The sequence below is a fragment of the Trichoplax adhaerens genome, genomic scaffold (assembly GCF_000150275.1).
Source record: "Trichoplax adhaerens TRIADscaffold_13 genomic scaffold, whole genome shotgun sequence".
NCBI lineage: Eukaryota > Metazoa > Placozoa > Uniplacotomia > Trichoplacea > Trichoplacidae > Trichoplax > Trichoplax adhaerens.
Genome location: NW_002060955.1, coordinates 477,756 through 549,844, shown reverse-complemented (window position 1 = coordinate 549,844; position 72,089 = coordinate 477,756). Strand labels below are relative to the sequence as shown.

At 32.6% G+C, this 72,089-nt stretch overlaps 8 protein-coding genes across 8 annotated transcripts in view; 3 read left to right on the top strand and 5 right to left on the bottom strand.

The window, feature by feature from the left end:
- The window catches only part of TRIADDRAFT_10055 (uncharacterized protein), a gene marked incomplete at both ends in the record, with an annotated part of 3,081 nt that extends 2,371 nt beyond the window's left edge, over window positions 1–710 (top strand). The window contains one exon of the mRNA XM_002116052.1: window positions 1–710. This exon is cut by the window's left edge and continues 2,371 nt beyond it. Coding sequence (XP_002116088.1) covers window positions 1–710 — 710 coding nt within the window.
- A 2,909-nt stretch (window positions 711–3,619) lies between these two features.
- On the top strand, window positions 3,620–3,823 carry TRIADDRAFT_9199 (uncharacterized protein; the record flags this gene model as incomplete). The annotated part of the gene is made up of 1 exon (XM_002116051.1): window positions 3,620–3,823. A coding segment is annotated over one exon (204 nt), but the record flags the coding sequence as incomplete, so codon positions are not given.
- A 3,705-nt stretch (window positions 3,824–7,528) lies between these two features.
- On the bottom strand, window positions 7,529–9,595 carry TRIADDRAFT_38199 (expressed hypothetical protein). The gene is made up of 4 exons (XM_002115969.1): window positions 9,450–9,595; window positions 9,071–9,169; window positions 8,825–8,971; window positions 7,529–8,697 (listed from the first exon to the last, which is right to left on the bottom strand). The coding sequence occupies exons 1-4, from the start codon at window positions 9,586–9,588 to the stop codon at window positions 8,354–8,356; spliced, it is 729 nt and encodes a 242-aa protein (XP_002116005.1). The 5' UTR covers window positions 9,589–9,595; the 3' UTR covers window positions 7,529–8,353.
- A 9,690-nt stretch (window positions 9,596–19,285) lies between these two features.
- On the bottom strand, window positions 19,286–19,522 carry TRIADDRAFT_17503 (uncharacterized protein; the record flags this gene model as incomplete). The annotated part of the gene is made up of 1 exon (XM_002115968.1): window positions 19,286–19,522. A coding segment is annotated over one exon (237 nt), but the record flags the coding sequence as incomplete, so codon positions are not given.
- Window positions 19,523–37,478: 17,956 nt separating this feature from the next.
- On the top strand, window positions 37,479–42,766 carry TRIADDRAFT_59997 (uncharacterized protein; the record flags this gene model as incomplete). Its single annotated transcript, XM_002116050.1, has 4 exons — window positions 37,479–37,542; window positions 37,684–40,080; window positions 40,159–40,224; window positions 42,510–42,766. The coding sequence occupies 4 exons, from the start codon at window positions 37,479–37,481 to the stop codon at window positions 42,764–42,766; spliced, it is 2,784 nt and encodes a 927-aa protein (XP_002116086.1).
- Window positions 42,767–46,403: 3,637 nt separating this feature from the next.
- On the bottom strand, window positions 46,404–47,640 carry TRIADDRAFT_59996 (uncharacterized protein; the record flags this gene model as incomplete). Its single annotated transcript, XM_002115967.1, has 3 exons — window positions 46,404–46,520; window positions 47,069–47,137; window positions 47,518–47,640. The coding sequence occupies 3 exons, from the start codon at window positions 47,638–47,640 to the stop codon at window positions 46,404–46,406; spliced, it is 309 nt and encodes a 102-aa protein (XP_002116003.1).
- A 4,546-nt stretch (window positions 47,641–52,186) lies between these two features.
- Window positions 52,187–56,722, bottom strand: TRIADDRAFT_59995 (uncharacterized protein; the record flags this gene model as incomplete). Its single annotated transcript, XM_002115966.1, has 16 exons — window positions 52,187–52,293; window positions 52,740–52,785; window positions 52,924–52,998; window positions 53,196–53,310; window positions 53,469–53,554; window positions 53,643–53,669; window positions 53,877–53,911; window positions 54,011–54,089; window positions 54,226–54,321; window positions 54,564–54,632; window positions 54,717–54,829; window positions 55,099–55,221; window positions 55,389–55,548; window positions 55,715–55,799; window positions 56,505–56,600; window positions 56,715–56,722. 16 exons carry the CDS (start codon window positions 56,720–56,722, stop codon window positions 52,187–52,189), a joined length of 1,320 nt encoding a protein of 439 aa, XP_002116002.1.
- Window positions 56,723–64,150: 7,428 nt separating this feature from the next.
- TRIADDRAFT_30313 (uncharacterized protein) lies at window positions 64,151–68,758 on the bottom strand (the record flags this gene model as incomplete). Its single annotated transcript, XM_002115965.1, has 17 exons — window positions 64,151–64,208; window positions 64,319–64,455; window positions 65,162–65,231; window positions 65,343–65,445; window positions 65,721–65,740; window positions 66,063–66,151; window positions 66,374–66,488; window positions 66,651–66,736; window positions 66,824–66,850; window positions 67,053–67,087; window positions 67,187–67,265; window positions 67,397–67,492; window positions 67,654–67,722; window positions 67,807–67,929; window positions 68,050–68,240; window positions 68,344–68,503; window positions 68,672–68,758. Coding segments are annotated over 17 exons (1,545 nt in total), but the record flags the coding sequence as incomplete, so codon positions are not given.
- Between the last annotated feature and the right edge of the window lie 3,331 nt (window positions 68,759–72,089).

Genomic DNA, 72,089 nt, shown 5'->3' with positions numbered 1-72,089 from the left:
CTATCTATCAGTTGTTAAATGATGCTCAAGGCCGATTTACAATTACCAGCGATGGCAATGTTACCTTGGCTAAATCGTTAACTACGAGGCCTATTACTACCAATACTTATTGGATTACAATATTAGCTGAAGATGCTAATATCAATTGGCCTATTACGCCATCATCCAAGCTAAATTTGACTATTCATATTATCCGAGTCAATCATTATCAACCTCAGTTTATAACTTATCCAAAAACACCTATCTATATTGCTGAGAATGCTACTGTAACTACTGTCTTAACGTCAGTTTCTGCTCAGGATAATGATACTGGTCCAGATAGTCAAATTCGATATCGCATAGCATCACAAAGTAATTCCCAAGGCGTTTTTAAGATTGATCAAAATGGCCACATTTCCATCGCGAAAGAGTTAGATCGTGAAAAAACCTCCCACTATAATCTAACTATATTAGCCATGGATAGTGGAAGCCCTGTTTTAAATACGACAATCATCGTTTACGTTGTTGTAACAGATATCAACGATAACAAACCAATTTTTGATCCATCCTCTTATACTATTACTCTTACCTCGACTACACCAACAGGATCATCGGTTGTTACTGTCAAAGCAACTGATGCAGATCGAGCACCAAATAGTATTCTAAGCTATAAATTAGTTAGTAATGCTATATCCAATCATTTCAGTATTGATTCAACTACTGGCCAAATTACTTATGTTGTGCGGTTTAATTTTACCATCATTCAACAATATCAACTTGTTGTTATTGCTCAAGATGGAATTGGTCCTCTTGCAAAATCGACTTCAGCCGTACTTCACGTTAACGTAGCATCTCAATTTAGTAGTTGCTCTCCTAATCCTTGCTATAATGGCGGGACTTGTTTCCTTCTTGGTGATTGGTTTCGATGCCAATGTACATTTGGAACTCATGGTGATCGATGTCAACATCATAGCATGGGATTTCAATCACTTTCTTATGGCATGCTACCAACTAGCATGATTAGCCAACAGCCTGCAACTACTACTATTTCTATTTCATTTTCTACCTTGCAAAGCAATGGGTTACTGCTGTATACGTATTCAGTGCAAAATAGCGACTATTTAGTTATCCAAATTATCCAAGGTAAAGTTCAATTTGCATTTTCTCTTGAAAACGGTAATACAGCCAAGCTTACAGCAAATACGGTTGTTAATGATGGTCTTTGGCATCGAATTAGAGCTCACAGAATAGGTTTGGTAAGTCAAAATGGTTTAGAAACCGCTCTGTAGATGCTATTTTTTATAGTTTAAAATTTTTACCAAGTATTGCATCACGATCGAAATCTCTTTCCTTTACAAAACTAAGATTGGTGTACCAATTTAGAGTAATAGTTACGGTAGAAGTAGCTGTTTTATTTAATGATTAGAATTTTTAAACATAATTTTTTATGCCAGCTAATAAATCGTATAATTTTAATACCATTTTACTATTTACAGTAGCATAGCTGTTTTTACTTTACTTTATAGTTGATCTTTCTTATTACCGATTACATTTTGATGCTAGCCAATAATCGTATAATTTTGATGAAATATTAATAATAATTAGAGTAGTCTAAGTTAATTTATTTGGTACGGTATAAACTTATAATTTTAATAATTTTCCTATGTATATGTATCACTAGCCAACAAATTATTTCAGTTTGTCGCAATGTTAATAAAAAGAATGGTATCAACTAGCACAGTCGGAATGCGATATATAAGCAAAGCTTAGATTGTATGATTCCCTACTATTTGAAATCGCAGCTATGACGTAGAGTTAAATTTTTTCTTGACTTTACACGTTAAATAGTTGCTAACGTTTATTCTTAATAATTAGTACGGAGAATTGAAAGTTGATCAGTGTATCGATGGTTCTACTTCATCAACATGTTCTACAACCAATGGTAAAGCTCAAACTCCTAACATGTAAGTTAAAGGTAGTAAATGATAGTTTAAGTCTTCTGTTATTTTAAACTGTATTAGATATTTTTTATTGCATAATTTATCCTCCACTTTGCCATACAGTATTAATTAATAGTATTATTCGCATCTTTCTTATAAGTTATTCCTGATATGATAATAGGAACAGTCAATAACATTAATATCAAGATATGTCGATAATTTAAATTTATTGTGTAGAAAAAGTACATGCCATAGCTCTATGTAAAATCGTGATCACATCTCATATAATTCCATAGGGCGATCAAATATATTAAGTGATATTTAAGCAATTTTAAATAATGATTTTATGATTGTATCGATCGTTATTAGGGCGTTTAATCTCCAATCTGCTTCAAGTTATCTTGGTGGCATTCAATCTGTTAATATTTTAACTCAATATCCTACTCGTTTACATTCATCATCATTTATTGGATGTATGCGTAGCGTTCAAATCAATCACGCCGATATTAAGCGTCAAAATTTAACGCAATCTTCCGGAATCCTAGCAACATGTTTACGTCGATCTGTTTGTAGTCCAAATCCTTGTATGGATAATAGCCGATGCATCGATAATTGGTTTACTGCAAGCTGTCAATGTAGCCAAAATAGAACTGGAACATTTTGTAATCAAGGTACAATGCGCTCAATTTCATTATTGCTTAGAGAAACTTTATTCAAGATCTCCATCTTTCTTTTAAATGCTAATCCTATTAATTTAGCACTTTATTCTAATACGTAGAATCAATATACAATAATTTTTTAGGGCTATTTATAGTTAATGTCTGTACTTAATTATCCTATTATCCATTTAAACACCACACTTTGTAATTCAGCTCATTTCTTGTCTAATTAACGTTTTGTATTACCTCTTGCTGTAGCTTCTAGAGGGATTACTTTGGGAAATAACGCTTTCATCAGCTATACTCTGAGTGCAGCCTATTATCGATCTCTAACAATCCAAAATTTAGTTAGCCCAATTGCTAGACAACGACAACGCAAGCGTGACCTATCTATTAATACTCAGAAAAGTCAAATTTCAATCAGTATTAGGACACGTAGATTAAATGGGATTATTTTCTACGCTACGGGTAAAACAAATTCAACTGTCTTACAGGTAAGATTAGTATCCACATTAAGTTTCAAAGTTAGTTTCTTTCACAGAGGTTGGTAGTTACATTGATTTTATCTTGATTTTTGATTCCATTCTATATTAGGTATACCTTGGCTTAATAAGATACTCTGTAATTGTCAATTCCACAACTCAAGGTTATGTTGAAGTTAATAAATTTGTTCATGATGGGCTCTGGCATACTGTCCAAGTGATAAGATACTCTAATGGAACTATTTCGTTGCTAGTGGATAATATCAAGAACAGCAAGCAATTTTCTCAGCCTACTCTAAATTTTTTAGGTATTGATTTAAAATCACTGACACTAGCCAATGGACCAAGTGGACAAATTCTTGATGGTGGTGTTATAACACCATTTTCTGGCTGTTTAAATAATTTAAAAGCCAACGATTATAGCTTGCCACTTAATACAGCGCAAAATTCAAGCCAAAATACAGTTTTTGTTCTATCTAGCCAGAGTAACGGCATTAGCCAAGGCTGCAATGGCAGCCCTGTTTGTGCATCATCACCATGCCCCAGTAATAGCAGTTATTGCCAAGATAATTGGGAAAATTATACTTGTGTTGATCTTGGTGCATGCCGATCTCGTCCGTGTAAGAATAACGCAACATGTATACCATCAAAATCATCGACTACCATGTTTACATGTAGTTGTTTAACTAATTTTACCGGTGAAGTATGCGAAACTGCGCTAGTTTGCCTATCATCGCCATGCTTACAAGGTACAACTTGTCAAGGCCGATCTGATGGTGGTTATGATTGCGTCCAACCAGGGCCTCAGAATCAGCCAGTACCGATTGCTTTAATATTAGCAATCGTTTTTGCGGCTATTTCAAGCATAGTGATTGCCATATTAATTTATATCGTTGTTAAGAAAGAAAGGCGCCGTCGGCGTCGAAAATCGAAAAAACAAACGCATTCGTTAACTGAAAATGATGATAATAATCCACTTGATCAAACCAATGAAAGTAATAATAATTATGGTAATAATGGTGGAATCGCTAATAAAGCATTTGTCGATAGTGAAAAAACTCAAACAACTGAAAATTCAAGAACAGACATTGGCGATCTTTTGGAAGATTCATGTAGTGATCCAGTTAAAGATAGTGAAAATGGCAATTTTACTGAAAGTGAAAATGAGCGTATGAATAAAAGTAACAGTAGTCATAGTTTACAACATGATATTTTAAATCGAAGTCGCGGCGGTAGAAAATCGAAGCCAAGTAGTGTTAAAAGTCTACCTGTTGAATCGTCTACGAAGCATCATCATAATCGGGATGCTAATACTCTTGATCAACACCATGCACATTATCCTACATTTCCACATCGTCAAAACAATGTCGAAATTGAAATGACTACACGAAATCCACCCATGAATAATAAGCAAGATGTTCGTAATCCTCATCGTCGTGGAATAATACCGAACAATAATGCTCATGTTGCACATCAAGCACCAATGACACAAGTTAATAATAATCATCATCCACACCATCCATTAAAGTTAACTGAGCCATTAGAACATTATGATCTCGATCTCACTAGCATTGATGGCGATGGCCTGTATGAAAGTGAATTAGAAGGGAGTATCCAAAATGGCCCTGTTCCCGCTCCTTACAAAGGTCTACGTTATGGCTATCCCAGTGGTTTATTACATCAACAATTTAATCGATTATCGACTATGCCAGAATCGGATGGTAGTATCATTGGTGAATTAGAAGCTGTCTCATCAACAAGCGATGAAGGCCCAGTCGATGATCCGCTAGATGATTTACTCGAGCCACCAAGTAGTACCGATAGCGATGGCGAACGTAGTGATCGCCATGAAAAAAGTTTCCACCTTCGCAAGATCAATTCACAACAAGGAGAATCTGATTCTTACAATACACTACAACGTGGCAAAGTACCACCCTATCGGCACAAGATGGAGAAAAAAGTAAATCCAATAGCTCCAACTAAAAAAGGAATTAGTGATAGCGAATTAAAGGGAAAACGAAAATTTAAGTATAGACCACAGGCTTCACCATTAACTAAAGGACCAGCTTCATCGGCACCTGTATCCAGTTATCCCGCTGTCAAGCGTAGTCTAGCCGATAATCAACAACCAATATTATCGCCACCAGCAGAATATGTATAAATAACGATGGATTATCATTATTTATAGTGTACACTTTTAGTTGTACTCCGTATTATATCGATGCATGGAGAACAGCTAACAAATTTAACTTTGCAGACAGCAGCAACTACTAGATAATTTGGATAGATGAGATGCAATAGCTGTTTCAATTATTATTATCCCACACATATATATATATGAAGTAGTAATTACGTAATGTAATATACGTATATTATGATAAAATCAGAACTGATGATAATTCTAATTCAAGTCTTAAAAGCTACGCGTAGTAAAACTAACTGTCAAGATCAAGATGCGAGAAAAAATTGCAAAAATGGGAGAAAATCATTCTGCAACAATATTGGCCAAACCGTCTTAAAGATCGAGTTAATTCTTAAAACTGAATGGATATTCTAATTACTTTCTAATCTTTTATTAAATAATAGACGAAAGACACAGCTACCTACCGATTTAAGGAGTAATGATACGTCTATACGTATTATTTACCAATGAATTTATAACAACAAAATCGACCTTGGTTTTCATCTCACATCAATCTCTCGTATCTATTTGTAAATTTTGGTCTACCATATATACTTCTAAGATGGATAAAGTTGAAAGCTCGATAAATTTGTAAAATACCTATGATCCAAAGTGAAACTAACTACAGTAAACATACACGAGCATATAAAATGTATCCGCTCGCCATCTGTACTATTATATTACTCATTTATAAATAGATATGTTGGACAGTTTAGTTATTTTATTTAAGCTAGTATCTGATGTAGCTATGCTTAAATAGGCTTCAACTTTCTGTCAATTAAAACTGTTTATGTAATTTGTGCCCAGAACGACTTTTAAATTAATTAGCATATCTACCATACACTTAGCTAGATTTTGGTCATCACCATTTATCCCATTTTTATAAAAGATTTGTATATTAGGTATAAATTTTTATTTTATACTTTCTAATTTTTTTATAATTAGTGTAGAATCAATGAAGGTAGTCACTATTTCGATCGAAGTTACCTTATCAACTAGTTGTTAACTCAATGTCTATACGTATTTATATAACAGTATGCATCATATGTAGTGATTGTTGATGTTATTATTATTCCATTACTGACTTTTACGGCACGGCATTTCCTTCATTTGAATTTATATAAAAATGGTTGTCATAACTAGAACTTAATTATTTTTGACTTGAAATAATATTAATTTTTAGAATTTTACAAAATAGACGTACAATGTCAGAGAATTAATACTCGTATAGTGAATGATACTGTTGCAAAAGCATGTACTGTACGTATTCAATGATGAAATATTGCTGCACAGTTGTGCCATCATGAGTTCACTATTTTACAGTTTCTGTATACTGTATTCCTAACACTAGGGAAGATGCAGTAGTCTACCTAAGTGTAATTAAATACCAATTTCCTAAATTGGAGCATCATCTGTATTTAACTGAGCTGGATTTTATAACTATTAAATGTGCCAATGTCTAATATTTTTAATACCAATCAATAAAATTTTAAATTCTAAGTTGATGTTATACATCGTTCATTTGTTGTCACAAATTAGATCATTACAACGGTAGTGGATAAGCAGTTAATGGCACGCTGTTTTTATATTTTCGAATTCATATGCAGTAGAAGTACAGTATGTCGTATCGTTCTATTAATTAAAGACAGATATGTATGATAATGTATTCACGTACAGCTTGACAAAGCATGTACCAGTGTAAGACTATGCATTGCAAGGTGCATCTAGTAGTCCATGGTAAAGTATACTATCTGCAAATTCACATACTATAGAAGTATGCCATGTCTAGCTATTCATGATACAGTACATTATATACGTGCACATACTAGCTAGGCAAAGCATCTACTGTACTGTACAGTGTGCAGTATTCTATTTGCAAATTAGCGAATCTACTGCAGTATTTTTCAAAGATGTCTTCTGCTATCTAGATTATGGGTTATTGCATAATATCTACGATCAGAGTGGAGGTACTTTAGCTAATACCCGGTTACTGTATAGCAATCGGCTGCAACGCATGATAAAAAATCAGCCTATATGCTAGCATTGCCAAGTGGTGTGTATAAACAAGATACTTAAACTAAAATCGCCTGATTAATTATTTATTTTACAATATCGCTGGTCTTGGTATCGCGGACAGCAATTTTATATATTGTTTCATTATCATGCAATCTGCATACAGTATATCTTACACTATTGTCTAATTACGAGATTGGCTAAGTGGTCTACTATTTCCTCATGCTTTCGTAAAGTTGATCACGCGCAAAGAAATGACAATCATTTATCTAACTACAAGCTACGGTTTTATTTATAATCACAGTTAATCAACACCAACCTATGCATTTCTAACTCTAGTTAAAACAAGATCTACCTTGCCATATTGGTTATACGCACGGTATGTAGCTAAGTAATTCCATGTACTTCATTAACAGTTATCAGCTAAGTTACAACATTACATAGACGCGTATAAGCTCAAACATGAATTGATCAGTTGCAGAATACAACAATCGCTTTCCATGCATATTTTGGAAATTAACACATGGGGCAACAGCGATGCTGCAATATGAGTTAATGACAAGTGTAGTTAATAAAATGTTTTCTTTTATAAACTGACTGACTAAACTAAACATCGATGTTGTCTGGTCTACACAGAATAAGCGTAAGCACTAAAACTAGCTGCACTACTTTTGTCAATGCTATCTAAACGGCAATTGAAGAAATACTACTGTGCACAATAGTTTACTTCAACAGCTTCTTTCAAGAATAAAAACAGCTAATCTTCATTACATATCTATGGATAAAATTCAGTATTGTACAACATCACGTTGTCCTGTTGAATTCTGGTACAATACTGCGGAAAGAGACGTACTATATAACATTACATAACATTAAATCTTCATTTCTTTTTAGAATAATATTTACTTGGTCTATTTTAATTTCATAGTAGAGAAGCAAATCAACTCGATAGTTTACTTTTAAACTTTACTCAGATAAATTAAAATCATCCTTGTTAAACTACCACTACAGACAACATCGAAGCTAAATCGGTATTACCACCTTTAAACTCCCACTAAGCTCACCGCATTCGGTGAAAAAGGGAACGTTAACATGGTACTAAAACGTTTTGCTCAAAATCGGTCTCTTCCTTTTTAAATTTAAGTATCTTTGTTTAGAATTATTAAATTGTTCACGCTTGATAAATCTGTACATTAAACGGCGATGTTGTACTTTTTCCAGGATCTTTTCTCCATAGTAATAGCGTAATGATCTGGACAAGTTTTCATACGTCGTAGGCTGCTTGCATTTATGAATCCCCCACGATTCTGCAAGCAATTTAGAGTCTTTGATGATAAATTCGCCATTAGCTTCATTACTCCATTTGACGAATTCCTTCGATTCTGGTGCAATTAAATTCATCAGGATATACTCCCATAAGGTTAGCGGTTGAGACGCTTCACCTGTACAACGAAAGATTGCTATAATTAATTTAAAATTATACTAAATCTTGTTCATATCATAGCTGCATTAAAGGCTTAGGGTGGCACCATAAAAGATGAGCATCAAAAGTACTAGCTAACTAACTACCTTTAAACTTCTTACGGCGACGATTATCTTTTATAGGCTTCTTGATTTCATTATTACCACCATAAATACTATCAGGCGAACTAGGACCCTCGCTTGAAGGGTCATATTCGCTAAAGTCATTTGGCGGCAAAGGATTGAAGAATGAATCTAATTGGGCGTTTAGCAATAGAAAATTGTCATCAAGAGTAGAAGTGAATCGTGTCTACGCTATTAAGCTTATCATACATTTTGTAGTAAGCAACATACCAGAAGTCGTGAAAGATGTATTTTCCATAGTATCCATGTGAAATTGAAAGCCATTGTCTGGGTATCTACGATTTTGACCAGTTACGGTATCGTTCAGATCTGTAATGACAGTGCAAGAACACTGCTATCAATTTCAATACTTGAATCATAAAATCAGCTTACAAAAGTATTGTCTAATTTGTTAATTTAACGTAGAAAATTAGTTCATGGACATATTCATTTCTAAATAAACGAGCATTTTCTGAACCTTATCAAAATAATAGTATATTGTACGGTTATTATATTGGTCTGGTATGAAGACGACAATAACAATAATAAAATCAACAGCACACACTGTACTGTATACTATACGGTATTATCATTTTTAATATTAACTTACTGTTGTATGAATCATAGCCGTGATCAGAATCGCTGTCTTGATCACTGTAATTCCATACGTTACTGCTATTTTCGGAGGAATTCTCGTCATACTGATGCAAGTGTATGTCATTTATTACTGGTGGACTATAGATCGCCATGAAATCGGTAGACGGTCGCGAAGGAGAAGGACCAATGAGTCGGTTTTGCTGTTGTGCATCTTTCCCTAAAACAACCAGTAGATAACAAATGTAAATCGTGGATGCCCATATTAATCGATAACTACAGCAAAGTACCGAGTCTGACTACTTACTTTCGACCTCGTCTATTGCCCTTAGTACCTCGTTCAAATATTCTGATAGTTGCAGTAGGTCATCATCTATCCCAAAATCAATAATCAGTTTCAATCTTTGTATGAAGCAATCCCTATTAGCAGCTTATTCTACCTAAATTGATCGTCTATCATGGTCAACTTTATAACATCAATAGAGCAGATAGTATTTACCGTTATAGACACAAGCTGCTTGTAGAATTCCTTTCATTATCTTGGGTCGATTCTCTATCCTGGCTAATCAAAGTGCTTCAATCATCCAAAAGCGATAATCCGCTTCTACCGTATCTACTCTCTTGAAAGATCAGTTTGCAAGGTTTCAAGGCAATTTTTTCAGGCCTTTTCTGTAACTTGTCTATAATGTTGGTAGTTAAGATGCGTCAAGATTGCAGTACAAAACTGCGTTTCAAAGCGATTGGATAGTCGTCGGGTTTGTTGGTTGCTTCTTCACCGTTGATCGTCTGATTGGCAAATGAAGTGTTAGCGCTGTAGGAGTGCTCTTTAAAAAGATCCTTTACAGTACAATGTATGCTGCAAGACTTTGGACTGTAAAATTGGCAAACACACCAGTACAGTACAGCGTAGGCGGTCAAGGATGTTTTCTTTTTACGTCATACTAGTACAGTATCGTATCGGTAGTGTATCAGTATGGGATTTTCCAAGGAGACAAAGAGAAGAAAGGCTAGAGTACAGTAGCCACTTTTTACAATACTTTCTATTGTATAGTATTGCTGTTGTTTTTGTGCGTTTGATACGGCCCTACCCTGCCCACGTTGCAACAAAAGACAACCTTGGCTGTCATTTCATAGCAATTTCTGAACCGAACTGTATCATACATCCGTACAACCCCATGGCCATTCTATGCGATTCAGAAAGCACGTCCACATCTGCGTACAAGCCTATTGCGCAGATACGGAACCAATCCAAGGATCAACCCCACCACAATTTTTCAACCAATAGCAGCGAATCACCATCCTCTGACGTCATTGTCCTTTTTCAAAACAATCAATGGAAACTAACCTACTACAATAGCCACGGTCCATTACCGTAATGGTCTGTTCCCGAACCGTATTGTACCGATACCGAGGACACACCACAAATGGATAACATACAATACGTGCTCTAATGTGCCACACTTGCAAGTGGCGTAGTATACACTCGTCAAAGCAGAATGCGCTCGTCAATCACTCTAGTTGACTCCTTTCTTGACGGTATTGTGTCATGATTGACACCTCGTCTGCATCACCCTTTCGTTACAGGTTTGATTACAGCTTCAACGGTATCATACAGTTTGATCGCGGCGCAATTTCTCTCTCGCTCCTTTCTTGCTATTTCCACTGGAAATGGTGAATTGAAATAGGTGCGAGTGCCAATCAACATGGGCTAAAAAAATCGAAAATGATGGTAGCCATTGCTAGGAAAAATGGGATCAGATGATTTTTCCTATAATCTAAATTGCACTGAATGAGCAAATAGAAATGAATAAGAGTTGAAAAGATTGAGGGTTTATTACAGCTGCAGTGGAATCTTGGGTGTTTCAATTTTCATGTCTGCTATGGCTAATGTCGATATTGGCCAGCATGATGGCAGTCATTGCTAATGACAAGGAAAATTCTCTTTTGATCATAGTTACTTTTTGGATAATAGTGGTTTATGAAATAAATGGATTCAATGAAGGACTACGTTTTGTTGTGGTCCATGATTGAAGGCTCAAGTTTTTTCTATTGCAGTTGCAGTGGTATTGTCTTATTCTTACTCTACGTATTGTATCGATTTTCTCTTGCTGCTATTTCAGTGAGAATTGATTTTTTTCCATGTTTACTACTTTCAAAATATCAATATGGGTCAACATGACGGCAGCTATTGCCAATTGCAAGGGAAATTCTCCGTTGATCAAAAGTTAGTTTTGATAAGGAGAAATTAAATTGGTTCAATTACCGACTGTTTTTTGGTTAGTAATGCCTGGTTAAAGTGACTGGAGCTTTATGATATTAGCTCCAAGGGTATCGTACTGTTGATCTTGTTAGGATTTCCTTCTGGCACGATTTCACTGGAAATAGTTCGTGCATGTTTGCCTCTGCCATTACAGTATATCAATATTGGCAACGTAACAGCAGCTATTGCCAATTGCAAGGGAAAATTCTCCTTTGATCAAAGTCACTTTCAATAAGGAGGAATTAAAATGGGTTAAATTCAGGACGACGTTTTATCGTTGTGCCGAGTTGAAGAGATTTTGACGTCTACAATTCCATTGCTATCGTATATACAGATATTCCATTGGTGCAATGCAAAGGATTTTTTTTTTTTTTATGTCTACCACTGCCAGTATTGACGTAGGCCATGACGGCAGTTATTGCAAATTAGAAGGGAAAATCCTCCTTGATTCAAGTTACTTCACAAGGAATAATTGAATTAGTTGAAATAAAAACTGGAGACATCAGACTTTGAAGTAATAGAGCAGATTGAATGATCGATCAACTACACAGTAATCACAAAAATCTCCACCTTGCCGTCAACATGGAGACAAAACTTTAGGGGGACTAAGTTAAGATACTTGCCTGCTGAGATAACTTCAAAGAGGACATTCATGAAAAAAGAAAGCGACCTATTAAAAATTAAAACCTAACACGTATAAACTTGTTCTTATGGATGTTTGCGTTCGTTAATAGGAAATCGCTAAATGCCCTTATTGTATACCTCAAGGAAGAAAATCCACCCACTTTGAAAAATGGATATGTACGATATGTCCCTCAATTCAAGATGTGCAATGTAGAAGAGCAAAAGAGAATAGAACATTGAAGTATCGTGTAATCATTTGATAGTTATTTCAATGTCCTATTATGTACATAGAGTTTTTAAAAATAAGTAACATTGTAAACATCATAAATAGATCCGAAAATTGATCTGATGACTACCGTAGGTAATCATTTTTTTGTTGTTTTATCCTACCGGGTTTACCCGGATGAACAAGCGTAGAAGTAAATAAAGATGCATATATACAGTCCTACAGCTTAGAGTGCAATGGAACTCCTCAACTAGTACTAGTACTAGTACTGGTGCTAAAATAAGCATGGCTCTACTTTTTTTACTAACAGTAGATACAAAAACTTGTAGGATTCAAGTTTCTTCATCTTTATTTACTAGAAAATCGATCCCTATCACATCACCATTATAAATGACCAGCGTGGACTATTACTAATAAAATGCGGAAGGTCGATGTTATGAATGTATAATATCATGTGCGTGTACGCACAAGAACAGAAAGTAATTTGCTTTTCATTACCTTGATGATGAAACTTAACGTAAATTTACCTTGTTTCAACACGTTAAGAAAAAAAAGAAATTTCTATACACAAGTCCCGAATATTGATCAATCCTTTGCAGTTCATCAACTATAAATTCACCAGAATCGCTGTAGGCTAGTTGGTATTTCAACATTTTTATATTTTCCTTGCATGTTAATATATTGGATTACAAATTCATTACCAGCAGTCTTGTTATCGCAACCATGGACTACTCAAAAAGGTCTTTTCTCAGTCTTTTTAGTAGTCCATGTCGTCGCATAAGTCTACAGCTTTAAGATATTTTATCATGACTCGATTAAAGTTATCCCTCAGTGGGAAATAGAGCAATGGCGTCGTGATTACATGCTATGAAATGGGCAAGTCCTTCAGTGCCACATAATCGAAGATAATAGTTTTAATTCAGGTTCTACTACTGGTAGTTTGGCACGTTGATGAAATGGTGTAGAAAATGTTCAAGGAAGGATACAGCAACGCAATGAGTAAGTTACAAAAAAAATCCCCTCATGACTTTATTCTTGTCATACCTCCATTTTTATTTCTGATGACCATCATGAATACAGCAGTGTATATCCAATTCTGATTAGTATCTCCAAGTCATCTAGCTCATTAAAAGTGTTGATTACCTCCTTCATGGTACCCAAACTATCGAAAAATTTTAACTCTTTGATCCACTTTATCCGTATTAGAATGATGAAAGTACGTGCATAACGATTCATGGATAAAGGCAATTAAAGAAAAATTTATTTTACCTTTCGTAATAATTCAATATAACTTATGCTAGGGGATTATTATTAAGTGTTATAAAGCAATTTTACTCGAACAGAATACGTAGACCAGACACTCTTTTCTAGTATTAACTCAATAGTTATCACCTTCCAGTCCAAATCGGTTTTGTAGCTAGTCATTTTATAAAGGTCATCTCATACAATACTATGGAAAGCAGATTGCATCTGTAGGTTATCAAAAACTCTAGTGCTATTTCTTAAATTTCTGAGGTTTAGATGCATGTTTTAAATTTCAAGTTCACTTTGGGATGAAAAGGTATAAAATGGTTGTTACTACAGCCAATATTATTGCTGTCTATGAGGTGTTAAAACTATATTATCAGGGTGAATATTGCTACTTAGATTTGGATTTAATCTTCAGCCTTTTTAGATAGCATTGAGTTCTACATTGAATTATACTGTATAATCAGCAATTTACAAGAGCTGACAGGACTGTAATCCTGGATGTATTAATGATGGCTTAAATGCTGTGAAATTTGCAATATTCCACCATAAAGCAATTAAAAGGCTATAGGAATGTTAATATTTACTGCAAGAGATAGTAGAAGGTGTCTTCCAAGATACAATATATCAACAATTGCATGAGTTCGCAACCTTCTTGATATAAAATAAATTGATCATAGCTACCCTAGATTGAAACATGGCCATTACTATGAAGCTATCAATTTAAACTACTACAGAAAGATCTTTGCCGTCTGTTATTTTCGCTTAGCCATGACAAATCTTCATATAATGTCCGAGATAGCGAGAATAGTCATAACATGGATAAGAACTTAAGCAACCTCTACAAAATAAAATTTAAACTCATTTTATTTTCTCTCTTTTCAAATAATAAGGCAGTTATGGTAATCGATTTTCTAGCCTTGTAAAGCTGCTTTTTTCAAAAATGAAGAGCACTGATCGTCTACTGTTTTTCTCGTTTGCCAAGGGCGGTCATAGGTGTATCATGTAGAAACACAAGTAGTATTTTCATCAGGATTTAAAAAGATCGTTAGTAGAAGTAATTAAAGAATTCTATATAAGAATAAAATGACAATTGTTTTAACTTTGACATCACCGGAAAATCTTTTCTTTCCTGGCGTGACGGAGTATGGAGAAGCTTTTATATTTTAATCGGCGAAACAAGGTATGGGAAAGCTTTGATACTGCTACCGGCGAAACGAAGCATGGGGAAGCTTTTATATTTTAATCGGCGAAACAAGGTATGGGAAAGCTTTGGTACTGCAACCGGCGAAACGAAGCATGGGGAAGCTTTTATTTTTAATCGGCGATAGGAAGCATGGGAAAGCTTTTATACTTTAATCGGCAAAACAAAGTATGGGAAAGCTTTTATACTTTAATCGGCAAAACGATGCATGAGAAAGCTTTTATACTTTAATCGATAAAACGATGCATGGGAAAGCTTTTATGCTTTAATCAGCAAAAGAAAGTATGGGAAAGCTTTTATACTTTAACCGACAAAATAAAGTATGGAAAGCTTTTATACATTAATCGACGAAAAGAGATATATTATCGCCAACCGATTTACTTTTCTACAGCAATAATTTGGGGTTAGAAGCGTTACAGTATAAGTTCCCATACTGCGTGAGAATTGAACAGTTGCGGTCGGAAAATTTTTCTATTAAATAGCAATAACTAAAAAAATCAATCTCCTCTCCTGTCAATTTATTCTAGTCTTCGACATTTGCCAGTATCATAAAATTAGCAATCTTTAATTTAATAAAGGCAGATAATATCACTTATTTCTTTCCATATCGCTGGCAATCTAAATTTTTTGCTTATGCTGCATAAATATCCATCGAAGTATTATTAAATCACCCAAAAGGATGCTTACATGAATTAATTACTGACTACTAAATAATTGAATTCCCAATTAATTAAAGTACCTCCTCCAAGGTGTGGTAAAAGTGGGACATAGCTCGAATTGCAGAATCATTTTTATCACTATCAGAAGATGCTAATTGATCTAGTGAAGATCTGCAATATTTTAAAACCACTACCTAGCGCTCATCAGCCTAATCGATTCTTTGCTGTCTTAACGAATTGGTGATTATCATGCAATATTTAGGCGCTAACAACATTACTATAATTTTTCTCCTGGATCCCTTATTAGGCTGTACAGTAGAATCAGTAATCTTGATAGAACTTTCTTTCTTCGTTCTACCAAATTATAAATTATCATAAGTCAATCAACCTAATTTCTGTAAGCGTTATTAATACTGATGTAATGCCAGTAGACACAAGCTACTGACCAATTTAAACTGGCAAGCAGCATGATTAAATTGCAGCTGTATGCAACAGTTTCTCCTTGCTGTTAATGAAAGTTGCTGGTTTTAGTATAAGTAAATAAGCAAGGCATGATCGCATGATTAAGTCATTTCTATAAGATACCTAAAGTTGAGAGGTAATGCCGCTATTGACATACTAAAGATGCTAAAAGAACTAATGACTAACGATTACAAGAGTAGAAAAAGATTAAATGGATTTGAACCCTTTAATGCAAATAATTTTGGACCATCCATTTTTTTTCTTGTTTAAACTCATTTTTGTAAGATACCTACAATTCAAGGATAGTATTGCCATTAGAGATGCTGAGAATACTAGAAAGATTAGTGCTTGTAGATTGCAAAAATAAAGCAGGATAAAACGAATCTATACTTTTACATTAGGGATTTCGGACAAGTAATTTTTTCCTGTTTAAAGCCATTTTTGTACGAGATGTACCGTTAAAGAATAATTTGCCATTGATTACTGAGGATACCAAAAGACTAGAGACTAACGTTTATAAGGGTAAAGAAATCCATATGAAATGGATTTGTACCCGTTAATGGCAAAAATTGGGATTAGCAGATTTCCCTGATTAAAAGTTATTTCTGCAAAATACGAATCCTAAGTTTATGGGTAGGGTTTGCAATGTTGCAGGCTGGTAGACTAGTCTTTAACAGCGACAGAGTAGAAAAACGTGGGATTGATTTATTTTCTTGAATCTTTTCTCTTTTTAAATCGTTTTAGCAAGATATCTTTAGTTTACAGAAATTAAATATTGTAAGGGTAGAGGAGTACGGAATTATCTTCTCTTCTTTAGAACAGATTAACTCTAACCACAAGCTCGAAAAATGATGCAGATGAATCAGTTTTTCTCTCTTTAAATCATTTCTATAAGACATCTACAGTTTAGGCTCAATATTGCTATTAAGATGCTGAGGATGCTAGAAATACGAATGACTAACGATTAGACAATTATGTAACGGATTTGTACAGAGTAATTCTAATTACCATTATAGAAAAGGATATTAGCAAGAAAATTTTCTTATTTTAATCATTTCTGCAAGATATCATAAATTTAAGGGTAACATTATTTCTGAAATGTTTGAAATATTTCAACGCTAGATTAATGACTGAACATAGCAGGGTAAAGGAGCGCAAAATTAATTTATCTTCATTAAGAACAGATTTGACTCTGATTATTAGTCCAGAAACGATGTCGATAAATAAATTTTTCTCCTTTTAATCAGTTCAGTAAGATATTTTTGGTTTTAATTGAATATTACAAGAGTTGCAGAGCGCAAAATTGACTTATGTTCATGTTGAGATATCTGTTAACAAAGTTCCATCATAAAATCGAATGATAAGGAACATTTAAATATAACTCGTTAAAAAACGAAGAACAGTGATTTCTGCTAGATTGAATGTTGCTTTCGCCTAGACTTTAATGCTTTACACAAATAGATGGCTGAACACCATATGGAATGTTGGAGAAAATGAACACAGCCAGTGAATTGAACACTTTGCAGTCATTAACTCTAGTAAAAATATATTTTAATACTGCTTAGAGTATTTCCTATACATGAATAAATTACAGTTACTGAATAGTAGAACTTGATTGATATAGGAATACAATCCTTAAAGTTGCAGTCTATCGAAGAGTTAATGATTTCAGATAAAATTTCTATCAGAATCAGCTACTGAAGTAGAGATTGCTTAGTTTTCAGTAAAATATCGAACTGAAAACTCATGGCAGTTGTGATTGACGATTTTCAATTTGACTCTTAACTCTAATCTGTTTGCTAGAAAATCAAATTGAAAAGCTAAACACTTCACTTTATAGCGAATCCATCATATTATTAGAGCACTTTGGCTAAATGATAATAAATATCATCATTTTAATATTTCAATGTTTTTTATTCGTTATTCTCGAGATCAAGACCAAAAAGAAAGAAATTTTACTTCTGCCATAGCCATTTCAATATCCAACTTGAAGTAATATGTCTTAGTAATGGTGACAATAATATTTAAAATTTAGCTTATGCTGCATTGACTATCAAAGTTTTTAATATTATACAGACACAAGCATTACCTTAAATCCTGCAATCGAAATTTTATCGTGTAGTCTAAACCGATATTAATTTTACACTTTAACTGAAAATTGTCATAGCAGTTTGGCTACAATATCAACCGTCAGAATATGAGCTGTTAAAAATTGCATCTACTTATGTTGCTATTCGCTTATTGTATCATTAAAACCATATCGATAGAATACTTCACGTTCTAAACTAAGCCAATTTTAATATTATGCTTTAACTAAAAATTGTGGTAACGTTTTGGTTATAATATCAACCGTCAGAATATGAGCTTTAAAAATTGCAATTACTTATGTTGCTATTTGCTTACTGTATTGTAATATTAAAGCCATATAGATAGATTATTTCACGTTGTAAACTAAACCAATTTTAATATTACAGTTTAAGTAAAATATTATTGCATTGATAAATACAATAAAGAAGAATTGGCATTGATGTCGTATTTTGTTACTTAAAATGGTGTAAAATAACAAGCATAAAAGACTTTTATTATCGATGTCTATTTCGGAACGAAGGATTACCTCTACTATTTCATTTTTAGGTAACGACTACATTAATCGTCTTATACGTATAATTAAACGAATAAACCAAATTCTAAGTTAGATGATGGTTGTAAATGACTTAACTTTAGTCAGACCTACATCTAAATAAAATATTAGACCAACCATAGCCTTGAAAGGATAACTACACTAATAACTGCATAGTATTATTTCATGATTTGATCAAGTTCTACCTTAGGTGATTACAACAAAACTAGGGATACCTGATCATGAATTAATTACACTAATGATAAATGCTTCCGCCATTCTATCGGTCATTGAATGATGGTTAAATATCAATTTGACCTTGATAGGACATGAAGCAAAAGACACGAAAAGTGCCATCAAAGTAGAGCCAACTTAATTGGCAACGGTTGCCTTCACTGAAGGCTTGAAAAGCAATAAAGGGTAAAGAAACCCTAAAATGAAGAGAACACTCGACGGGAATGTCTCGTAAAGAAGAAAAGTATTTGACATGAATCAAATTCTTTTCAAGCAAAATTCCTCGATGAAAGCTTTGACCGCCTCCATGTTAACAAATTGGTATACCAATCGTTGCTTAGGAACTTTGCGTAGTATTTGGCTTTTATAGTAAAAGCGAATCGATCGACTTAATGTTTCATAGGTCATGTTGGGCTTGTTTTTATGTTTTCCCCAAAGGGAAGCGACTGCACTCGAGTTGATAAATTTAAAGGTGCCTTTCTTTTTCTCTAACCACATAATTTGGCTGTCATGTTCACCAGAAAGCAGCATTTTCAGTAGAAATTTCCATAGGATTTTCGAGCGTGACCCAGGCTTCCCTATAGATTAAAAATTAGAACAGAAAATTTAGAGAAATGATAGAATTGATGGCTTGAATGGAAAATAAGAGTGACTTCATTTTCAGGGAAAATAACAGTTAATCTTTATTTCCATATCTAGCTATCAATTTCAATAAATATCTACGAAAAATTTCATGGTTTGGCCAATAACGAGTGAAAGTTATATGTTGCCATGATCTCTATTAATTATTAGACTAAAATTTGAAGAGTTTTGACAGTAAAGTTGTCAATTTTCTTTTACTTGGATATCAAGGAGTGTTATACGCTTACATAGCCTAGTTCTTCGGGATTCTTAAAATAATACGGATAAAGTATCTATAATTAAATCTTTGCTATATCTTGGACAGCCTTATAATAAATCTAATTCTCTAAATACAAATGACTGTGAATCGACATGTGAGAATAAAGTACAGTACATTTTTTAATGGAATTAATTGCAATGCAGCTTGGACAGTTTTTGAATCAAGTCTGATTCCTTCGCAGTTCTTAAAAAATATAAATAAAGTGTCTTCTAATGAGGTTTCTGCTATATCTTGAACAGCCTATTAATCATGCAAAATCGTGGAGTAACTACGATCCAGTATTTGTAAATAAAATAGATTTTCTAATAATATTTATGAGGTGGCTTGGATAGCTTCAAGTAAGATCTAATTCTTCATGATTTTAAAAATGTGGTCTAAAAACAATGATGATTTGACAACATAGTAAAGGATCGACTATAATACTATCCTAGGTCAAATTTAGAACTTATCGCTATCAATTAATGACTAGTGTATTTTGATTCTTTGAATAATGAAAAGTCTATATTTCATTTATGCAATTAAAATTTATATATATACAGTAAATTAATCATTATTAAAAAATAGATTGGAGGATCAAGTAGATTGATGTTCTACATTAAGTTACTCGTATGATATCATTTCGATGATCGCTCGATATGAGTGATTTAAATTGAGTGAAAAAGCAATTGCGTTGTTCATATCCATTATATCTTACCTTTTCCACCAGTCCGACGCTTGCAATGATAGCTTGATTTTCGAATCAGTTTACCTCTAGTGAAAGTCCGTTTGGTCAATCGCTTTTTGGATAAATCACAAGCTATGAGTATATATAGATATCATGAATAGACTGAGTTAGTTGAATGAAGAAACTGAAATTCCTTCTATATACATTAATGTGATCGATGATAAGATTGAGGATGTGATGTTTGGCCTTTCATGAGTTGTGAAAATATAATAAATTTAAACTTACCGATTGTCTTCACAGATTCATTACCACAACATGGAATGGGTGGATAATTACAGACATTGGACATTTCCTGTGATGGACTAAAATTATTACCAGGCATCCATTGCGATTTTATTGTTGGATGGTTATAATTTGATACAGCATTATAACCACCTGTATCGGAAGATGGTGAGTTTTCACGATAGCTGACTGGACTTGCTGGATATGCATCATGAGATGGATATTTACCATAGCGAATTCGAGGCACAGCCTGCTGATTGATCATCACTTGTGGATCATAAGAAGGTGCGTTATAATGTTGCTGCACCATTGGCACTGGATTCTCTACAATTAATACAGGTAGGTGGATGAATTAAATCTCCTGAGATAGCATTACTGATGAGAACATCGAGAAAATGTCGATGTCGTTCTATTTGTCTATATGTTATATGTTGTCGAATGTAAGTTTGAATCTTACGTTGTGATCTTTTATCTTCATAATCGATCGGTTGATTTCCGACTTGGTATTGCTCAGTCATCATTTCACTCCCCGAAGTTGGTAAAACATTATAATGATCTTCAGGAGACTGCGGGTATTGAGCTGAAATAGAATCAGAGACTAAAATTAGAATAAATATCGAGTGTTCTGGGTTAATTATTATTTGACAAAAAACGCAACGGTTCAGTTGCAATAAACTAGTAGGGAAGTAAATGTAGCTTATATAAGTCGAAATAAAACGATTCTTCTAGTCTCATTTTCATTCATTTTACAGAATTGAAATACAACTTTGTAGCTTTTATAGTGGCTGAAAATTATTATAAAATGGATAAAACAGTTTTTAATATTAGAAGTAATCATGTTTATAGTCTGTTCAGTTTAGAGGATACTAATTAATACATTATCTGCAGAAGAATTATCTCAGTTCTGCCTTTTATCTATTTGTTTTACTAAAGTTTTGCATTTATATAGAGATGAATGAAATGGTAGACTATCATTTATAGTAAACAGAAAATTTTAAACCAAATCGTTGCCACTGGCACTTGCTTTCGTCGCACAATTTGGTAATAGAACTATGCTCTAATAATGTATAAGGATATCTATTAGGGCAAAGTTAACTTATTTGATATCCTGAAAGTGTTAAAATTTCTCTGCAACAGCTATCCCAGAGACTATTATCTCATAACTAATGGTTAGAAATTGATTTTAAAAAAGCTTTCTAAAATGAATGCGTATATATATGCATCGTCACAAATTAGAATTTCGTCTTTTTACCACGCTAATTAAGACTTTATTTTAGATGCGTTACAGATTATTGACAAACTAAGTTACTTTCTAATTTATGTTTGTGGTAAAATAATTTAAAATACTCCAAAATACAAAATACTTTTAGTGCCTCATGCAGCGATGTTGCCATGCCTATTGCAATGGCCAGATAATAAATGCAACATTATAAATTTTTGACTAGAAGTTAAATAGGAAAGGAATATGATGACTAAGAATGAGGTCATGCAATGCCGTCATTAGTGTAATAAAATTCTCATGGGACATGAAGCAAAGCACATTTTATAATATTATTTAAAAAATAGAGCCAAGCTAAAAATTAATTAGGTAATAAGAAGAAATCTGTAGTAACTTACCATCATATTGGTCAAAGAATGCTTCCAGAAGTAAATCACCAGATTCATCGTGATTTACCACGTTTTGCTGCGGCATGACATCATAGGGACGATTTGCGTGATATTGAATATGTTGTTGATGCTAAAAATTAAAATTATCGCGGTAGAGTTAGGTTGCAAAAGAACAGAGAAGTAAATTAATGAGTCAAGGTTTTCACTGTTAGATTTTTAAAATTCTAATTAGGATCATTACCGTAATTAATAAAGAGCAATCCTAATATTAGAACGATAAAGATCAAGTTTTAAACAAGCCGTCATGCATTGCGAAATATCGTTTGGAATGGAATGATTTTACTTATCTGATTTAATGACGCGTTAACGTTCTAATTACATTAGATGAGATGGATATTAGTTGAATATTACTAGGTTAAATTCTGAATCTAATGTAACATTCTTAGTCTTACGATCTAGAAATTTTTATTGGCTGCAGTTTATGCCTTCGTGGTTGTTAGTCTAAGACTTCGTAATTAATTTATAGTATTTATGCATTATTACGACTTACTATTCTACTGTATTAATTCTTCGTCATGTTTATGCCATTGGTGTAGAGAATTCATGGTAGTATTAATTTAAACGATTCTATTTATAGCCGGTGTCTGTATTGCTAGCATACAACAATAGTTTGAATAAGTTAAGGAAGTAACTTAAAGAAAGGATTCATTCAGTAGTTCCGATTATGGAATGCTCATAATTACGTGATGATAAACATATGCGTATTAGGAAGTTTCAGCATACTACTACGAGAAATAAAAGAGCTAATTGGTAATTTTATGCTTGAAGTAGTTGAAATAAACCATAAAAATTATCCTAAAAATCATCAAGTTACCTCGGGGATGCACTGGTTATAAGTATCATAAGAATAAATGACATCCATTCTTTTTGCCTTCAATATAGCTTATGTTTTTAGACCTGTAGAAATATCCTAAAATAGTTTAAGTAAAGCAAAGTTTAAGATCGTGAATGAAAATAATCATTTCTTCAACTAGTATGTAATATAGGAAATCATAAAATTCATTTTGGTAGAGAATTATTTCTTAGTAAATTAGGAATAGCTATCTCATAAACGAATCGCATCTACTGCCATATCAAGATTATTGTTCTTTCCACATATAACGATTAATTGATTTTGGATAACAGATAAAAATTACTAGCTGTTTGCTATTTCACCAATGCAGTTACTCAACAGTAGTGGCACATGTTGATTCATTCCTATATTAGGAAAACTAATCATCATTTAGCTAGCCATGCAGACGAAATAACTTGATTAAAGAAGCTTGCCTTAGTATTCGTTAATCTTGAAGTTCAACTTAAGATATATTGTATACAATGAATTATTTAATTTGACATGGAGATGAGTACTCCGTAGCAACATAGAAGTTGATATAGTTGTTTAGGTCATGAGATGAACCACATTTTTTATAAAAGTTTGCAAGTTAATAGTGAATGCACGTTGCTTAAAGAATGCAAGAAAAAAGTGAGAATTGATATCACCAATCCCAGGTTGGTTACCCAGTTCAATTATCGTCCACGTGGACATTAAAGTCCGCCGAAGTTCAATTGCAATATCAGTATTAAACCATCTTTTCTACAAAAATATACTGGAAAAATATGCTGTAACTGAGATAGTGCGATGTAGATTACTTTGAAAGGTACCGTATAAAATGTAGCCATAACATAACTGTCTATCCGAGTCGATGTGATGGGTAATGATTCATCATAGCTATCACCCAGCCTATTAATTAGCTCGACAGGGCATCTTCCTGCCTTAAACTAATTACAGCAATCAGCACATTAGCTTGATAGAAATTAAAAAAAACGGAATCGATTGAAATTATGGATAAGGTAAATTATCCACAAAGATCCTCAATTCTACTGGATCTTTTGCAAAGCAAACTATGGCAAAGTAATCGTGATCATCAAAATTTAATGGATCGTTAACTTACTGCCTCTTATTTACCCTATTTTATCAAAGACTACAAGAATAAAACTATAATCTAGTTTATACAAGATGGAACAAGGAACTGAAATATCCATGTCAAAACAGGAAAGCTGTAAATGACTAAGAAATAAAACAATATTGCTATGGAATAGCTACATAATCGGATCCATTTGCTAGCGCACTCGTCAACTATATTGATCGATTGGATATGAAAAAAAAAGGAACTGCAAGTCAATGAATATTGATCCTTAATAAAGAGGAATGGTTGAAGGAATAAGAGTGATAAGGAATTAGGGATTTAAATGGATTGCATTTATTTCATGAAATTGGAGTTTATTTATCTAGATAGAGAACTTACCGGTAAATTAGATGGCAAAAATGATTCAAATCAATTGGAAAGTAGAAGCAAGAAACGATGAACGATATGGAACATATACAGCAATGACTACGATCGATTTTCAAACCAAATCAAACGACAAAAGCAATGAGTAAGATTGGATGATGAAAGTTGGAAACGATGACTTATATCATATTGTAGTCAATAAGGAAGTAACTACGCCAAGGATAGTTTATCTAATTGGAAAGACCGCCTTTGGATCACATGGTCTTCATCGCAGCCCGACGATTGGCTGATGGAAGCAGAAAGTATTAGGGGGTGTGGACGTTGTTTTGATTCTCGTGCATAATTTTCAGACATGTATTTGGATGTTTTTGTTATTATTCAATCTGACTTGAATCATTTCTTAAGCCGTAGAAATAGATATTTTTTAATATTGATTAAAAAATAATATCCATCTTGAAGTTGTCTTGCCTTATCCTCCATCTATTGTCTGTGTCTGGTTTGGCTTATTTATCTGTCTTGATAATATTATCGCGGAAAGTTGTTTACGAGTATATCATGTGTGTCTAGCTCTGATAGAATCGAATTGTCCTTTACAGCCAAAATGATATTATCAGAAATGAGGAACTATCTAATTTCAAAATAATGGATAAGGCCTGTTTTTTACTTTCGATGGAGAAATGGGTAGTATCAACTGGAATAATGCAGTGATATCATGTTTTCTATAGCAGATGATTTGGTGGAATTGAAATGAAGGAAAAATATTACCGATCCCTGTCAGTTATCCTAGGTTTTGTTGTGTATTCTTTATCGTGTTGATTATTTTTATAGGGGGAAAATGCAGTCAAATCAGCTGGATGATGTAAATTGGCTTTAACCAGTGCTTGGTATAGACAACTATAGGATTGATCATGCTTGCTATCAAATAAAGGTTGTAAGAGTTCCTCGGTGTAAGCATAGAATAGACGGGCGTTGTTGATTGGTAGGATCAAAACAGAGAGGATTGAGCTATAGGATAGAGTGTCTAAGGGATTAAAATAGTAAACTTTGATTTACTTGAGGTGTCGTTATTTTCAGACGACGATTACCCTAAATTAAAGAAAAAGCAACTAATCGGACTTAAATTGGAATACCAGTTCTATAACACCTTTACTTAGTCATTATAACTGATTAGGAAACTCATCATGGAGTGTATCAGCAATAGTCACTATAGGATAGTTTCTATCAATTTGATTCATTTATTTTATTTATTAGGATATGGAGTAGTGAAGATGAGAAATAATAAAATAATAGGAAGAATACTTTTCTCCTATTTTAGTCTATGTATAAGTTCAATGATTGATAAATATATAATGTCATGCATCTCAAAACTGATACCCCAATCATGAATAAAATGCTGCGTATTATGACTTTTAATCTTAGTTCATCGCCTTGTGTCTAAAAATTAGTTATTGTCTATTTTTACTGTACCATAACCTAAATAAATGGAAAATACAAGCGCACTATTCTCTATTGTTCATCTTCAATCGGACTAAATTTTAAGAGAATCGTCGAAACGTCAAGATTGAACGACAATAACCGCAATAAGGATATCGATATTGGCAACAGTTTCACGCTTTAGGATATAGGGAATTCTATCATAATATTGTTGACATTCTATTCATTTTTTGTTATTTTACTTATTCATCGGTGCATACGTGCCGATTTTAACTCCTCTTTCCCGTATAATAGCTGAAGCACTTGTTTAGCTAGAGCTACCCACACGTTTATTTAATAAATAATAATCAATCTAGCCTATTTCTACCGGTTGGAAATCGTTGACAGGTAATCAATAAACTTATCGTGCTATACAGGTCTAGTATCGAAATTAACTATTTTAATCACTTTCATCATTATTCCCATCCATTATCACTAGGTGTTTTTTATTTCGTCATTAATTGTATCTGCATGAAACAGGTCTACAAATCGTTCTCAACCAGGACCCTCTTTATCTACTATAGCTGATCACTATTAATTCTTAAATTAAGAAACTTTCGAACAATTTTACAAATGAAAATTTTACTGACGATTAGGCCTGTACGCCTTAATATTCGTGCTGACCAATTCTTTAACTTAAAATTGTAATGCTTTTTTCCTATATGTTATTAGCCAACATCGTTGTATATTTTACTAATAAGTAAGCAAAGTTTCGCTTAGCTTCTCGATGATGAAGTATTAATTCCATGTTATTGAAGATTATCTGCAGACATAACACTATTCATGAAACTTGTAAGGAATAAGCTATCCCAGTCTTGTGATTTCTATTTGGCAATAGTTTCTCCAAAAATAATTTACTAGCTTTCAAGAGGTAATGAATTTAAGAAAAAGAATTTAAAGCGTGATAATCAACATAATGTAATAAAATTTTTTATATTCAATATGTTATCGTATTTGGTAGGAGCAAAGTAGTTCTGTACATAACGTATCGGAAATATCCATAATTTAAGATTATTACGTCTTATTTGATTATTTTTATCTTATGATAGCTATCAGATGAAATGAGTTTTCAAAAAGCATAAAATGCCAATGATTAGTATCAAGAAATCATATTTTCATTTGTTAAATTATTTTTGGTACGAGTAAGGCGGATTTAAAGACGAAGTATTTTCGACCCAATTTCCGATTTCAGCACTTTTACTTAATATTTTGTGCTGTATGTAAATTAAATATTTATAATTTTTCCTTATAATTTTTCCTATACAATTTTCATATTATGCATTGATAATCACAAGTGCTGAATGCCACGATTGTATCTTATCTTTGGCTGCTTATTTACAATAATAAATTTCTACTTAACATGATTGTAGATTTTGAGCTGTACATTAAAACGACAATAGATGAGCACTCGATCTTAAACTAAATAGTAGATTTGTATTACAAATGACTAAAGTGAATGTTTTCAAACGGAGATAAATGAGATATTATTAACAGCTATATACATTATTACTGCAAATGGTCTACTTGTAAAATAGGTAATAAATAAGATTAATAACAATTTTAAGTTAATATAGATATGCACTAATTCTAGAAACAGCATAAATCGTAGTCAGTTTGCAATTCATAACAAGCTAATGGATAGATATGATCTATTGTATATTGGTATATTTTAATTACATATAAAAGTAAATATAAGACCGATCAAACTGCTGTTCTTTTCAATCGAATAATAGCTCCTTATGGTGACTACGAGCTCGGCGAGTTCGCCATAAAATAAAGCATATACAGGATTGAAATATGAATATAACGCCAACTTTTCCTATAGATATGTTCGTGATCACAAAATCGTTAGCGAAAAATTCATGATTATTATTTTTTACGAATCATAATAGCTCCAGACATGTCTTGGATACAGGCTGTCAATGTAATAATCGCCAATGATAAGAAAAGAAAGGATGCGTAAAGAGAGAAATAATTTGATAACCTTTTATTAGATGTGGTGTTCAAGTTAACAATGAGACGACATCGTATATAGCAAAAACAGAAATTAATGGCAGTAAATGTACTTTAGACACTCATTACACTCACTTAGTAGTATTTAATCATGATGGTATTTCAAATTGGATACAAAAGGCTACTGCACGAGTAACTACCTACATACGAGCTATGAATTTATACTAACCTACGGTATAATAATATACGCTTTTTATCGGCTTCTACTGCAATATATTGTTCCTTAAGTACAGTAAAAACAGAAATCTTCCCTTTTTCTATATTCTATTTACTAATAAAAGTTGCATACGACGTACTGTACATTGAATATGGAGGATATTGAAGATTGCATCATTTCAAGTCTTATGTCGCGAATTTTTTTTCAATATCACAATAATACTAATCAATCCTTTCTTTCATCCATTTTCTTTTTCATAATAGATTTGAATTTACGCGAATTATTATTGATATGTCGATCAACTTGGCTTATATTAAATATAAAAAAATAATTATCTTTATTCAGAACAATAACTATTGCATTTGAATGAAAACCAGACATAATAAGTTAACGCGGAAATTTAAACGGCCATCTTATCGACAAGTACTTTTCTTTACTATATTTTGGTACATTGCTACCGGTTTGTTCCGCGTTGACAGCTACAACATTATTGATATTTATATTACTTTTCTTTATAAATATTAAACATGGGTATATATTGTTAATCAATTTTATGAAATCATAATTTTCTTTTTTTTATAATCAAGTCAAAATTGGAAAAAGAGGAGTATAAAATTAATTTTTTTTAAACTCTTGCATATTTTGTTTTCGTGGTTAATGGCTGCTTGAACTCATAATTATATTGCAGAAATTTATACGGGAATGATTGATAGTGACAAACAACTAGTTTTAGTTCGGAATAATTTAGATGCAGAATTACTCTAGTATGAGTTGGAATTATTGATGCTTTCAACTCCTGTATTAATCTTTAAGATGTTGTAAACATTTTTTATATTTGAGGATACTAAATTGGTTGGGGTTAATCTAATTATTAATTCACTCATGCAAATCAGACCAATGGATCTGTCTACTCCTAGATATCTTATAAAAAGTTATTTATAGCGCGTCACATGGAAATAGATCGTAATTATTTACAGTTCTAAAATTAAAGTTGTAAGTTACTGTAAGAATATTTTACTTAAACTTTAGCTTGTAAGGAGCTTTTATACTGAATGAGGTCGATTTGAATAGAGTTTGAGTAAAAATAAATTATCTGCAGTAAAAGTTTCTCAGGATGATGGCGTACATCCTGTAGTCTATCGATTGTGTCTGAATTAGTTATATTTATTACATCATGTCTATTTATCACATGCTTAACTGAATAATTAATCAGATGTAAAATGGAAATTTATTTACATGTACTCACGCCAATGATGATAGACATAAACCTTCCTTTAATCTCCACCCATGCTATTGATCCTCTGGTTATCTACTTTGTCAGATTTGAGTAAGATAAAGCCTGCACATGTGGTTTGCTTGTTCTCATATTCGTCAATAAATCTGTTACTGCGCCTTAAATTAGTACATTGTATAAATTATTTTATTCTTAAAATGCTAGAACAAAGGTAAGATTAAAATTGGTTAGTAACTAGCCGATCATAATTTCTGCATGATAAATGTGATCTAACTTAGTTTGATCGTAAATTTTATTATAGAGTGCTGTAGTAGCGATTATCTTTGGACTTATATCATCATGTGTTGTGCTGATAATTAATATTCTTATTGTCATTTGTAAATTGATTAGTTCTGAATGTTATCTATAATGTATATAGATACTGTCTTGCCCAGCTATAAAATTAATATAAACCTTTTTCATTTGATAATGTTCATGTTCCGTCATATCCTATTTCTTCCCATGATCATTCTACTTCATTTTCTACTTGATAGGTTGAATTATTTTTCTTGGTTAATTCTAATTCATATTCTGTTTACTAGCTTGAATAATTTTATTAAAGTAATTAATGAATAGTACTCAATATTGGAAAAAATCATGTTTTTGGTATCAAAAATCAATATCACTTAATTTATTTGGGAAATATCTAAACGACTGCCGTAGACCATTAGACAAGATTACATTCTGCATTTTTATAAGAATTCACAGAATAAATGATCGAATGGGTGATTAGGCGCCTGTAATATGTTCTCAATTTTATTGGTTTGCTTACTTATTTTGAGCATAGAGATGCTGACTACCGTACTTTTTAATGTTGATGTAACCAGTTCCATATTTTGTTATAAAATAAAAATTTGGGTATGAATTGTTTAGAATACAGTCTATCAATTACTATTGAATGTTGATTTCGCCAACTCTTCGTTTTGTTATAAAACAGAACCATACATCTGAATGATTTTTAAAAATACTGTACCCAACTTACTCTAGAATGTTGATATCGTCAGCTCTGTATTTTGTTATAAAATAATAGCAAGCATCTGAAGTATCTGAATGATTTTGGAATAGCATCTATAGTATCGCGTTCGAATAGTGAATGTAGCGAAACATTGTTGGTACAGGCTATCCTAGACATCAGTGTTTACGTTCAAAATTTTCTTAACTCTATCAAAAGTTTTGATAAATTAAGGTAATATGAAGGCTTTATTTTCAATTTCTAAAATTGACCGTAACGTAGTAGTATGAAAACACGATATAAAAACGGATAGAAGTAATACTGTATTGTGCTGTATCATCATTTCTATGCGAGATTTAACTGGTTGCGGAATTCTAAAATTGATAAAAAATTAGAACCTTGTTCGATCTAGATACAAAGAGAATCTGCACACAGCTTTACTCTAGCTGAATACAACTGCTAGAAAGACTTGTGGAAAAACTACTGATTAATCTAAAACAGTTGCCTGCTTACATACTTTTCGTAGAGTTGGCAGCTTCAATGAAGTAAAAGTCGAATTTTTTGTAATACCATCACGGCCAAACGGAGAGTGAGAGGGGAAAACTATGCATACTTCTAGAATCAGCATTAAGCGTAGATGGCCCTCACGGACTTAAATTTAAAATTTAAAACTCACCAATTTAACTAATCTTAAGGAAATTGAATCATAAAGTGCGAATTTTGGGCGTGTCTAGAGGTTAGGCAGAAATATCATATCCAGCGCCTGATGTTGCCCAAATTTATTGCAATCGAATATACAATACTGCATACTAAATTACTTATAGAAATTTCTATATTCAATTAGTGGGCATTAAACGTTTTATGCGAAAAATTAAAGTTCGTACACTACTTTAAAATTTGGGGAGATAACGCTCGGCTACGCGTGTTTTGTATATGTAGAAAAGCCTGGCGAAGCTAGGTTTACACCGGCTAGCTTTACATATATTTAGATGTGTAAATTCTTAGTAGTAACAGCATTTTAAAACGAACCGTTTATATAGTCCGGTGCAATGATCACTTAATATTTAGGTAGACATTATTTCTACTAGTCAAGATACGATGAACTAAGCATATCCTAATGTATGAGTTACGTATCTACTTTTTACCTGTAGCGTCAAAAATTAATGACTTAACTCCCTGCTAGATATGCTCATCTGTACTCTAACATAAAATCTTCAATCCTGTTTATAGCTATGAGCTACTAAATATGCTTTAGTAGAAATATAGAAAACTACACTATCGTTCATTGTAGCTAATAATTCACAATCTAAACTAAGTTACGTTATAATATGGTATCGAAAATCCTACGTACGCGTAGAATTTATACGATAATTTTGACCAGTCGATCCCTTTCTCGTTCTACTTTGCGTACTATATTTATACCTTTTACATTAGCAGATAGCAACTCTCGCTGATTAGACACTACACTAATGTATTAGACTAAGGTTTTCCTCTAAATGTCCATGAAGCGCTAAACGAAACTAAAAAATCTACAAAAGCAAGCTAAACCTATAATACGTATTATACTTACTTCTTCATGTCACAACTTCTATATCGCATTTCATCTGGTCGTCGATACTCTACTACAGTTAAATAGATATCAAGCCGATAGGTCAGAATGTAGTTTACGAGTATACCCTTACTATTTGGTACCAGGATTTCATCCTATTTCATAACTAGCTACTGTATCGAATAATTTTATCTGGTTTACTTCTTTATCTCCTTATAGGTTTCATGGGATCTCTAAACAACAATGCATCACTAATGACCATCAATATAAACCTTTCAGCATGCTATCGTGATAAAAACTTGAATTTCTTTAAACCTGAAAGCACTTTTGTTTGTTATATATTCCAAAATACCGCCTACCAAACCTTTTTAGTTATCGGCAATAGATGAAAACATAATTGCTTTACTAAGAATTACTTATCCATTGTAATAACAGTTTAATTAATCGTTTCCGAATGAATTAGTTTTCCATCTATTTTCTATAAATTTGACTGTCATGTTACAGTAATTCTACTGATGTATATTGGACTACGATAGACAGAATCATAGTTTGCTATTGGGTTTAAATAGTAATTACATGAGCCTTTCCTGATTTCATGTCTACTGATATCAAATCATCAATAGAATACCGTTTAGGCTCGTTTTTAATGAAAATTGACCTGCAACTTAGATATTCTCTATCCATTTTTTGTTGTCTCTATCAGCCATGATTTCAATTTATTACTGCTAGTAATATATTTAATAGGATAATTTTGAACACATAAAATTAGCTGCTCTAATGTTTATCAAGCATAACCGGAGATTACAGTACTCAAAAACAAAATTCCAACCTCTCCTCTAGATTAATTACTAAGTCAGCTGCTGGAGATATACTAAAACCTGTGAAATAGACATTTACCTATGATCCATTTACTTTCGTATCAATCACCAAGGGACTATTGATTAATATTAAGAAAAAGAATCATTTTGATCTGAACTAGCTCTATTTATGTACTCTTCGTTACTACTAGTAAAGTAGTCAGTACAATTAGCAACAGTATAGTGTCACACCACTAGTGACAAAGTAGTCTACACACGCCAATCCTTGCGGAGAACGCCACTTACTAACTTAAAGAGGCGAGATTAGCTATATCACCAAATAATTCAGTTCCAACGACCGAATACTATGATATAATTATAGCGTCACAGATGATGTAGACGAGAAAGTCAGAGATTTACTATCATTTAATACTGAAGAAATCTCGGCATCCAATAACATATAGCTAGATGAGTAATGAACTACTTAATTCATGGACTACTATAACTGCCATGTATTACTGCGCATTTGATCCGGCATTTTTAACTATCAAATTACTGTAGGCTCAATTGTATAAACTTGGTATAGACAGAATTAGTTCGAATGAATTGAAGCAAATCAAAGCGGATTTAAATTATTTTAATCTACTAATCCTTTTTTCAACCATGCGATTACATTGATTATATAGGTATGGTAATGGATGAAATCGGTTTAAGTTAAGGTTCAAGCAGTATAAATATTTCTCCTTCATACTGAAGTCAAATCATTTTATCAATATACATTTTGCGTAATCAATTCGGATTGATTAAACAGAATTTGGTATAGATAGTATCAGTGTTAAGTTAAAGTAATTTCAGACAGTACCGTATGGGTAGGAAGCTGTACTAGCTTGAACCCATTCCAATTTCTGTTTCATATTCAAAATCGAATCATTGCAAATCAGTAAGCGTTTATAACTATCAAATCGCCTTGGACTATATATATATATATACCATGGGATTGGTATAAATGGAATCAGTTTAAATTATGGTAAATAGAGATAGGATGGCCAGCTAGCAGCTGTTTCATAAATCCTTCTCTTTCATATTCGAATCAAGTCACTGGAAATCGACAAACATTTTAACAATCCAATCACATATGATTATAATTATATCGGTGCGGTATAGACAGAATCGATTTAAATTAAAGGCAAATTTAGGTAGGCGAGAGTAGCAATCTGTAGCTAGTATAGATCCTAGTCGGTTTCTCTTCTTCGTATTCAAATCGTTTTCTTACCGAACGTTTTATACTAATCAAACACGTATAATTTAATTAATTAGAACTTGTATAGACAAAATCAGTTTAAATTAAAACTTAAGACAAATCAAAGTATGAGTAGAATAGATTAGAAGGAAGTCCTTGCAGGCAAGCAGAGACTTTTTTTAAGCAAGAGCATAGTAAAAGGCTTCTTACGCTGTTCTATAATTTCGCAAGCAGCTGAGAGTGTAGTATAAGCTATACTGTATTTTATATTACGTTAATAAGAAACGCGAATCAACTACCGCACATCTAGGCTTTTATATTTTGACCAACTAGCTTCATGTATAGCTAACCTATCGTTAAAGTAGCATCATTGCATGTTATAAAAGTGTCTCATCATAACTATCTTAGTCAAATGGTATTTTCTATAAGGTTTTTATAACAAGATTTTAGGAATAGTAGAACAATAACTAATTACTACAAGAATATAGTCTAAAATCTAAAGTATTCCGGGCGCAAATCGAAGTGAAGTCTCTTCTTCTCGTGAGCTCATCTCTGAAGTTCTTATATACATTTTATTAAATCCATTTCTGACAACTTGATTAATCTACAATTAGACATGAGTCATCAAACAAAATACTTTTCTCTAATAGTACATCGTTATCTTCTATTGTACAATCTAAATCATTGTACATAAGAGGTTACTTCTCTTCTATTAACGTCTAGCCCCTTTCTCCGAAGGGCATCTTAACGACTACAGTGTTTCTTGCCACATAAATCTTGTACCATAGTTAGTCAACTGGCTAGTATTAGTCATCAACAATTTCTAATATAGTAGTTAGCAATCATCTAATATTAGCTTCATGATAATATCTATTCAGAATAACCTAACTATATCAAATGTAGCTATTAACACAATCAAATATAGCTATCCTTATAATCAAATATGGATGAATCACTACACCGTGTAGTAATTCAAGCCATAAACTTTACGGTTTCATGATAGTAAATTACCGTAGTTCATTTAAAAACTCTCTTTATTCTACATGATATCGAGTTTGTCGATATTGATCGTCTTGTAAATTTGGCATTCTAATATCAGCTAATAAAGGGTAAATTGATCGTTTTCGGTACTAATTAGCTGATAACTTGGGAAATATGAAAATTGAAATTGCTCTGCAATACTTACGTGCAAGCAGTAGTAATAAACATGCTAAGATTATCCTGCGTTTTGTGTTGATTGATTATATTATTAATTGGATCCGTTTAAAATTCTTAATTAATGGTCTTTGAAACTCATATATAATGTAATTGACTACAGACAATCATGCTAGGATCTGTCTTGCTGTTGTAGCATTATACCATTGTAGCTATTGTTTTTATTTTAACGGGGATAACTTTTAGAGGTCAGTGTATCAACAGCAAAGTATGAAGGTAATAATTCGGAGTAGTGTAGTTACAAATCTGTAGTAAAGGACTAAAAGCGCAGTCCTTTACAGCTTTTAATATGAAACTATTATTATTTTACTATAGAAAATACCTAGAAAGCGATAGTATCCTTAAGGTTTACCCTGCCAAATCAGGATGTCGCTATCTTTTCTTCTTCGCTGTTTTACAAAGTTTTATATAGATTACTATAGGAATGACTTAAGAGCAATTGCCTAATCTAAAGAAAGGGCGTTTGATAGTCTATTGAGAATGTAAATGAGTTTGACTTCATCAACTGTTAATACTAACGTCAGAAAAGTAATCATAGTTGTGATATAAAATTTTTTGATAAGCAAATAGGTGATTTTATTAAAATTCGGATATTTTGGATTCAGTTTCCGTCGAAAGCGAGGGCTCTGCGAAGTCGTGGCTATAAATGATAGTGCAATCAGAAAATTTAGAGTAGAGAGTAAAAGAAGATAGTTTTGAAGAACTTGTTGAATTTTAAAGACCTTCGGGGTCGAATTGTTGTAAATGAAATCGTTCTTCTTTTGTTAGGTTGTTCAGTTGTTGACAGCTTTAGTTCTGTCGTTTTTCCATTATTTCTTCACTTACAATACTTAGGATTTAGTATCTGAAAGGTTGTTTGATCTCTCTCACTTTTATTAATAAATTGTTGTTCGGTTGTTTCTCCAATTTTTATTTGGTATCATAGTTTCGTTTAGTCGACCAGAGGCCACGAAAGTAGAATCAAAGTTTGTTCAAAGTTTTGTAGCTTGATCTCTACATTTTACATTCATAACAAATCCATTTGTATGTAATCTTCCTATCTTATCTCTATATTATCCCAATATTAGTCTTTCCATATTATTGTGACACAGATCAGCTCTATAACAAACTAACGAGAAGGCTGAATGTACAAATCTTATCCCTGAGCCACGTATCAGGGCACTAAATCTCTTTAAGTAACTCTTAAGAACACTTATCCCTCATTTTACGGATTGATAATAATTCGTCCCTCTCCTTCATCCTCGATTTCGAGTTGTATAGAAGACAGCTATCTCGGATGGTAAAGTAGAACAACTTCTTTAATAAATAATGATGAATGATTATATTGTAGTTATAGCATGTATTATGCACAAAACTGTAAACATGAGCAATATGCCGCCAAATCGACTGTCGACGCAAAAATAAATTAACATATGCAGGATTATAATAAAATGATGTTGATTATACTTAGTAGAATTATAAGGCAATGATCGCAAATAATTGAAGTTACCCAATATTCTTTGAGTAGAATTTCTCTAATTGATGAACTGTATAACAAAAGTGTTTAACATTAGTCTATCAAGCCATTAAGCCAATTTACGAAGTTATTAATATGATAGCAAACATCTTTTATACTTAACACTGCATTTTACTTAATCAATACTATAGTTATGCTAATGAGTAAGCTTCTATTTATAATAATAGCGATGACGCAGCTTATTGATATTGAAAAATAAATAAAGAGAAGTAAGGTATGGAAAGAATGTCTTCACGCTTTTAATCTATTACCGCTTCATTAATATCTAATGAATAATTTTCAAATAATTAGAATTGATGACCGTTAACTTCTTAGGGCGTATCCAATTTGGCCGATTTGAGCACATTGTGAACTAGCATAGATTTTGAAATCTGGACATTAAATAGAAGGCATCAGTTTGGCCCAATCATATACTGTAAAGCGATTACGATAATCAATCGCATCTCTATTAAAGTTGCAACCTCTATCGATTAAAGTACTAGTGTTTATTTCCCCCCAAATTACCGTGTATGCTTTCAGTCTTGTTATAAACTGAAACATGGGGGCATATGAGTCCACAAAATTGACTATCCTTGATGAAACTGAATCTATCCACAAAAAAGGTATGAAATGCTTTGAAGAAGGCGATTATGAACAAGCTCTATTACATTACAAAGAAGCTGTTACTCAAATCCAATCTATGTCCAAGAATAGTAATAATAATCATCACCATCAACTTGAACACGATATTTATCTGGACATAGCCGATTGTTATTTAAATCAATATAAACTGATAGAAGCTGATAAATGGAGAAGAAATGCGAAGATATTAGCCGAACAACTACAAGATAGAGTGAGATTTGCAAAGTGCTTTGATAGACAAGGGTGCATTAAAGAATTGCAAGGTGATTTGAATGGAGCTTTAAAAGATTTTAACAAATCACTTGGAATAAAATCAGAATGGTCAGAAAATGAAGATATCAATATGAGTGAGTCTTATCTTAACATTGGAAGTATTTATGATAAGCAAGGCAAGTATGACGACGCTCTATCGATGTATAACAAGTCACTGAAGATTCAACTAACACAACTTGGTGACAATCATCCAAAAATTGCTGTAACTTATAGCAATATTGGGCAAGTCTATAATCATCAAGGCAAGTATGACGACGCTCTATCGATGTATAACAAGTCACTGAAGATTCAACTAACACAACTTGGTGACAATCATCCAAGTATTGCTGTAACTTATACAAATATTGGGCAAGTCTATAATGATCAAGGCAAGTATGACGACGCTCTATCGATGTATAACAAGTCACTGAAGATTCAACTAACACAACTTGGTGACAATCATCCAAGTATTGCTACGACTTATCACAACATTGGTAGTGTCTATAGAGATCAAAGCAAGTATGACGACGCTCTATCGATGTATAACAAGTCACTGAAGATTCAACTAACACAACTTGGTGACAATCATCCAAGTATTGCTGTAACTTATACAAATATTGGGCAAGTCTATAATGATCAAGGCAAGTATGACGACGCTCTATCGATGTATAACAAGTCACTGAAGATTCAACTAACACAACTTGGTGACAATCATCCAAGTATTGCTACGACTTATCACAACATTGGTGGTGTCTATAGAGATCAAGGCAAGTATGACGACGCTCTATCGATGTATAACAAGTCACTGAAGATTCAACTAACACAACTTGGTGACAATCATCCAAGTATTGCTACGACTTATCACAACATTGGTGGTGTCTATAGAGATCAAGGCAAGTATGACGACGCTCTATCGATGTATAACAAGTCACTGAAGATTGAACTAACACAACTTGGTGACAATCATCCAAGTATTGCTACGACTTATCACAACATTGGTAGTGTCTATAGAGATCAAGGCAAGTATGACGACGCTCTATCGATGTATAACAAGTCACTGAAGATTCAACTAACACAACTTGGTGACAATCATCCAAGTATTGCTACGACTTATCACAGTATTGGTGGTGTCTATAATCGTCAAGGCAAGTATGACGACGCTCTATCGATGTATAACAAGTCACTGAAGATTCAACTAACACAACTTGGTGACAATCATCCAAGTATTGCTGCGACTTATCACAACATTGGTGGTGTCTATAATGATCAAGGCAAGTATGACGACGCTCTATCGATGTATAACAAGTCACTGAAGATTCAACTAACACAACTTGGTGACAATCATCCAAGTATTGCTGCGACTTATCACAACATTGGTGGTGTCTATAATGATCAAGGCAAGTATGACGACGCTCTATCGATGTATAACAAGTCACTGAAGATTCAACTAACACAATTTGGTGACAATCATCCAAGTATTGCTGCGACTTATCACAGTATTGGTGGTGTCTATAATGATCAAGGCAAGTATGACGACGCTCTATCGATGTATAACAAATCACTGAAGATTAAACTAACACAACTTGGTGACAATCATCCAAGTATTGCTACGACTTATCACAACATTGGTGGTGTCTATAGAGATCAAGGCAAGTATGACGACGCTCTATCGATGTATAACAAGTCACTGAAGATTGACCTAACACAACTTGGTGACAATCATCCAAGTATTGCTGCGACTTATCACAGCATTGGTGGTGTCTATAATCATCAAGGCAAGTATGACGACGCTCTATCGATGTATAACAAGTCACTGAAGATTCAACTAACACAACTTGGTGACAATCATCCAAGTATTGCTTCGACTTATCACAGTATTGGTGGTGTCTATAGAGATCAAGGCAAGTATGACGATGCTCTATCAATGTTAAACAAGTCACTGCAAATCTTTTTAGTAACGCTAGGTGAGAACCATCTTCATACTGCCCAGTTGTATCGAAGCCAAGCTGTAGTCAATTGTAAACTGTCGAATTATCGTCAAGCAATCGCATTATATCGAAAGTCCATTAACAGTCTACGCAATGTCTACGGAGAGAGTCATCCTCAAATTGTGGAGGATGAGAAACAAATTAATTACTGTTCCAATCAATTGCAAGAAAACGAGAAGGAGCCTTCTCCATTGGAAATAGCCAACATCATTCGACAGCTTTTGGCTCAATATGCAGACAATCAAACAGTCATCGACGACCAATCGCCATCATCACTAGGTGATTTGTGTAATTGATTACTACTGTAGCAGTCTTGCATCTGTCCAACACATTCTCATCTCTTGTTTTGATCAATAGAAGAAGAAAGCGAACACTCAAGTCAATATGGAAAAGCACAAGATAATAGCAGACAACAGCGCCAAGGTAAGTCTATATACAGCATTGAATCAGTTGACTAATTGGATAATATTGCACACTGACTTACTGGCTCAAGTTCGCAAATGTATCTGAATTCAATAAACGATCATTCCGTGTAAACAATGATATTCAAACATAAGAAAAAGTATAGTCTGTTCGAGTAGATTAGTCGGTAAAGCCAATACTATATTGCTAAATTGAAGGGGCAAGTTGATGATAAAATTAAGCGGCGATCGATTTTAATTACTGTTTTTACTTTAGATAAAAAGTTTTGAAGTAACTTTGTCCAAATACGACATCATCTTGAATCAATTTATTCATACTAGAGTTAAAACATGTAGCCAATGTCTCAACCATAAAGGGATCCAATAATTCAAACTCATTAAAACGCTACTTTTATGTTGTTTTATCACCGGTTATAATGAATGCAACATAAACAGTTCACGTGTGCAAATACATTACTCAAAACGAGTATAATGCTTTGGTTGACAACAGAACTATGTTTTCCTTCACTTAACTTAAATTGTATATGATGTATTCACGGCAATTCTTGATCATGCTTTTGATTAATCTAATTTGCAATTTTATATACGTCATAACGGTTCCAGGTAACAAGTCTATGACTCTTTATATCACCTATATCCAAACCTTAATAACTCTAAAATTGCAAATTAAATAGTCAATCGCGATTAGTAGACAGAGGTGTGTCTAAACATGTTCGTCTAGTCGAAAGGCTATCCATTCGTCCTATCCTTCATAGTTTTAAAATCGAATCTTTAGTTATTCTTCAATAACTAGACATAACCATTACTAATTAGCTATAAGGTTGCAATAGCTTATTCTATCAACTATAAATCGAACACCCATAAGTTGATAGAGCATTATCGTCAATATTCAGTCATTAGCAGATAATCATATAAAGAGAAATGAATTATTAAAAGGTTAACGTTTAGTCAGCATAACAAACAAATTTCATTCAAGTAATACGAATACAGAAGTAGAATAAAATCGTATAATAAATATTCACACAGAATCAAATCGTATTCTTGCATCTGCAACTATGACAATTCATGCTTCTAAAACTCGTCAATCAAGGGAAGAATAGCATGTACAGTATCAGCAAGGGAAATGCCTTTTTTATCATTTTGTATTCTAGATTTGTTCAATATCATTATTAGATGGATGATATCAATACTTCAAATTCTGGTCATCGTACATCATCAGTGACAAAGATAATAATATATAAATATAGAATTTTATTTGGTTTCAGCTTGACAACACTTAATATTCAATAGAATGAGCTTTGAAGTAGCTTTACACGATGAAAACTTTGCCAACCACCAAGATAATAGATCATTTTTAAATTGAAGTCCTAATCTGTAAGGAAACCTTATTATTTCTTTTCATTAAGAAACATCAATCATTCTTACCAATATAAGACTTGACAGCTTTCCAGCCATTAGAATTGAACGATCTTAAACAGAAAACAAGTAGTTATACGAATACATATAACGTGCAAAACGAAAGATCTAAATCAATGTTACTTCTATCAATTAATATGTTAGTAACGTAGTAAAGATATAACAGCTACATCATTATGTTTTGATTACTTTCTAAAATGCTTGAATCAACAAACGAAAATTGATTATATTTGAAATAATAATGTCGAAATAAACGAATTAGCATCGCAATTATATTATGCAGTAGCAATATAAGTTGTTGCTTATGCATGCAGTTTTTATTAATTAAATACGACTACCGAACATGCAATATTTACGGTAGGTGCTATTGAACCGGGTACAGAATATAGATCGAGTAGTGGTTATGTTAGTTTTTTGCTGTAGATGAAAACAAATTGATATCCAGTTTATGCATTATAATAATAATTGGATTTCGTAAAGCATCAGTGAAAATACGTGCATGACTTACACATACTTCTTTATTCTCTCTATCCATCTACTCCCCTTAAAAGAATATGATCATTGCATGCATCTTTAGAAAGTACGAATAGTTCAATGTTGTTAATGCTTACGATATTAGTTACAAGTTAACCAAACAACCTGTACGCGATTCATTAGATTCTACTTGTGCACTCCGGCTACTTTTACATACACGATACATATACTGTACAGCTCAAGTTTGTTATATTTTATATTTCGCATTCGATCAATATGGCAAAGTCGAGCATTTACAAGCTATCATTTAATATCGGTTATTAGTTTCATTTAAGAGTATATCTTGTTTCATTGTTTGTATTTCAATTTATCTGCGATATTAATGTAACGTTATAGATCCAAAGGAGCACTTTTTTCAAATTGCAAATACAATTGGTTCGGATTGGACAAGATTGGCTGCAACTTTGGATCAATCCATCGATGTTGATAGTATTAAAGATGAAGAAAGTAAGGTTTTTGACCGAGCGATGAAAATTCTCAACAAGTGGTGTGAAAAAAATTATCCAAATGTAAATGTTGATCAGCTTCAAGCAGCTTTACGACAAATAAATAGGAACGATATTGTTTTGGCTATCAAGCCTACCACAACATGAAAATATTGTTGCGTAACGGCATATTTTTCAGTGTAATGCTTGTCTTTCGAATAGTAAGTACGGTGTTATAGATTGAGAAATTAATTATAACTATTAATCCTATTAAGAACGGAACTGTATTCGTACATGTGGTCGATATTGCGCTTTATTTAACAACTACTTGAAATCGATTAAATTCTATTTCTTTATAAATGAAGTAAAAAACTTAAGCAAATTTAATACTTTTTACATTCTGTATTAAGACTATCATCAGTCATAAAGTAATTTTTCAGCTAATTTGTATATCAATTATCGAGTGTAGTGTGCAGTTGTACAGCCTCTACGAGATGAAAGAGGAAAACAAACTAGACTTGATTTGTTAAATGCAATCAAAAATTTACTAGTATTAATTTTACTATTGCCTTCTCTTTTTGCATACTTATTTGGAGTCTGGTTGTATCTATTTTACGGACCCTATAATAAATCAATTTACCAATCTTCCGAAATAGCATAAATTTTAGTCATCGTATATCAAGAGATTCAGCAAATTAGCATTATGAATATAAACAGTACACGTATATTCGTTCTGAATTCTCGTTCGACTGCTTTGGCTTAAATATCGTGTAGTAAGCTTATTCTAAGGCTCCAACATAAATCAGACTATCGAGATTTATATAACCGTGTTCAATTTTATTACAAGGAAAAATAAACCGTAGCTGTTTCTACAATAAACTAGCAAGAAGAAGAACCCCTCGATTTACTCGATGCATATGCTTATAAACCTAGCACATGTCCTATTAAGTAATTACAGTGAAAATCCGATTCCTTTAATGATGTTGCCTCATGAAAATATTGTAGCAACCTACAGTACACTCTAAGCCTGAATTTAGACTGTACTCTAAGCATGATTTGATATCGACAGTGCCAGTGTGGCGAGTGGGTTCTAAGCCATTTGAGTTCACAATCACTAACTCAAAATTTAAGTTATCAAAATGGAGCAAATCTCTAACTCGACACTATTAGGTAGACACCGTCTTTAGTATCAACGTATCGCTAGTGCTACTGTCCGTTGTGTATATTTAAAATAATCAGATTATATGCTAGATGTCGGTATAAACTACCGTATTTTTATCTTAGTTTTAGTTCTATTTTTTCCTATTAATGCATCTAAAACGAAATTTAAGACCCTAGTATGTACAAGAAAACAAGTTAGAATTCCTATTTATATAAGAGCGGACATAAGATTGTTATAAACTTCGTCGAAATGAAATTGAATTTGTCTTTAAACCGATTGGACTCTTAAACTGGAATGAAAATTGAAGAATTAAAATCTCTTTATAAAACCGGACGCTATGAAGAGTCTCTCAAAGTTTCACCTATCACTGATCAATCTTGTCAAGAGGATAACAATGGATCTGGCCTAAATTGATATAATATTTGCATCATTTGTCGTTTTAGGGTATTAGTCACGACAGATCGTTAAGATGGATGCACATTTGATAATTGCTGACTTTAATCTTTCCCTACAATTCTTACAGTTGATCTTTTTATAAATCAATATCAATAATCACTCGTAAGCATAATATCTAAGTCGATACATATTAATATATGGGCTAAGTAAATTAATCGAAAGCACTATTTTTGGCACTATGGCAGAATGATTTCAGATACCTATTTATATATTCACTGCCTAATCCTATCCATATTTCAGGTGTTTCTGTTTTTACGCCATATTTTCTTATTCGTCTCATAACAGATTTTTATGCATACAAGTATTCTGATAACTACGGTAATAAATTACTAATATTCATATCTCCTACTTCTATAATTATTTATCTTGAATTGTATTATTAAGGACTAGATACTGAAGAAATCCAATTTCTCATTCATTTGCTTTCGTCAATATTAAATGATCATGATTGACTATAAATGTAAAGTCCAGTATATTTATACAGAGATTATGCGATGCATTAGATGCTAACTTTGGACTGATGTCATTTATTTCTATTGTGGTGGTGAACTGTTTAACAGTATTTAACGCTAGATTCCTTATTAAATTACTTCCTGATTTACAGACCACACGCATATTCAGCAACTGCTGTATTTATTCGTGAAATTGAATAATGTCAATACGGGCTTTCTATCGATCTCAGCCTGGATGTTTATCAATGCCGTTAGATTGATGTCGTATTGACTACCTTGATTAATAATATGAACTGTTAGTTATTAACGTATTATAAATTGTAAATAATTCGCAGGTTATGATCTTTTATTCATGCCAAAACTTGCATCATGTACATTTCAGAGTCTGTAGAGTGCAAGTTAGTGTATTATCATTTTAGTTCTCTGAATTAAAACCTTTCTACTAATTAGGCAATAACCGGCTTTAAAAATATTTGGTAAATCTTTTAGTATTTACTGTAAGTGTTTTTGTATCATTAGATATCGAATCAGGTTTCAGTTATTATGTTCAAAAATTGTGCTAAAAACGACGGAATAGACTAGATAAACTGCCTTGAATATTGGACTGAGAAAAAACTTGCCCCAAGGAAATGGAAGAACTAGGACAGACTTTCTCCAGCCATTTTCTTAGTGTTTCGCTGAGCCCCCCAGGTCTAAAAGTACAATTATTATATAGTAAGTTGTATTATCAAAGGGCAAATGTACCAGCGAAATATTACGATTTATAAATTGAATTGAATATTTTCGCAAAAAGGAAGATCGTAGGATGGAAGTTGATATTGAGTGGACATTTATTAAAGTTTAAAATATTTTTATTTCAGCTTATAAATAACCTCTTTATCTTAATCGATATTTAAAGTACCTTTCAAACTGAATGCAGTGGCTGCAATCTAAGCTATACGCGGTTAAATTAGGTACATATTTCTCCATATTTTTAACAAGTCCCTGTCGAAATATATTATCGTATTCTGCGACGACTATTAAAGCCGGCTGAGAAACCTAGAGATAGAACGCCAAGTACATTCATCCCTTATCATCATGCTTCATTTCAACAGTATGCTTAGTAAGGCTAGTAAATGGCGAAATTTTATCAACGACAGGTTATACGAAATGAAATGGTAACGATTAATCGCTGAAACTACCAAAAATAACGTAAGAACTCAAACTTCCAATACCTATCAAAATTACTGAATTTTGTAAGCCAATTGAAAGAAATATCATGTATCAGGAAATATAAAATTTACCTGTCTACCAATAAATTTAAGATTCCACTTCCAAGTTTGTGGATAGATGGGATAGTAAATTAATCCAGGTCTACGTTAAGATATCCATATTAGCACTGTATTATTAAAAGGTAATCTTTGTTGACTTCAATATAGTACATTCGTAAATCATTTTAAGTATATCTTTCGGCTTTCGAAGATTCAGCGTATGAATAGATTAATATTTGAAGCAATCTTATAAATTATCTGATTGGAATGGCCTTAAGTCGTAGAAATACCACTAATATACTCCTATGTACTTGCCTAAACAATTTTATCGCGTTATAGTCTTCAATATCTAATTTACAAACGACAATTCACCAGATCATAAATAATTATAAACTAGAAATGTATGATGTCAGTTTTGTATAATCTGAAATGTTTATTCAGGCTTGGTATTTTCTTTCTTGCATTGGAAAGTATTTTAAAGGCAATCAATGAGTTCTATTCACAAGCATTTGTGGGTCACTACCTGGTGGACAACTAGATTGACCAAATCCTCGTAAATCAAGGGCAATAGCTCGATAGCCTAGCTCGGCAAGATAGGGAATCTACAGTAAAATAACTCATAACAGTTAATGATGGCGGCTGATTATATAATTTAATATTATTTAAACAATACCATTAAAAATTATGTCTTTTAAAACTCTCTATTAAATAAGTAAATAAATATACCAAAATAGTGATAGCGAGTTACTCTTAGGCTAAGCCATATTTATAATTAGCAATATCAATTTGGTGCTGCTTAAATTTCTTGATATTAAATAGCAATATTAACTTAAAACAGTATGAATCCTAAATTACTACACCGTTATAATAGCAAATTAACAGCCATATGATGAATTCTATCTTGCCTGATATCTCCAGCTATACCAATAATGCGGAAAGCCATGGCATAAATAATCGGAGGACCATTCCCTTTTTCTACAAATTTAACTTTTATTCCGCTCTGACAATCGTCCATAACGGAGAAGGTTCATTTCAGTAGAATAACAAGACATTAACAAATATTTAGCCAGTTGTTAGCAGTTGGATCTAAAGTGAATACGCATGGCATAAATATTTGTTAATTATACTATTTAAGTAAGTTAAGCAAAACCTTGGTGACAACTTGGCCATGGATAACATTACTTTCAGTAGCTGCAGGAGGTCTAGGTATTGTTTTGAGCTGTAATATTTTGATACGCATATTACAACCAGCAATTAATCTTGTAGGATAGCTTAATTTCCGTTATGAGCTACACCGACTTAATACTATCAAGTATTTACATTGACTTGAAAGATATTCTCTAATTTTTGTATGATTGTTGGCTGATCAACTGCCAATATTGCTGTTATTCCTATACTTTGGACTGCTGCTGCCTAGGCCTCAACGGCTTCAATTGAGATTGCCTATAGATGAAAAATTTTTACACGGGAAGTGAGATACTAATGTTGCTTAGATTGGTATTGCTAAAATCTACGAACAAAGGTAGATATCAGGGGCTATTTGATCTCTTATTATATTAATTATTAGAAGAAGAAGAAGCATTACACACACATACACACCTCCTCTGGCTTAAATCCCATCTGGTCGAGTGCATAGTGATAGATTTGTGTATCTGGTCTGACTAATTGAATTTGATTTGAATCGTAACAATAATCGAAATTTAATTTAATAAATAACTTCATCCTTGCAGAGGATTCAGTAGAATGGTAATCATTAATCCAAGTGTTGGCTAGATTTCCGAAATTCTTAGGCGAGTCATTGCTGGTTACTTCTCTTTCGCTGATTTTTCGCGGTTTACTTTGGCGACATTAGGCGGAGATCCCCATAAAAAGGTAAATTATGCCAAATTCTAGACAGTAGGCAGAGTAAAGTGAATTCTGGATTAAAAATAATTGATGCTTTCGAGTGTCCACTCTTCTAAGGTGAGTTATTGCTAAGCCACTTCATTTTCGGTTGGTCCTTCGCCGTTTGCTAAAAATCTTGATGACATTAGACAAAGATCTTTATAAAAAAAACAAAATGCTGATCGGCTACTATTCGTGTGTTTCTCTTATACTTCTTCATCGATTTACTTATAAGTTTCTGCTATAGTGGTCCTTTTTTTCTTTTTACCTCCATGGTTTATGATAATTAAAATATACTATGTTTGTGACATGATCTAAGCGCCAAACTACAGCGTTGTAGTTTATTAAGAGGAAAAACTAAGTATACTAAATCTTTTATTCTAACAGTATTACATCAACTGCTGCCATAAATCCTATACCTTCTATGCTTACAATGACAAATTTGGTAGATTTAAATCCTATTTTATTGTCTATTTACTTTGACGCACTGGGAATAGGCAAAGCATACACTTGTATGCGTGATGATTATAACCTTGGTACGTCATAGTCTCATTCCGTTTTAGCTAGCTTATAAAGCACAGGAGTACTCATCACTCCAAAGTATTTACATATAACGACTTTAAATCGGCTAAAATTTAAACAAAAGTTCGATTTTTTTCACTCTGCAAATCCCATCATCTACCATTTATTAAGACAGCAAGGCTAACAGGAAAGATTAGTATCAATATTTCTGCTTTAGATTTACCTATTTCTCATCTTTCTTTCAGGTTATATACTTTGATATATAGGTGTAAAGTTGATTTAAACTTATCGTATATCAACTGCAACGCTAGCAAGATTGGCGGTAAAAACGAACAATTGTAATAATCGTATGTTAAAAATAAATCGAAATCTATAGAAGCGAAATTTTAAAATAATTTAACTTATTATTACTATCAGCTACCGATTTAATAACTGCTGCACAGAAGCTTATTTTAAAGTTATATGGCATCTATTCTTTTTATAAAGAAGAAGTTTTCATCACGTCATCAACTAGTTTAGGCTACCAGTGTCACATTCGGGGATAAGCTAAAACTCGCCAAAGTTGAAGCATTTTTATGTGCGGTATAAAATTCAACTAAATCAGACGAGGGTAAAGTTTTGGATATTGATTCAGGACAAGTTGGTTAACCTTAGTCTCTATAGTAATCTATTCTTTAATTCGTGCCATATGAATATTTTATCCAAATAGATGCAACCAAGTTATTCAGTAAAATAATATAAAATGTTTTTATTCGCCATTTTATAAGAGCTACAGTAGTTGGAAAAGCTCATCAATTATATCGAAGCTGAAGTTATTAACTCGTAGAAAAGTCATTACTTACTGGATAGGATAAGCTTGCATTGCATTTCGATTCAGATTTTGCTTATTAAACCGTGCTTTAAAATTTTACATCACAACATCAAATTTGCTGGAACTCATGATAGCCGATCATGCAAGAGAGGGTAAACAATTGTGCGAGTAGATATAGATTTCAAACATTTTCAGCTAATGCCAACTTCACCTTAACATAACTATGTTAATTTATAAATTCAATTCTTGCGATAGGTCACTGCAGGGGAAGAAATTATGACATCGATTATTAACATCAACATTGACATAAGGATAGAAATGAAGTAAGTAAGACGAATTCTGTCGTTTCCTATCATTATTCTTTATATTGATTTATATCATCAATAAATTTTTGTAATATCCCTATTTAAGAGTATATTTTGTAATTATAACTCATTAAAATCTTTCTATCCAATTGATTACTTTGATAAGATTGCCTTACATTTCATATGAAGCATACTCAATACGAAAAAGTTGTCTTCTTCGTTCGCTACGGCACTAGCTAATAGCGTTCGGTGAATCCCATCACTGCCACCAATTATGTCACAACCGAGATTGCAACACAAAAATTAACGGGATTCTTTCCTCTAAAATAGTCTTAACTATCTAAGCAACTAACTCTAAGCACTCTTTAATCTACCAAACTTAGGTTCAAGTCTTAGACGATAGAATACTCACGCTAAAAATCAAAACTTTACTCTAAAAGCTATTTATTGAAATGACCGATTGAACTCACAACTTACAATCTACTACTAACCGCTGATAACGGTCTGTTATCGACTAACTTATCAACTCCCTCAATTAAGAACTTTGAGGCTTTTATATAGACTCACAAACTTCGTTGGTGTAAAACAATAATAAATTTATAGCCAAGTCTACATGCTGAATATAGCAAGAATCACAACACACTTTCTATGGCATTTCATAGTAGTTAATTAATGGCTAGGTGTTAACATATGATTCATTACTCAACAAAATTATATCATTGATGATGCTATAATTAATTGTCACATACAGCTTTTAAATGACTTAATCGAAATTATAGCTTCATTAGCTAGTTTTAATGCAATGCAGTTGTGCCTGGCTATGAAAAATTGATTGCCGTGCCCTTGAACTGAGTTTTGTCTAACAAAGTGTTTAATTTAGAAAAAAAATCTATTTCTTGATTCTATTCTAGTGTTACAACTAACTAGTGCACCTCCAACAGGTAGATATTCAAATTTTTAGCTGTTAAACGACCACCTATTCATTAGTTGATAGCATAGCTTGCAAATTCCAAAAAGTGCTTGAGATGAAATTTGTCCGGCAATCGTGATATTAATTAGCTGATACTTTTGGCAACCATTTAGAAAGGATACGATTTAACTCAGCAGGGCTATAGTATCGATTGAAAGAACGTTGCATAATTACTAAATAATGCAATTACAAGAAGATATAAGCAACAGTATTGCATATCTTAATAAAATTGAATAATGTATTATACCATTCTGACTGCGTCCAGTGGCCACACAGTAGATTGGCACGTGTTAAATTTGGTACATATTGCTCCATCCCTTTGGTCAACTCTGGTAGCAAAATAGGATCGTACTCGGCAGTAATCATCAATGAAGGTTGATAAATCTAAAGATATTCAGAAAATTTCAAATGCAGAGTTAGTTATACCTATCGGTATAAAATATTAAAACCTCTTACGGTCAAAAAAAAAGTCATGATGTGCTAAATAAAGCGAGAAAAATGTTCTTACTTTACTTTACCGCAAAGTTTTGATAAGCTATTTAACAGTGTTACGGTGTTGCCTTGTCATTAGGATAGTTTAATAAGTACAGCAGTAGCTAGTATGGAGAATATCTATATTTGTAGTGCTAGGTAAGATAAGTAATGCCTTAACGTGGATATTGTTTGTGATAGTTCATTGCGTATTTGATATTGATTGTTATTGTGTGATAGATAGCAGTAAGATGATTCAAGTTTTAGTTAATGATAGTTGGATTAGACAACCTACGTACTTAGATTAAGATTAAGCATGAATAAGACATTCAAAATATTTACAGATAGAAAAGCTATGTAAGGAACATCTCAGTTCGAGATATTTCTCCTAGTAAGGTATAATAATAATAATACTATTGTTGTTTACGAATTAGACGGTTCCTATATAAACGGAAATATTTGAGTGAAGTGGCGTGGTAAAAACTTGTAGATGTACCTTTGCTAATAAAAGTTTTATCTTTATAGTATTTTGCTGCGAGTGTTTAACGTTAAGTAAAAGGGCGTTTAAGTCAGTAGCTCCTTATAGACTTTTACTGTACGTTGCCTTGTCGCACAAGTGAAATTGTGACAAACAGTAATAAACTATTGTATCGCTACGGTTTAAAATAAAATAGACTCTAAATTATACCATATTTCACTAATAGAATTATCTTTGACTCCATTTGAGGCGCTTCAAATGAGTGCTTACTACTGTTATAATTATGAAATTTATGTATATCGTCTGGGATAGGTTAATTAAACAAAGCATATTCTTTAAATCCCTAACAAGATGTCGATAGCGATGAAAAGTCGATATTCAAATGGTAAATCTGTTAAAATATTCAAAGAATGATTTCCTATATGTTATAAAACTTCAGTTTATGGAATCACTACAACAGTTAGAATATCATGGGCATCTGTATTAGTCCTACGTAAATTGATTAAGACGATAAATGTACGCTATGAAAATCGGCATAATAACGTACTCCATATTATAATGATATAAACTGAATCTATAAATCATGTTATAGTAAAATAGGCTGAATGGTTTCATTAGCATAGACGCTATTAGTAGTAAAAAGAGAAAATATAATATTACCATATATCGCTCGAGACTGCGTAAACACTTCCAATTTCTTGGTTCATTCCGATACCAATTTAGCGGGTAACTAAAGACAGAAATGATCAATTAAATCACACCGTTTATGATTATGCTAGAATAGCGAAAAAGCTGCAGCTCTTTGCTATAATTTCAGTATTATTTATTTACTGGAAACCATGCTTTTTGAATTTCCCCACATAGTAATTAAATTCTTTATCACTCATGAAAGGACACTTGGGCAATTTCTCCGGTAAGCCAGCCAGTAATCCACCTATTAATAAAAAAAGTAAGATTAGCTAAACAAAGGTGATCTTTTGCATCTAAATAATGTAACCTAAATTGAATAAATGATGAAAACGATCATTTAAAATATTAAATGTTGAGATTTTGCAGTATCTTTATTAATTCTATTTTGGATTATAACGTTAAACTGTTATAATTTATTACTAACGAAGTAACGATGGCAAGGTTTATCATAAAGTTCTCATAGCAAAATATACAATATTAACGTTTATTTACGATATTTATAGTAATATGTTGGTACATTGTACGTGATGATCTATCTATATCTCTATTGATAATAATTTTATTGATCATAAGAGCAAAATTGTTATAATTTACTAATAACAATTGTATTGCTTATCCTTCAATTCTCACGGCAAAGTAAATAGTATTAACGTCCACAAGATTATCAACTATAACATATACTTTCGGTACCTCTTTTCCTGACATTAGAAGTCTCCAATTTGATACCTGTTGTATTCTATCATTTTGTATACGATTAAATAGCATTTTATTAAATGTATCAGTATGATGCTATCTTAGTGAGCACCATTTGTATAGATAATGAACATAATATAATACTATATATAAATAGAGCTTATGATGATAGGAGGTATACCTTTGGTGTTGTATCTGAGTACAAATAGCGAAGTGTACGATCAACATCCTTTTCCATTTCCGTTTCAGCAACTCCCTAATTTGCAAAAGTTATGGGAATAACACAATGTAAAGCAAGAGAAATGTCAGATAACATATTCAATGAACGCACTACAAAATAAAATAGTATAGAGTGCTAATGGAAACAATCTCTTAATTTCTGTCTATGGACCCTATTTGAAACAAGAATATTACTTAATGCGGTACAATATTAATTATGTTATCATTGTATACCTCATCTTGTAAATATAGGAAGTAGTCATATTGTTTTGGATCTGGTTGCAGTAATTGTATAAAATTATACTGTGGATGAGGTGGGAAGTATCCAACGTTCAAGCTTGCAACAGCTCTAAAACGGGAAAAAGAATATAAATTTTATGCGTAATAGCGTTAGTAAGGTTTTCGTAAATCACTTAGCCGTAACTATACCAAAAAATAACGCAACTGAAGTTGCTGCGCTAATTCATAAATTACAACTCTTCCTATTTCCGATGTTGTCCAGCTTACTTGATACGATCAGGAAAATGCAGTGCTGTATCCCATACCACAAAACTACCCCAATCATGGCCAATGAGGACAGCTTGTGGAATATTCTAAAAGAATCATGGCGACATTTTAGCGTTGAGAACATAGAAGCCAGTGTAAGCTAGTCGTGCATATTTATCTTTAATCATAACTTACCAAGGTATCCATTAAATCGATAACATCCTATAAGAGAATATTGGTAGTAGTTAATTGTGCTATTAACTGTAGTCATCAATTATATGATTCATTGATACGGTAGATAGAGGCACTACAGGTACTGTTTTATACATATATCACCGATTTAGCAAAAGATTAGATATGTAGAATGAGTATGTACCCGTATGAACTTAATATATTGCAAGGCCGCGATCAAAGCGCTAGCGGTCTTACCTGGTTAATAATTCTCATAGTATAATCTTCAACATCTGTTAATAGAAAATAGAATTTTTTGTGATATAGAAGCGCCAGTAATTGTAGCATTACTAAAATGACAATAATAACAAACTAGATGGTATTCTCCTCACTTGGCGGCTGATCAGATTCTCCATACCCGCGTTGATCTAAGGCAATAACGCGGTATCCAAGCCTTGCAAGAAATGGAATCTATTATTTAATGATAAATATGGAAAGGTATATAAGTATTGAGAATGCAGATTTAGCTTTCAAAACCATTAGTAACTATCCAATTTTCGGTAAAATACTACTTAATACCAGGTATTTGCTCGTTAGTGATGCATACCTGATATCTCCATGAATACCAAGATTCTGGAAAGCCATGGCATAAAATAATCGCAGGGCCATTGCCTTTCTCAACAAAATGAATCTTAACGCCAGTCTTCATAATTAAATACAGAAAAGAATTAATAATTTAACTTTCCGTAGTATTTAGTTAAAGAACTAAAGTGATTGTTGAACGCTTAATAGATCATTTTTAAGGAAAGTTACTTTATTTCTATCTAAAGTTATTATCTTTTAGAAAAATTACATATGATAATTATTTGAAAAATTTTTGAATTAGATCAAGGTAACGATATCTTAATTATCTTTCATTCTACAGCATTTTATTATATCACTTACAGTTGTAGTGAAATAACAGTGCGTTACACTGTCTGGGTTGCAGGCAACCGGCCTGGATAACTTGCTAAACTAAATGGCATTCAGTCAACAAAGGTATATTACTTAGAGAGTAATTTGTACTTTCAGAGGTTATCGTATCTTTAATATACTCACGTTAATACCAGTTAACTCGCTCAATTTTTTCAAGACTGTAGGTTGGTCTACAGCTACAATTTCTGTGATACCAAGGCTAGTTGCAAGTTTGCAATATGGTTCCATCGATTCAACTGAAATTACCTGAATGTCATATTATATTTATAAGAAGAAAATACTGGTGGTTATCAATAAGCAAACAAATAATAGTTATGATTTACATTTTTATGTCTTGCAGTAAAATTTACATGCTATTATGATACTATACTAGCATGTAATGTTCAATTGATATTAAAAAATGGAAAAAATGTCATGTAATATTAATATAAAATTGCCTCGTCTGCTTCAACATTTATCTCCTTAAGCGCATGTTGATAGAACTTAGGATCAGGTCTTGACATACCAACTTGACAACTCTCGAAATAGTAATCACATGTAAAGCGCAAATACATTTTCATACGAGTAAATTTATTTCCAGTTGGTCCGTCGATCAAACCAATATTGCCTAGAAAGCATACTTTATAGCCTGGAGATCAGAGAATAAAAGAATAGTTTTACGAACTAGTATTTGATATGCCTGCTCCTCACGAAAATCGATAATATTATGCCGTATGATTTAATATTAGAAGTAGCTTCCTTATGTATAATTATGAAAGATCATTTTCGAAATTTTTCCTTTGTAATTAGACTTACCAGCTTCTTGTAAATTAGAGATTGAGTCTAATACAAGTTGATTTGGCCTCAAGTAACCAATGCAATCGGCAAAAAAGTCATTAATATGAAAACTTTCTGGAAGTTGGACACCTTGAGCGATGGATGCTTCAGTAAGTTGTTTCTCAAATAAGGGAAGGAACTATAGTATACAAGGTAATAATTAATGATTAATCTAACATCAAATTTTCATTTAATTCAAACAAGGCTTCAAAAGCACTAGATTTACTTCAATCAGATATAGGTTGCCATAAGATTACATGGCTATACATTCTCAATTTGGAATATGCTAGTTTAAATAAGCATACTTCAGTAAAAGTAATTTGACCGTTGACTAATCTAGATGACGGCTTTTCAGGGCTATCACGCATGAATAATCCGAGAATAAAATTCCTAGTAGGTGTATAAAATTAATGAAGGTAGAAGGTATTATTAGTAAAATCGAGTCAATTTAAAGTCAATTCTTGAATGACAATTACATTTTCCTGTAGATATCGTATGCAAAAGCAGGATTTATTTTATTTTAGCAAGTTTAATGTAGAAAGAGCTATAAGTATGTTCTGATCATTTATGTTCTATAATCATAGTTAAGTTTTAATACAGACGAATGAATCAAGTATTACGGATATAGCAATACAAAGTAAGGAAACCTATACGATATAAGGTAACAAATTAGGAATGCCAACGTGTCAGAAAGTCCGTAGTAGTGTAGATTTTATTGTAATCATGAATAATTAAATATGCTATAAATAAATTGGAGAATGGATAAATTATTCTTTTTCTACTTCAGTTTATTATGTCGAGTTTGTGAGGTGGTAGAATTGAATCACTATGGAGAATACAATTTGTAAGTTAGGATATCATTTCTTTTTTCAAGAGGCATTAATAACTCTTTTCAGTTGGATTGAAATAACATTTATTAATGATGTGAAACATAACAAAGAGTTAACCATTCTACTATTTATTATCCAATGACAAGAGTAACCGTTAAAGTAAAGACATTAATGAATTCATTATTTTACTATGGTGATGCCTCTGTTTTTATTTCGAATATTGCTAATTCATATGAAGACCGTAAGCATTATGTAATTGACTTACTTTGGAAGACCATGATCTAACTCCACCTTACTCATCGTGAGCGAAAATGACGAGTACAAAACTCCATAGAAATCGAACATAACCACTTTATATTTCCTGTAGAATGAGGTAAAACATTAATTTACAGGATATCCATATACATCTTGATTATTACAATAGATTATCCAAAACAAAATATTACACAGTATTGCAAATAATAGCATGGCTTACCCACTCATGATGATGTAACTTCAAATTTGAGATCTATAAGATAAAGCAAAAGACTCTCATGAAGATTATAGTTGTATAGTAATAAGGAAACAGAGATAAATGAATTCTTAATGGTCAATTTTAAATAAGAATTACTTAATCTATAATATGACAGCATTGCTATCATAGAATCTTTACAATTATCCATAAAATTAGAAATAATAAGGAAATCAGATGGTTCTAGCATCTATCCAGTAATAACACTCCTTTTTATTTGCCCCAGTACGCTATTTTATCAGCATAATTACACGTACTACAAGCTATTACCCGATCAGCACGATGGTTAGCGATCGATGCCGATTGCTTATCACCACTATCGATTAACCATCTAAAATGACTCATCTTATCCACCTAAATCGATATTATCTACTTCAGTTAGACGACTGATATCGATTGGTTATCATCGTGTTATGATATCAGTTCGTTAGTAATGTGTGTTAAAAGTTCTACTGTAATTTAAAGCAAGCTTTTACTTTGACGTAGGGTTAGCTTGTTATACTTAATAGGGTAATTATAGATGGTGGCTGGTATGAGGACTATAAAATCCATTCACTACATTCCGATTGAATATTTAAAATAATATATGCAATGTTTACCGTATTTTGCGAGAATAATACATCTAAAATGGCATGATTTCATTTATCTAACGGTTTACTAGATGATCAAATTCGAGTGCTTATCACAGCTACTGTTTACTGTGAATACTTAAAATGGCCCATACTAAACATGTGCAATGGCATCATTTTACTTATCAGCTAGTTAGATGATCACTGCCAATTCTACAGTGCGCTAATAAAACGGTACACCGTTCTGGTTGGGCGTTATTGCTTACGCGATGGATCTGTATTTTTTCTACTCGAAACATGAAAATTTTCATATTCCGCTAAAGAGTACAGGTAATTAAGTATAGCGTTATATTGTGCAATAAATAATCCGTCTTGTCAAAGTTATGTACGCTGGATTGCAAAGTAACAACAAAAAGTAAAAACAACCATTGACGATGAACTAGGAAAATGTGACTCAAAAATTTTTCACTGCAAGGAGCTGATGATAATATATTGCAGTAGATTGATGATCCTGCTAGACCTTGATTGCTTTCATAAGAACTAGACATTAAGCGTAGGCTTTTCGATAGAATATCAGTTTTAACGATCATATCGGCTATATATCGTATTTAATCAAATTTTGATATGCAGTATCATAACTGAAGAAAACGTGTCGAAGTTGATAGGAAGAACATGGAATATGTAGTGTGTATTGCAGCATATAGCACCATGTAGTTTATTTTTGATAAAAGTTCATTTCTACTACGCTATAACATAATTCCATCTATGTATGATGTCTATTCAACTATTTACTGTGTTGAATTCTATTTTAATCCTAGTTTGGCCGTCTCGTAAAAATATCCTAATATTGCAGTAAACAACTCTTAATTTAGACTAGCTTAATTCGATTTTTTTTAATATTCTCGCCTGTTGTGCTTCCTATGTCATAAAATCGATTTAGTGTTTCTACTTGGCAAATTAGTTCTAGTAGTTGCTCGGTAAGTTTACACGATTTACTTATTTCACTTTACTCTAGCTAGCAAACCAGTCTTTGTCGCTTATGTATAATGTAGCCATTTTAGATGATTTTGCTCTACACTAGCCGAAATAGAGACTCGTATGCCTCAATTTATCTCTTGTAATTTCCTGCAATTATGACGCACCCTTAATCTTCAGAAAGAATACACAGTCTGTATCTGCATAGGAGTGTGTAAATTTATATGATAGCTGACAGCTCAACGGAATAGAATAGAAGGAAGCTTGCTTTCTCAACAAGGATAACTGGAGAAAATCTGATGGAAATGGCAGCAGCTCTAGTGTTGAGGCCAATTTGAAGAGGAATAACAACCTCAAATTAGTTTCTTGACAAACGTGATTCAGCCACGCCCACCTCCCGAAGCGATCATAAGTTACAGTAATGTGTCATGTAGTGCTTGGGATTTACAACCCTTAACTTCGCAATCGTCTAACTCAAAATCTGAGTCATTAAAATTGAGCAAATCACTAACGGGACACAAAATCCAAGAACTACCTAAGGAGGTAAAAAGGATAACTTTAGCTTGCCGCTAAGATGGTGTCACACAACACTAGTGACAAAGTAGTCTACACACGCCAATCCTTGCGGAAGAACGCCACTTACTGACTTAAAGAGGCGAAATTAGCTATATCACCCAATAATTCAGTTCCAACGACCCAATATTATAGTATAATTATAGCGTCACTGATAGTGTAGACGAGGTAGTCAGAGATTTACTACTATTTATTACTGAAGAAATCTTGGCACCCAAGATTATAGTCTTTACAATTCAATAGCAATTGATAAACTAGTTGACTATCTAACCGACTAACTAACTAAAAAGGGATCTTCAGGCACTAGCTTTTCATAGTCTCGTCAGAAACTCCTGGTACACGTAAATTAAAACTATCATTTTAAAGTAACAGGAATTATTAGAATATTGTCATTAAAAACTTCATATAAGATAATTAATTAACAACCTCTATTGTCAAGAACTGATAATAAATTAATAAATTAATAAAGAGCTTAACTAGTAAACACAAGATGACAATTTAATACATTAATCATATAATTAATTAATGAAATCAATTGTCAACAACACTAATAGTGCATTATTATATTAATCAAAGATTAAACAGATTATATGAAGAAATGATAATTAATAAAACGTCAATCCGCACAAACAATATTTAATATTACTTAATAATTAGGACGAGCTTACGCATCGTAACAGATGGCTACACTGGAGTTATATTGATTATTACCACTACAATTACTTCATTTTTTGCAACGTAGTATTTAGGGTTAAACAAAATCCAAGAACTACCTAAGGTAAAAAGGATAACTTTAGCTTGCCGCTAAGATGGCTACACTGGAGCTTTATTGATCATTACTACTACAATTGCTTCATTTTTTGCAACGTAGTATTGTCACACACCACTAGTGACAAAGTAGTCTACACACGCCAATCCTTGCGGAGAACGCCACTTACTGACTTAAAGAGGCGAAATTAGCTATATCACCAAATAATTCAGTTCCAACGACCGAATACTATAGTATAATTTTAGCGTCACAGACAGTGTAGACGAGATAGTCAGAGATTTACTATCATTTATTACTGAAGGAATCTTGGCACCCAAGATTATAGTCTTTAGAATTAAATATCAATTGATAAACTAGTTGACTATCTAACCGACTAACTAACTAAAAAGGATCTTCAGGCACCAGCCTTTCATAGTCTCGTCATTAATCATATAATCAATTAATTAAATCAATTGTCAACAGCACTAACAGTGCATTATCATATTAATCAAAGATTAAACAGATTATATGAAGAAATGACAATTAATAAAACGTCAATCCATACAAGCAATATTTAATATTACTCGATAATTAGGACGAGCTTACGCATCGTAACAGATGGCTACACTGGAGTTTTATTGATTATTACCACTTGTGATATATACCAATCACGAAATTCCAAATTTTAGAAAAATAAGGGCTTTATTGAATCTTATACAAAGATTAACTACATAGCTCTACTCTAGCCGAATACTACTTCTAAAAACTTCTAGAACGAACTAACAGAATAATCTAAAGTTGCATGCTTTTATACTTTCCGTAGCATTCGCAGCTACAATCCGCATGGCAACCTTTTACCTTATTTTACACATAGTTAAATTATTCTTAGTAACACTATTCTACTGCGGACCATCATTAATCCAATATGGATACGACTACAGTACTTACGTAGACATTATTCACACCAGCCAAAGTACGATGAATTAACCATATCCTAATATATGATTTACAGTTCTATTTTTACCTATAGCCATATTAGTAACTCAACAGCTTACTGTTTATAGTCATCTGTACTCTAGCATAGAGTCTCTACCACTACAGTCTATAGTTACAGCTACCAAATATCTCTTAGGATAAATATCTACCGTACATTATACTACACATGGCTAACAGTCTACAATCACAATACTAAGTTACATTACACCACTATAATTACTTCTTTTTTTGCAACGTAGTATTTAGGGTTGAAGAGGTAATTACGACATCATTTATGTGAGCAATTTTTATAGTCCATTTAGTGATCGCGCAGATTCATCAGATTACAAGAAAGCAGTATGTATAATACTGGCATGGATAAGCCATCGAAACAAACTAGTGGTATAGTACTATAAATAGCGCTAGTTTGCTGTCTCAATTTAATAGCTACTTAAGGAGGTAAAAAACATCATGCTGGTTTACCACTATGATGATTGCACTAGAGTTCTACTGGGTAGTACTAGTAAAAGTACTTTATTTCTTGGAGGGTACTATCTGGAGCTGAATAGTTCTCCGCGATATTGTTTTTACCATCGATTCCTATCGTCCATTTAGTGATCGCTTAGATTGATCAGATCACAGGAAACTTAGTAGTCCATGGTTTATTAGTTATAGCATAGTGGTACAGTGCTACAAGTATAACACTAGTTTACTGAATCAATCTAATGACTACCTAAACAGGTAGAAAAGGATAACTTTGGTTTACCTCTATGACGACTACCCTGAAGTTCTGTTGCTTAGTACTAGTAAAAGTATTTCAATTTTCTTGCAGAGTACTATCTAGTGTTAAATAGGTCATCACGCCATTTTTTGGCGAGCGATTTCTATCGTCCATTCACTATTTGCTCAGATTCATCAGATCATAGGAAACTCATAGTCCATGGTTTAGTATAAACAAACTAATGGTATAGTACGACAAACATAACACTAGCTTTCTGCATCAATCCAATGACTACCTAAGCAGATAAAAAAAAGGATAACTTTAATTTGCCTCACTCTATAGTTTAGTATTAGCAAATTAGTGGTAACAGTACTACAAGCATAACATTCGTTTATTACATCTATCTAATAACTACCTAAGCTGTTAAAGAGGATAGCTTTGGTTTGTCTCGATGATAACTATCCAAGAGCTCTATTGCTTAGTACTAACTAGTAAAAGTATTTCATTTCTTGGAAGATACTATTAAGAGTTGAATTGGTGATCACGACATCGTTTTTACTCGTGATTTTTAGAGTAAATACAGTAATCGTTCAAATTCATCAAATGACAGGAAAGTAAAATATATACAGTACTGTAGCAATGGGCTAACATTGATAAACAACCGTATATAAACAAATTAGTAGTACAGACATTACGATAGTTTGCTGTCTTAATCCAATGACTACTTCAGAAGGCGAAAAAGATAATCTTGGTTTGCCTCTATGATGGCTATACTGGAGTTCTATTGCTTATTACAGTAAAAGTACTTCATTTATTGGAGGGTACTATCTAGAGCTAAGTATGTGATCGCGACATCGTTTTTGCCAGCGATTTTTATAGTAAATTCAGTAATCGCTCAGATTTATCAGATCACGGCAAAGTAGAATATACTCGTTCAGTGCAGCGATGGGCTAACGTTGATAAACTACCGTATGTAAGCAAACTAGTGGTACAGTCCTACAAGTATTACGCTAGTTTGCTGTCTCAACCCTATGACTACTTAGGGAGGCGAAAAAGGATAATGTTGCTTTACCTCTATGATGATTATACAGGACTTCTATTGCTTACTACGAGCGAAAGTACTTCAATTCTTGGAGGATACTATCTGGAGCTGTATAAGTGATCTAGACATCATTTTTGCCAGCAATTTTTATAGTATATTCAGTGATCACTCAGATTGATCAGATCGCAAGAAAGTAGAATGTATGTACGAGTATAGTGCAGCGATGGCCTAGCGTCGATAAACTTTATCAACAAATTAGTGTTACAGTACCAAGGAGGTAAAAAAAGGATAACTTTAGTTTGCTTGTATGATAACTACCCTGGAGTTCTATTGCTAAGTACTAATAACTACTTTATTTCTTGAAGGCTACTATCTATAGCTGAACAGGTGGTCATTGCTATCTTGGCACGTCATCATTTTTGCCAGCAATTTCTATAGTCCATTTAGTGATTACTCAGATTTATTAAATTACGGGAAAGTAGAATGTATATTGCGGCGGCAGACTGATATTGATAATGTATATGAGCGTTGTGTTCAACATCATACACTAACTATCAAGCATACAAGCAATCATTTGCAAAAATAATGTCACTCACTGCCCATCCTATGAAGTCGTGATGACATCTATTTTATGAGCGATTGCTATAGTACTTTCAGCTTATGACTGATATTCATCAGATCATGGGAAAGTAAAACCTACGTACATAGCACGGTTTATCACTAATCTTGACATTAAAAAGCAGCGTAATAGTAAGTATCTGTAGTGCCGGGTAAATTTTAAGATTCCTTCAGTATTAACTAATTAAGTAATGCTCTAGTTATAAGTATTCTTATTGTGAGATAAGATAGTGTTTTGCTAATTCTAACAAATTGATCAAATTGAAGTGAAGTGAAGTAAGCGAGATCTTACAGTATCATACACTAACAAGGGTAAAACAAGTCTTTTGCAAAAATAATGCCACTAGTTGGAGTTACCTCAATATAAATTGAACGCCACGGATGATATCATTTTAAGAAAATCATCGGGCTATTTTCCTCCGATATCTCCTCCTTTAATCTCATCTAGTCATTTTTTTGGCTGTAAGCAATCCACTCATTGTAATATAGACGTACAGTTGAAATTCTATAATCCAGCTAGTGTTTAACGTCTCTATTAGACCTTCTATCAATTGTAGAAATCGTAATTGGTCAAGTAATTAAAGACGTTAAAAACTAATCAGGAAAATGGGCAAAAGTTTGATTGTTTCAATTTCATGAGCAAAGTAGTAATAGCCAGTCTTAAAGTTATATAATTTAGCGCTATGTATCATAGCTGAAATGGAATATCTCAATGAATAGATTTTGAGTGCCATAAAGGGGCAAAATGTCAGCAACGAATGCGATCAATAGGGTGGCTTTAGTATACTTGAGTTATAGGATTATTCCAGCGTAATGAACTGATTATGCCATATATTTAGAATATAAAAATTTCAAGCTTTAGTTTAGTTCATTGCAGCTTTTAAATAATTTAATTTAAATAATATAAGGCCAAGAGTTAGCTTTGATATCATGAAATTATATTTGAGTATCGCAAATTAGTTGCAATACAACTCACCTACGCGGAGTCAAACAAAGTATTTAGCATTAGTTTACAAGGTATTACTTAGCTCCATTTTAACATTATAATGAACGAGTACATATTCTAAATCGTAATAGTTAAACTTTTACTTTGCAAACGACTAATCAATCAAGAGTGGACAGATTATCGAACAAATTTCAAATGGTGCTTGCAATTGAATTTGTCCGATCATCTTGACATTAATTAGCTGATACCTTTGGCAACCACTTAGAAAGGACGCGATTCAACTCAGCCGGACTATGGTAAGGATATTAAAATATCATTACAAAATTACCAAATAATGCAAATGCTAACTGATATAGACAATCAAATGCTATGTCTGGATAAAATTCAATATTAATTCATACCATTCTGACTGGGTCCAGTGGCCACACAGTAGATTAGCGCGTGTTAAATTAGGCACATATTCCTCCATCCCATTGGTCAACTCTGGTAGCAAAATAGGATCATACTCGGCGGTCACCATTAACGCCGGCTGATAAATCTAATATATTTGGAAAATTTAAAGTAGAAATGGTCATTCCTATCGTTATGAAATTGCCGGAATCCTCTTACAGATAAGGACGACAAGATGTGCTAAATAGAGAAGGAAAATGATCTTATTTGACCGTAAACTTTTCAACAAGTCCTAAACAGTAATAAACCTATTACATCGTCTTGGCATAAAACTAATGAACTCTATATTAAACCTGCAATGATTACCTTTGTCTCCATTTGAGGTCTACGACACCTCAATAAGTGCTACTACTATGACGTAAAACTTACTAATATCGCTTAGGGAAAGTCACTGATACTATTGCGTGTATTCTTAAGGCTGCGAATAATATTACAGGAAACTAAATCGCAATATCTAGTTCCCTTAACAACATATTGATAGTAATAATAATACGATATTTTATTGCTTAATCTATTAAAAATATACTAAAATAATTTCTGATAAGTTATAAAACTGTAACTTATGGCTTTACAGTACTACTAAAATTAGAATATCGTATGCATGTACATTGTACATCATGTCTATCCTTTATAAATGGATCAATACGATAAAAATACGGCATAAAAATTTGCCTAGAAACTATTTCTGTTAATTGTATAAGAAAATCCGTAAATCATCTTCTAGCGAAAATAGATTGAATGAATCACATTACCAAAGATGCTATAAGAAATCAAAACAGAAGATCGAATATTACCTTGTACCGTTCGATACTTTTTATATTATTCCAATTTATAGCTTCATTTCGATACCAATTTAAGGGATAACTAAGAATATCAATGACTGATTAAATTATATCGCTACATTATGAAGCTACAATAGTATGAAAATACAGTTATTTGTTATGATTTAGTCATAATTTAGTATGTTTTAATTACTGGAAGCCGTTCTTTTTGTAATTTTTCACACAGTAATTAAATTCTTTATCACTCATGAAAGAGCACTTGGGCAATTCATCCGGTAAGCCAGCCAGTAATCCACCTATTAACGAAAGAAAGTAAGATTAGCTAAATAAAAAGAAATCTTTACATCTAACCAAATGTATCATAACTTGAATAAATAGGTGAAAAACGTAGGTTCATATATTAAATGGGGTGATTCTCAGTATTTTTGCCGATTTTTTTGGATTACGAGTTTAACTGCATAATTTATTACATTATTAACAAACGCAAAGTTTACTATTCAGTTCCCGTTATAAATCAGATAGCATCAATGTTTATGTACGATATTCGCTGTGATATATTGATATATTAAACGTGACGATGTTTCTATAGCTCTGTTGATGATTATCCCATTGATTATATAATTTTACGGGTAAAATTGTTATAGCTTTCTAATAAAAATAGCGTCGTTTATCCTTTCATTCTTGTGATAAAGTAGATAGCATCAACGTCCACAAGATTATCAATTATGATATATACTTTCGATACCTCTTTTCCTGACAGTGAAAGTCTCCAATTTGATACCCGTTGTATTCTATCATTCCATATGGGATTAAATAACATTTTACGAGGTTAAATTGGCTAGTAAGATGATGAATTTGTGAGCATATAAGCTGCCTAGATAATATAATACTACGTACGAATAGAGTTTATAACGCTAGCAGGTATACCTTTGGTGTTGTATCTGAGTAGATATAGCGCAATGTACGATCAACATCCTTTTCCAGCTCTACTTCAGCAACCCCCTAATTTGTAAAGGATATATGAATAACATAAAATGTTAAACACAAAAAACGAAATTACTCTTCGGAGTAATTTCATGATAATACATTCAATTATTACTTTACAAAATAAATAATAGTATAGAGTGTTGATGAAAATGATTTCCCAATTTCTGTTTAAAATTTATTTGGAAGAATGCTTTCTCGAAATATTTCACACTATATTTTTATATTGTTGCAGTATACCTCATCAAAGAAATATAGGCAGTAATCAAATTGTTGTGGATCTGCTTGTACTAATTGCGTAAAGTCGTACTCTGGATGAGGCGGAAAATATCCAAGGTTCAGGCTTGCAACCGCCCTGCAATAGGAAAAAGGAATATTTACTTCATGCGCAATTTGTAATAATGATCTTCGCTCATTCTTAAATTATTTTAGCGTGACTGTACTAACCAATATGGAAGTTACTGTACCATATGACAAAATTGACAACTTTTCTTATGCATAAAGTAATTTAACTTACTTGATACGATCAGGAAATCGTAGTGCTGCTTCCCATACCACAACACTACCCCAATCGTGTCCAATGAGGACAGCTTGATGAATATTCTAAAATAATTATGTTAGCATTTAATAATCAAAAACAAGAAACCAATATAGCAAAGTTAAAGATATTTATTTCTAATCATAACCTACCAAGTTATCCATTAAATCGATAATATCCTACATGAAAATATATTTAGTAGTTAATTAAATTATTGATCTTAATAATGAATGTATTAAAACGGTAGATATAAATACTACTACTGCCTTACACATAGATCTCTGATATAGTAAAAGGTTGAATATGTTGAACACACATAGAAACGGATTATATCGTAATGCTATCTTTTAAACTTCAGCTCCAATCACTTTACTGTCTTACCTGATTAACAAGTTTCATCGAGTAATCATCAATATCTGTTAATAGGAAACATAAAATTTATAATATAGAAGAATCAACAATCACAGCCTCATTAAAAATGATATCGACAAATATACGTATAGTATTCCCCTTACTTGGCGGTTGATCAGATTCCCCATAACCACGGTGATCCAAGGCAATAACGCGGTACCCAAGCCTTGCAAGAAATGGAATCTAGCATTGAACGACAAATTTGTAAAGGTATGTAAGCATGGAGAATACAGACTTAGCTTCTAACACTTTACACCCTAATTTCCAGCAAAATATCACTTTATGCATATTGGCTTGTTATTAATGATGCACACCTGATGTCTCCATGTATACCAAAATTCTGGGAAGCCGTGGGATAAAATAACTGCAGGGCCGTTACCTTTCTCGACAAAATGAATCTTGACGCCACTCTTTATAATTAAATACAGAAACAAGTTTTCTAATTTAAGCGTTGGTATCATCTGATTAAGGGATTAAAGTGATTTGCTCAACACTTAATATTTCTATCTAAAGTTGTTATTCTTTAGGAAAATTATATTTGATAGCAATAACAAGTTATTACACCACCTACAGTTGTAGTAAAATAGCAGTGTGTTACACTGTCTGGATTGCAGGCAGCAGGCCTGGATAATTTGCTAAACTAAATGGCAAGTAGTCAAAAGAGATATATTACTTAGAGAGTAGTTTGTACTTTCTGAGGTTATCGTGTCTTTAATATACTCACATTAATACCAGTTAATTCGCTTAGTTTTTTCAAGACCGTAGGTTGGTCTTCAGCAACAATTCCTGTCATGCCAATGCTAGTTGCAAGTTTGCAATATTGTTCCGTCGATTCAACTGAAATTACCTAAACGTCATTATTACATTTATAAAGAAGAAAATGCAGATGCTTATCAATAGGCAAATAAATGAGGGTTAAAAACTAGCATTTTTAATAAGTTTTACAATAATATTAATACAAAATTACCTCGTCTGCTTTAACATTCATCTCTTTAAGTGCATGTTGATAGAACTTAGGATCAGGTCTTGCCATACCAACTTGACAACTTTCAAAGTAGTAATCACACGTAAAACGTAAATTTATTTTCATACGAGTAAATTTATTTCCAGTTGGTCCTTCGATCAAACCAATATTGCCTAGAAAGCATACTTTATAGCCTAGAGATGAGAGGATAAAAGAATAGTTTTACGAATTAGTTTTTGATATACCTGCTCCATACGAGATCTTTGTCAATATTCTATATTAGCTAATTAGACTTACCAGCTTCTTGTAAATTAGAGATTGAGTCTAATACAAGCTGATTTGGCCTCAAGCAATCAATGCAATCGGTAAAAAAGTCATTAATACTAAATCTTTCGGGAAGTTGGACACCTTGAGCGATAGATGCTTCAGTCAGTTGTTTCTCAAATAAGGGGAGAAACTATAGTATAGAAGGTAATAAATTAATGATTAATCTAATATCATATTTTCATTTAATTGAAACAAAAACTTGAAAAATACTAAGTTGACTTCAATCAGATATAGGGTTGGTTTAAGATTACATGACTATACATTCTTAATTTGGAATATGTTTGCTTAATAAGCGTACTTCAGTAAACGTAATTTGACCGTTGATTAATCTAGATGACGGCTTTTCAGGGCTACCATGCATGAATAATGCGAGAATGAAATTCCTAGTAGATATGCATAAATTAGTAAAGGTAGAATATAATTAATTCTTATTACAATCTAGCTGATTTAAAGTCAATGCTTGTATCTTATTTACGTCTTTCTGCAGAAATGATTGTAATAGCAAGATTTATTATATCTTAGCATGTTTATTGTAAAAAGAGCTATATTGTGATGATTTATATTCTATAATCATAGTTGGATTTTCAATATAGATGAATAAATTCTAGTATTACGGACATAGTATTACAAAGCAGGGAAATCTATACGATATAAGGGAACAAGTTAACAACATCGACGAGTCAAAAAATCTGGAATAGCACAGATTAATTTTAATCATGAATCCAAAATAAATAAATTGACGAGTGGATAAATTATTCTTTTCTTATAAGTTTCATTACGGGTATGTCCAATCAGTGAGGTAGTAGAATCAAAATCAATATAGAGAATGAAATTTGCAAATTAGGATATCAATTCTTTTTATCGAGAGGCATTAATACCTCATCTCAGTTAGAATGCAATAATATTTATTAATGAGGTGAAAAATAAGAATGAGCTCAACTACTCTCCTACCGTTGATAATCCAATTATCAGAGTAAACGTTAAAGTAAGGTATTAATAAATTCATTATTATACTATGGTAATGCCATTTTCTTATTTCGAGTATTGATGAGTTTTTAAAGACTGTAGACACTGGGTAAGCTATTTCTTTTCGAATATTGCTGGCTTATATGAAGATTGTAGACACTACGTGATTGACTTACTTTGGAAGGCCACGATCTAATTCCATCTTACTTATCGTAAGCGATAATGATGAGTACAAGACTCCATAGTAATCAAACATAACCACCTTATACTTCCTGAAGAATGAAGCAGAAACATTAGTTTACAGGACATGAATATAAGTTTTGGACATACTTTAAGAGGTTAAATTAAAATAATTCCTCAAATTGTAAATAATGGCATGACTTACCCACTCATGATGATATCAATTCAATTTTTTAGATCTACAGTATAAGATAAAGCAAAGACTGAAATGGATATTACACGCCCTATATATGAACATGTTTAAGAAGAAATTAGAGATAAATGAAGTCTTAATAATCTATTTGAAATTATTAATCTTATTAATATTAGAAGTAATAAGGAAATTAGATCGTTTCAGCATTTGTCGTAATAATACTCCTATTATTTGCCCTGGTATGATATTTTAGCAGTAGAACTGGACTTAATCACAAGCCTTTATCCAATTAGCCTGATGGTTCATATCGTTTAAATATCTAAAATAACCCATGCCATCTATTTAAAATGGTATCATTTCATTTGTCTAGGCGTTCAATGATCGGCATTAACTGTTTATTGCAATCGCCGATTAAATATTTAAAATGATCCATACTTCTGTATACTGACGTCTAAAATGGCATCATTTCACCTATCTAATCGTTGGATAATTAATAGACATCGATTGTTAATCACAGTTCCCAACCAAATGATTAAAAAAATTTATAATAAATATCTAAAGTGGTATCATTTTATTTTTCCAGCCGTTAGATAATAGACGTCAATTGCTAGCCACAATTACTGACGGAATGATAAAAATGATCCATAATAAAGATCTAAAATTGTATCATTTCACCTATTTAGCCGTTCGATAATTAATAGACGTCGACTGCTTATCACAAATACTTACTAAATGATTAAAATGATTCATAATAAATAAGCATCTAAAGTAGCTTCATTCCATCTATCTAGCCGTTAGGTAATTAATAGATGTCGATTGCTTACTATAATTACCAACTAAATGATTAAAATGACCCGTAATAAACATCAAAAGTGATATTATTTTATCTATCCAGTCGTTAGACGATCGACTTCAATTGCTTATCACAAGTATCAACTATGTGTTAGGGATTAAAATGAACCATAATAAACATTTAAAATCGCATCATTCCATTTATCTACTAGTTAGGCGATTATTACTAATTTGATACGAATAAAACCGGTTGCTATCCTAACTAAGCATTATTGAAATATATTTTGTGTATATTGGAAGCATGAAAATTTTCAGGCGTCGTTATTGAGTTTACTCATAGGCGTGGTATAATATCGCTTATCGAGCAATCACTAAATATAATTCATCTTTTCAAATGTACGTACGCTGGGTTGCAGAATAGCTACAACAAAATATAGACGTCATCCTGAAGATGATAAACAGAGGGGGAAAAAGATTCAAAGTGTTTTCATCGCTGTAAGATGATGATGAATTGCAGTTGATTTATGATCCTGTCAAGAGTGAATGAGTCTTGATCGGTATCATGACGACTAGACAGCGAATGTGGGTTTATCGATAGAATGTTAGTTTTGATAACCACGTCGATTGAAAGAGCATGGAATATGTCAACTATGGACTACTAGATGTACATGTAATTTAGTAGTCCATGATTATACGTACATCTGTATATACTGTACACGTTTGCAAGTTTCTATCATAGCTTATAATGCAACAAAATAAAGCGATGCTTACCGTCGGAGTAAGAATGGCTAGAGAAAACCTGATGGAAATAGCAGCAGCTAAATGTTGAGGCAACTTGTGGAGTAACAACAGCGACAAGGTAGTTTCCCGATGTAAGTGGCTGAGCCACACCCAGTTAGTGCTTATTACCAATCATCTGTTACATCAGGATGATCAAACTATTGTCGATATATATATGTTATATATATGTTAGTGTTATATATAAATAAATAAAAAAAAACTACCCTAGTTTAACGTCTCCCTCTAATAACTACCAAAGGAAGTCATATAGGATAATTTTAGCTTGTCTCTATCATGACTACAACGGAGTTATGTTGTGGAGTACCCTACTAGTGTGGCCATAATTCTTCATTTTTTGCAGGATAGTCTAGAGGGCTCAACATCTCAACATGGGATATCTAGGCTTAGTACGCCATAACGACATCACTTATGCTGGTGATATTCTAGAGCCCATTCAGTGATCATTTAGGTTGATTAGATCATGGGAAAATAGAATGGATAGTTCATCATGTTAACCATTATATCAATCACGACCGAATGTACAACAAATCATGTACAAGAAATAATTTTACTTGTTGCCGATAGAATGGAGCCATCGTCATATAGAGTTTTAATTTTTACTAGTAATTTCCTTAGTCCATTCAGTTATCACTTAGATTCATCAGATCACGGGATAGTAGAATTGTACTCGTATAGCAGTTATAGCTTTGTTTAGGAGCAGCTCTGGACGAGCAGGCGGGATTTACTGTGATAAGTAAACACTACGCTGGCTGTCCATCACGATGACGTGGCAGTAAGTTGCCAT

Excerpts from the sequence above, each read along its gene's own strand:
- TRIADDRAFT_38199 (XM_002115969.1), bottom strand. The coding sequence starts at position 9,588 with ATGGCGATCTATAGTCCACCAGTAATAAATGACATACACTTGCATCAG. Across the intron at positions 9,170-9,449 it reads CGGCTATGATTCATACAACA|ATCTGAACGATACCGTAACT; the intron begins GTAAGTTAATAT and ends CTGTCATTACAG. Across the intron at positions 8,698-8,824 it reads TCGCCGTAAGAAGTTTAAAG|GTGAAGCGTCTCAACCGCTA; the intron begins GTAGTTAGTTAG and ends TTCGTTGTACAG.